The following is a 72,089-nucleotide window of genomic DNA, read 5'->3' on the forward strand; positions in this document are numbered from 1 at the left end:
CTGATCCATCAAGTCATCAATTCTCGGGAGCGGATACTTATTCTTGATCGTCATCTTGTTCAGCTGCCTGTAGTCCACACACAGACGCGAACTCCCGTCCTTCTTCTTTACCAACAACACCGGTGCTCCCCAAGGTGAAGTGCTGGGTCGGATGAACTGTTTCTCCATCAGGTCTTCTATCTGTTTCTTGAGCTCTACCAACTCTGCCGGAGCCATACGATACGGAGCCATCGATACCGGACCCGTCCCTGGTACCAGGTCAATAGAGAACTCCACTTCTCTACTGGGAGGCAACCCTGGTACTTCATCTGGAAACACGTCTTCAAACTCGTGTACCACAGGTATGACTGATGGTCTCTCTCTCTTTCCCACCTCCATACGAGCGAAGATTATGAAGCACTGCGCGCCACACTGAATCTCCCTCACCGCCCCCTGGGGAGACACTAACTTAAGATCCTCTGAATCGGGAAACAACAACTTCTTCTCCCGGCAGTCTATAAGGACGCGACTGGCAGAGAGCCAATCCATCCCTAAGATCACTTCCAAGTCTTGTAGAGGCAAGCAGATTAGATTCACCTTGTACCTGCGTCCCTCTACCTCCACTGGACACCGAGCACACAAAGACGACGTCGTGACCAATCCCGACGCCGGAGTAGACACCGCGAGCTCGCACTGTAGCTCGCTTACTGGCAAACCCAGACGTTCCACACATGCATTTGACACAAAAGAGTGTGTCGCTCCAGAATCATATAACACACAACAAGATACACCAGCTATCAAGCAGCAACCCATAACCAAGTTACCTGAACCAGTCGCCTATGCTCCTGTCATAGCATAGACTCTGCCCGTCGCCTGAGGCCTGTTGCCTCAGTCTCTCCCCTGATGCTGCTGGGGTGCCTGAACTGGAGAGCGTGCCGCTGCCCTAGCAAGCTTGGGGCAATCTCTCCCAAAGTGGCCTTCCTTGCCACAGTTGTTGCATCTACGGTAACCCTCCCTACGTGGACAGGCGTGCCTCGGGTGGGGTCCTCCACATGAGTAACACTGCACTCGACCCTGCTGAGGAGGAAGACCCCTAGACCCCTGAGACTGATGGTGTGGTCTATCATACGGTCTCCTCCTCTCCTCATGTCTGGGCCTGGACCTAGATGGTCCACCGATCCTCTGAGGCGGCTGTGGCTGCTGTGGGCGCTGACCTTCCACCTCGCGCTTCATCTTCTCCATCACTCTGGCCTTCTCTACCAGAGCAGCAAAGTCCTTGATGGACAAAGGAGCCACCATCAAGCGAATGTCACCGCGGAGCCCATTCTCAAACTTCCTGCATCGCCACTCCTCATCGAGCGGCAGGGTGTAGAAACAGCTGAGGTGTTTGAACCTCTCAGCATACTCTGCCACTGTCTTCCCTCCCTGGGTCAACTGGAGGAATTCCACCTCCTTGGCGTACCGGATACTGTCAGGAAAGTACTCCGATAGGAATCTCTCCCTAAAAATCTCCCATGACACGGGCTCATCCCTCTCCTCCAGGATGGATCTGGTGCTGCTCCACCAATGCTCCGCCTCTCCCGTGAGCATGTACACAAAGAACGCCAACCTGTTCTCTGCAGGGCACATCTTCGCATCATAGATGCGCTCCAGGTCCTTCAGCCATTGGTCTGCGGCGTCAGGACTAGTCTTCCCGTCAAACTTCGCCGGGTGGTGTTTCAGAAAGTCCTCCAGGCTCCACTCCCTAACTGCAGGTCGTGGTTCAGGACCAAATACAGGGGCAGCCGCCCTGTTCTCCTCCAACTGGCGGAGGGCCTCCATATGCTGCCGATGAGCATCCTCGGCAGCTATCCTCGCAGCCTCCATCTGCTGCATCACTGCCTGCTGCTGCTCTAGCGACGCCGCCTGCCGCTGCATAGATGCCTCATGCTGCTGCATCATCGTAGCACTCTGCTGCGTCATAGCTGCTACCATCGCCTCTATGGCTCTGGCGATATCCGGTGCGTCTCCCTGGGATGATTGCGAAGTCCTACGAGGAGGTGCCATAGTCCACTGGCACATAGAAAATCACTTGGTTAGGCTTGACAAAGACAAAAATCAACTAAGAACACTCAGAAGACACAGAGAAAGCTAAGCGGACATCCAAGTCCACAGACCTAAGGAATGACCGCTCTGATACCATAAATGTAACGTCCCATTTGATTATTAAACGAAATTAAAGGAAACGTCACGCGATAAAGTATAGCAGCGTAGACTTGGGGTCCGTAACACTACCCCGACAAAACTCGGGCACACCACGATGCCAAAAGGGAAGCTGAATACGAATACAACATAGAGCGTAGCGTAGAAAATACAGAAAGGGATACATGGGCCGTAGCCCTAAATAAAACACAAGGAAAACTCCAGCCCAGATGGCTAAGCAGCGGAATCCCCATTCGCCTGTTGACCATGAGAACCTCGCCCATCTGCTCCCATCAACCAAGTTGATGATCATCGCAAGAAAGAACAGCCACATACAACACAACCATGCAACAAAACGGGTAAGCTAGAGCCAATCAACATATTCAACATGCAATCAAATATATATATATTCATCATCTCATCCACATAGCAACCAAACATGATATGACTCTTCATTCAATACACTACGACTCAACTCGACTCATCCGGATACGTATAACTCGGTCGGATTCAGCGGATGCTTGCACTTGTGGTGGATACCCCTGCTCGACCCTGAGCTGCTCGATCCTGAGCCATGTGTTACCAGTATTACGATGAATCAAAATCTCTCCCACCACAAGGTTAGCCCTAAATGAGTTTCAGGCCTCCTGCTACTCCCACCACAAGAGTCAGTCTGCTCTAAGTGAGACTAACTGGCTCCTCGGAGCATCAGGATACAACCTTACCTTGAATCCTTACCTAGTTATACAGATGGGGCACCACCATGAACACCCACTAGCAGGGGCCATGGAATTACGTCCCGACCACTGAAGCGCGACCCCGGAGGTCTCACCTAGAGACCCCAAGGAATTTATACGCTGACACGGACCAACATTCATAAATCAGCAATAAGAGAAAATTAAATTATATTTTTTTATTCCATATCAACCCTTGAAATTAAGCCCTCATATCCATCGCCTCTCAAATCCATACCTCTGGTCATTACCACCCCAATGAGTCTAGGGTCTCATCTCATAACAACGCCATGTTCCTTTAATTTCAAACCACCCATTCATTTCACATGCTAAGTCTCATACCAACTCATTCATCCACAATTCATGAATCATGCCAAACATATATTTCATACTCCATTATATACATATCCATCATCACACAATCAAACTCAACCAACATGGGTCACTCGGAAAACATTAAACAACCAAAATGCAGCACTGTCTCGCCCAGAATCTCGCTCAGGCTGAGGGGCCTCGCTCAGGCGAGACATGCTCGCTCAGGCGAGCCTTCCCCTCGCCTAGGCGAGAGTACAAAAATGGGGGTATGAGCAACGCGGGATCTCGCTTAAGCGAGATCCCTCTCGCCTGGGCGAGTTGCCTGCTCGCTCAAAAGTTGAGCGAGTCGCCTGGGCGACTTTTCGTGCAGAGGCCTCCCTGTTTCATCTCGCCTAGGCGAGATTGACTCGCTTGGGCGAGATTTACAGGTCTCGCCACTGTTCTTCACTGTAACAGCCAAGTTCTTCACCAAACAACACATGCAAAGCACTCTTATACATCCAAACGACAGATCCAACCGTACCATTAACACACAATGCATAAACAGCTCAAAAGAAAAGACTCGAAGCTAGAACCCTAACTTCCCGTACCTGGAAATGGGTCCGTACTGGTCTTTCGACACAGAACTAAGGAGCACAGCAGCTCAAGAACCCGATTCGCAACTGGAACAGTGGTTAAAACGAGTTATAAAAGGGTCTCCACTGTTACTGTGAAAGCTAAACGAAACAGAGGCGATAAGGGTTAAGGGTACTTACGTGAGCAGAACAATGGCCAAACTAAACGTAAATCTGAAGAACGTTGGAACCCTAGCAGAGCTCTAGTGCGGAAGGAGAAGGTGACGGCTGCGGAGTTCTGCAATAGTGGAGTGAGTGTGAAATTAGGGCAGACTTAGGGACTTTATACGTTGGGCCGGCCTTAGGCCCACTTACAGGGGCAGCCCACTAATCTCTAGGGCAGAAAATATAAAGGGGCCTTACAAAAAACACTTTTGGTCAAGAGAGAATTAATTTTCAGAAATCTGAAATTCAAAACAAATATTTATCTTATTTAAGTATAATTTATATTCAAAATTTAATTAGATTACTCAACTAATATTTATATATTTTAATTAGTTTTATTCTATTATTTATATTATTTTTAATTTAGGGTTAATTATTTTTTATTGTTTAAATTTGCAAGCACAATTGAAGTTTATCTATGTTCTAAACTTTGATCCACTTTAGTCCCAAATTTTAAAAATAAATTGATATAGTCTTTTTAACTGAAGGATGTTAAATTGCATTCTATGCTTACATTTGATCTAGAATATACTATTATAAACAACTCAAACATCAGTCTGAAAGATACGACAACAAAATATAACGAAATTGGGTTAAAAGAACTATATCTATTAATTTTTAAAGTTTAAAGACCAAATTTGTAACAAAGTTTAGGACAATGACGAATTCTAATTTTATATTAAAGTTTAAAGACTACAAACATATTTACCCCTTTAATTTATTATATTTTTCAAAAATTCTAAAGCAAAATCAAATTAAAACATTTGATCTAGAATATACTATTGTAAACAACTCAAACATTAGTCTGAAAGACACGGCAAAAACATTTAATGAAATTGGATTAAAAGAACTATCTTCATTAATTTTTAAAATTTAAAGACCAAATTTGTAACAAAGTTTGGGACAATGACGAATTCTAATTTTATGTTAAAGTTTAAAGACTACAAACATATTTACCCCTTTAATTTATTATATTTTTCAAAAAATCTAAAGCAAAATCAAATTAAAACATTTGATCTAGAATATACTATTGTAAACAACTCAAACATCAATTTGAAAGACACGGCAACAAAATTTAATGAAATTGGGTTAAAAGAACTATATCCATTAATTTTTAAAATTTAAAGACCAAATTTGTAACAAAGTTTGGGACAATGACGAATTCTAATTTTATGTTAAAGTTTTAAGACTACAAACATATTTACCCCTTTAATTTATTATATTTTTCAAAAATTCTAAAGCAAAATCAAGTTAAATTTTTTTAGTCAGGTTGGATTTGAATTCGACCAATGATCAACCTTACTTACACTTGTTTTGGTTTTCTTTGGATAGAGAAATTTATAATTGGTAACATATTCAAATATATTGAATTTGAATTAGACATATTTTAAATTGTTTTACTTTTTAAACATTTTGTTTGGATAAAATAATTCAAATTTAATAAATTTTAATTTTCTTATTTGGTTAAAGTATTTCAATTTAACAAGTCGAGCTCATGTAAGGTTAGGGGGAGTCAATCTAGGTTTGAGATCCAAGTCCAAGTTGAATTAATTTAGTTCAAACTAAGTTTGAGCCAATGGGCCCAGAATTCAATTGAGTCATGTTGACCTGAATCCGAAATGAGCCGAGTTGACAGGGTCTAAGTTGAGCTTGTAGGTTTAAAAGTTCTTTCTAAGCCAAGAAGAGGGGTTGAATTGGTTGAGTATTAAAAATTATGTCCAATTAAAACTTATGAAACCCTTATAGGTAGAGAAGAAGGGTTGAATTGACTGAATATTAAAAGTTTATGTCCAATTAAAACTTATGAAACTCTTCTAAAATGAATTTAATTGACTAATAAATAAGAGATGTATGGCTGCATAATCATACTTTTCAATCGACTACAAACAAAAAATAACATATTAATATATTCATGCATGATCCAATAAATTAAAAGATAAAATCAATATTTATTCAACACTTCAGAAGTTTTATAATTTAATACCACAATTTCTTTAAGATAAAAGAATAATTATCGAAACATATTAAGTTAAAAATTAATGATTTTTAAACTATATATATATATATATATATATATATATATATTAATTTTTTTTTCCTTTAACCTTCAATTTTTATAAAAAATTATCTAATAAATATTTAAATTAACATATATGCATACTATATAACTTTTGCTTCAATAACTATCATATACTATTTACGATTTAATAAAATCAAAATTTTAATTCTATTAATTTCTTTTAAATTTATTTATTTTTAATTTACGGTTGTCTGTATAAAATTAATCTTACGGTTATTAAAAAGTTTAAACACCTATTTAATTATCTTAATTATTAACCATTAATAAAATTTAAATCAAAATTAAAACATATTTAGAATTGTTGCATTAAAATGATTGTTTTATTATATCAACAATATATAATTAATTATTATTTAAAATTTATTGGTGATTTATATGAGTCAAATATATTTTTATTCTAAAATTTCAATAAAATTTGAAATTAGTCTCTATTCGAAAAATTTGACGAAATAATTTGATAAAAAGAACTTAACAAATATTCTAAAAATGAATGAGATAAAGAATATTAAAAGTTTTGAGGAGAAACTAATTTCAAATTTCACTTAAATGAAAAAAAATATTTTTAACTCTATCTTTATAATAGTAAAGGTTTAAATCTATTAATAATACAATTCAAGGTAACACAAAAGGAAACTTTTTAAATGAACCACAAAAAGCAAAACACACAAAATTATCCCAAAATAGCATATTGTAACATTATCTTTGGTTGACAAGTGGCACAGTCTGGCGACGACACGTGTCACTCATCTTCTAAACCCTAATTCCTTCACACTTCACTCTTCTCTCACTCTCTTCCCGAAACACTCTTCTCTCACCTTCTCTCTCTACCCTAACCCTAACAACTCTTCTCTCACTCTCTACCGTCAGCATTCTTCTCTCACTCTCTCCCTCTGCTGTAACCCTAACAACTCTTCTCTCACTCTTTGCCGTCAACACTCTTCTCTCACTGTCTCTCTCTGCCGTCACGCTACTTTTTCCGATCATTTTGTGGTTTTGCCTTCACCTTTTCCTCTTCATTTTTTTTTCTCTCATCTCCGATCATTTTTTCGTTTTGTATTTATGGTTTCTTTAGGTTTTATCCGATGACTTTTAGATTTTGCCTTCAACGTTTACTCTTTATGTTTTTTCTCTCATCTCTGATCATTTTTTCGTTTTGTATCTATGGTTTCTTTAGGTTTTATCCGATGAGTTTTAGCTTTTGCCTTCACCGTTTACTCTTTATGTTTTTTCTATCATCTTCGATCATGTTTTCGTTTTGTTTTTGTTGTTTTATTAGGTTTTTCCCGATTAGTTTTTCGTTTTGCACTCACCCTTTACTCTTTCTGTTTTTTCTATCATCTCTGATCCTTTTTTTTTCGTATCAGTTCTTGGTTGATTTCACATTTTTTATGGTTTCTCCGATCATCTCCGATCATTTTTGGCTTATTTTTTTAGGGTTTATTTTTATCTTTTTGTGTTTTTGTGTTTTATTTTTCGATGCTAATTTTTTTGTTTTTACAGGCTGATTTCATATTTTTTAGGTTTTCTTCCACCAGGTATTGATTTTCCCTTCACTTTCTATTCAGATTTACAGGATTACCTATTTTTCGTTTTGCACTCACCCTTTACTCTTTCTGTTTTTTCTATCATCTCTGATCCTGTTTTTTCGTATCAGTTCTTGGTTGATTTCACATTTTTTATGGTTTCTCCGATCATCTCCGATCATTTTTGGCTTATTTTTTTAGGGTTTATTTTTATCTTTTTGTGTTTTTTGTGTTTTATTTTTCGATGCTAATTTTTTTGTTTTTACAGGCTGATTTCATATTTTTTAGGTTTTCTTCCACCAGGTATTGATTTTCCCTTCACTTTCTATTCAGATTTAAAGGATTACCTATTTTGTAGGTTTTGAAGATTGATATACAGGATGTCTCCAAATGACAGTCATGAGTTTATTCTGAATTTGGAAGTCATTGCAACTCATCTCAATTTATTCTCTTCATGTTTGATTATCAGTGGTTGTTCATTTGTTGGTTGTTGATGTTGTTCATAAATACTTTTTAATATTAATCTTGATTTTTTTTTCTTGATCTTTTTAAAATGAATTACTCAGTTTTATTCATTGCAACGCAAGGTGGACCTGTTTTCTCATTCACTGTAAGAATTCAATGCAGAGGAAGTAATGTTTTTTATGCATATGATTTCTAACCTTATAATTTATTTCTAAGCTTATGATAATTTTTTTTATGTAGGTTTACCCATATTTTATGTTGGAGTCCTCAGTTAATTAACATCAGGTCTTTTCTTTCCTTTATCTTCAATGCAGCTACATGACTACATCATGTTACTTCTTTCCTTTTTCAGCTTTGTCATCTCTTCATAATTTTGTTTGTCTTCTTTCGTTTTTCTTGAAACCTTCAAACAATATCTTTATTTCCTTTTAAATGTCCTTCAGCATTTAATTTGCTTTTGCTGTCTGCCATATTTTCCTTTTATTCACCAGTGCAGTAAGGGCTTTTGGCCCCGGTTGTTTTTGTTATTTTGCCTCGGTTTTAGAACCGAGGCATATTGGGGTGAGGTAAAAAGGAGATGACTTTTGGCCTCGGGTGTTAACCGAAGCCATAGATTCACAAAATTGACAGCGCATTTGGCCTCGGTTATGGTAAGAACTGAGGCCATAGGGAACAATTTTTTTAAATTGCACTGCATTTTTATCATCACTGTCCGCACACAGCAACATATTTCCCAATCACACATTCAAATCAGAAACAGAGAAAATAATTATTTAAGTAATGAATGTGCAGATACATATTCCCTAAACACCAGCGGCATGGACACACCCAAACAACCTAATTCGAATTCTGCAATCTTCAAGCTACTTATTTAAGTAATGAATTGCAAAGAAAAATTAAATGATCAGAACCCTTTAAGCAATTTTTTTCTAAGCAATTTTTTTCTTCCTCAGCCATTGTGCCCTCTGAACCCTTTTGCTCTCTGACAGTCCCCGCATTATCCAAACATTTTTTGCTCACTAGCAGCCGCTGCAACATCCTTCGAGCATTTTTTCCTCTCTTTCGCGTCGCTGATAGTGCTGGTAGTGAAGTGGCCCAGTTCTTTGCAGTGAAGTGGCCCTGTTCGCAGCAGTGGTGTCGGGATTCCCTCGATGGTGAAGGCAAGACAGTCGCGGGATGGCACGGTGAAGCAAACATGGAGGTTGGTGTTGTCGGCAGCGACGAGGAAGAAGAAGCGTCCCGTCTCGCGCAGGTGAGGAAACGAGGAAGATCTGCCAACGTGCCCAGATCCGCCAACGTGCCCAGATCTGCCAACGTTTGAGCCCCTGGAGGTGTAGGTTGCAGGGAGAGAGAAGAGAGAAATGGAGTTGTAGAGTGAAATGGAGAGCGCGGGGAAGAAGAAAAAGAAAAAGGAGAGGAGCTAGAGAGTGAGGATTCACTTTGCGAGAGTGAGTGGAAGAGAGAAGAGATGTGAAGCGGAAGGAGAGAAATGGAGGAGAGAAATGGAGGAGCTGCGGCGCGCGCGAGGAAGAAAGGGGCTGCAGTTTTGAGCCCTAATTAAACACTACGGTCTCGGTTCAATTTAGAACCGAGGCATATAACCCCTTTTGGCCTCGGGTCTCCACCACCCGAGGCCTAAAACCACTTTTGGCACCGGCTATTCGGACAACCGAGGCCTATAAGTCAAAACGAGAATGGCATTTTTGAAATTTTGGGCATCTTTTTTGGCTTCGGGCCTTCTTAACCGAGGCCTAACAGGGCTTTTGGCTTCGGGTTTTTTACAACCGAGGCCTATAACTGGTTTTGGCTTCGGGTTGTAGGGGAACCGAGGCATAAAAGTTGCCAATAATTGCAAAATTGCCACCGCGCCATTATAGGCTTCGGTTCCTGACCAACCGAGGCCTATAAGGCGAGGTAAAAATCCAATTCTGCACTAGTGATTCCACAACATTGAGCCGTGTGAAAAAGAGCTTTTGTTTTTTTCTCTTTTCTTCATATGTTTGACCATTTGCTTTTCCCACATTTTACTCTTTTTGGGAAACCAAAAGCAGAGTATGCGTATGGTTTTGCTTTGAATGAACCATAGTATGCATTTCATAAAAGTTGTTTTTCTTTCTTTTGTCCCCTTTATATGTTTGACAGTTGCTTATCCCAATTTTTACTGAATTTGTGTAACCAACACCACAGCATGCGTACGGTTTTCCTTTTCATTTTTTATGTCTACAAATACATCAGACTATTGTTATGTTTTGATGTTCTATACAAATACATCTATCCACAACATCCTTTCTTCACTATTGCCTAATTTTCTGTTTTCTTTACACCATGTCTGCTTTGCAAAAACAAACCCAGTCATTACAAGAACTGAACCCGGAGAAGGAAAGCTGGAATATTGTTGCAAGAGTGGTAAGGTTATGATTTGTAGAAGATTACACAAAAGGAAAATCTCCATTTTCTATGGAGATTGTTCTTCAAGACAAAGAGGTACTATACCATACTATAAACGTTCGTCATTTTTTTAGTTTTCTTAATTTTTTTAGTTACCATGTTATATTATAATGTTTCATATGAAACTTTTTTTGCAGGGTGTCCTAATCCATGCGTCTGTTAGACGCACACTGATATACAAATTCCAATCTGAAATCAAAGAGGATAAGGTTTACTGCATTCAGTCTTTTAGTGTTTCATGTAATGGTGGTTCTTATAGAACTACAAATCATGCCTATAAGATCAACTTCCAATTTGGAACGAAGGTCAATTTGGTAGAATCTACCTTAGTTCCCAATATTAGTACTGCATACACCCCTTTTTCAACCATCCAAGCACCTGGTTTTGACACAGATTACTTAGTTAGTAAGTATATTAATTTTTTTTTCTTCTTTTTGCGTTAAAATTTTGATTCATTCTTAATTTTTTCATTGTTTTATGAAATATTTTTAGATGTCATTGGAATGTTGACTGGTGTTGGAACAGAGAGAGAGTTAGAGAAAGGTGGTAAGAAGACCAAGATGAATGTCATCCTTATTCAATCTGATGGGTAAGATAATTGTTGTTCTTTGCACTTTATGTTTAACATTATTCTTATCTAACGAAATTTTACATCATGCAATAGTTATCGACTGGAGTGTACTTTATTTGGTCAATATGTTGATATGTTAAATGCATTTCTTGCGTCTGGAGAGGATCAATATGTTGTCATTGCTTTACATTATTGCAAAGTGAAGATCTTCCAAGGTAACTAACTTTTTGACATATTTTTACAAATGGAGTAACTTTTTTAAAAATTGTTTGACATCTTTATATATTTTATAGATAAAGTTTCTATTCAAAACTGTATGAACTGTACGAGGATAATTTTTAACTGTGATGGTGAAGATGCTACCAAGTTGAAGAAAATGTAAGTACATTTTGCATTTATTTTATTTTATTTTTTTTTCGTTTAATTTGCCTTTTTTTTGTGTAGGATGTTGGATAGTACTGAATCTCCTTCTCAACCTCTTACCCAACTTGGTCAGTCTTCAAAAATTAGCTTAGAAGAAGATTTCATTAAGCTGCATCCTAGATGCTCAATTGAAGGTCTCAAAGATTTTGAACAGGTTAAATTATTTTCTTCTCTCTTTCATTTAAATTGTTTACTTTGAATACTCTGCTTTATATTGTTGCATTATTTATGTTCCAGGAAAGTACTTTTGTAGTGAAGGCTACTATCACACATGTTCTAGATCATGATGATTGGTGGTACACAGCATGTATCTGCAACAAAGCTGTTTATCCTGACTCCAAAATGTTTTTTTGTGAGAAATGTAACAAACATGTCATTAAGGTTACACCTAGGTAATATTATTAATCTTGATAATTATTTTCTCTGTAATTTTTTTAATTTTACTGATAGACATATTTGTATAAATCACTAATGTTGTATTTATCTTTGCTTAGGTTTAAACTTAGACTTCGTGTAATTGATGCTACTGATTCTACAACTTTTGTTGTATTTGATCGTGATGCAAGTGCAATGTTGAAGAAATCATGCTCTGATATTCTTGACTTACAAGACAAGGTTAAGTATCCTATATATTGAAATAAATCATGATGAAATTATTTTTCATTCATTTCAATCATTTGCATTTCTACTTCTTTTTATAGAACACTGCTGCTGGTAACTTGCCTAAAGAGTTTGAAGTCCTCATTGATAAGACCTATCTGTTCAAAGTTGAGTGCAAGAATGATTATAATAGCAAATTTGAGCAATCATTTAGAGTTAAAAAAGTCTGCATGGATGAAAAAATCATTGAAAGCTTTACTGATGTTGAACTTAAGTCTTTGGTAAGATCTGATTTATTTCTGTTTATATTTTTTCATATATGTAGTTTTATTTTTACTATTTATTGACTTTACTATATTTGTTAGGATGTATACTCTGCAAATGAAGAAGAAAGTAAACTTAAGCAGATTACAAATGAGATTGCACCTGATACCATTGCAGAGGTATGTTAATATTACAACTATACTTATTTTTGTAAATGTTTTTATATGCTAACTTTTTCAAGTTTCTTTTAAGGATTTGCTGCTCAAATTCACTGAAGAATCAAATGATGTTGAGCCTGTAAGTGATCATTTGAACACTATAGAATCAAGCCCTGTTTCTACAGAGGAAGCTTTTGTCAATCAACCTTTAATTGATGTTGAAAATGATGACTTAACCCATAAAGAATCATCTCATCTGGATAATCTTAGCTTTGATTTGGCTACCAAAGCACGTGTCCCGGCAATTAAAAGGCAGAATCGATCTGCGCCTCAAGAAAACAAGAAGATCCCAGTGAAGATGTTGAAGAAGAAAATCAAGATTGAAAAGTGAATGAAATTTGTACTAGACTTTATTTGTGTTTTTATCTTGGTTATGTTTTATTTTTTGGAAAACATTTGCTGATACTCATGACCAATATGTTTTGTTGTTCTTAAGTTATCATTTCCAAAACATTGACGTGAAGTTTCTCTTTATTTATTTATCAATTATATTACTTATTGCTGAACATGATTGACTTTTTATTTGTGCATTCACAATTTGCTAGCAGAGTGAAACTGTGTTGATATTATTTTCTATTATCAACACCTTAATCATGCTAGCTACATCAAAGGAATTGTATTGTATTTCTATTTGTATTTTGTTTTAAAAGATTTTACTCTTTCAACATTTCTTTACATTTCAATGTTATCAATCAATTATGCGTAAATATATTTTTCAGGTTACATACATATAGTATTTATGTTTTGTTTTCTGTTGATTTGTAAACAGCGTTATATCTTGCTAGCTAAATCTGAATGTGTTGATATTATTTATTTTGTCAACTACACTATCATGCTAGCTACAATTTCTTTTGTTCTTTAGTTTTCATTTTTAAAACATTCATTTCAAAAGATTTTAGTCTTTCAGCATTTGTTTACATTTCAATATTAGCAATCATTAATTCGGAAAAATATATTTTATGTTACATACATGTACTATTATTTTTTGATGTGTGTGTTGATATGTTGCTAGCTTAAATTCAATGTGTTGATATTATTTTTTGTGTCAACTACACTATCATGCTAGCTACATCAAACAGATTAAGTTTGCTCTATACTGCATGTTTTGACTACATTTTATTATTTAAAAATCATTTCTGAAGACAATAAATTTTTGAATTCTAATTCTAATTAACCAAAACAAAATCAAGCGTTCATTGAAAATTTACACCATCAATTAATTTATTTCATTTTTTGGAACGAATTTATTTGTAATTTTTTCTTTTGTAATCCATGAATACAAGAACTAGCATTTTATTGATTATTATCCATTTGTATTGCTGTTTGAAATTCTAATTTTTACTTTTGTTTCGAAATTTAAATTTTATCACTAATTAAAGAATGTGTAATATTTGAAATTTGTATTAAATATTATTTATTATTTATTATTTGATGTATTTAATTTTTTTGTATTATTCTTTCAACTATTAATTATAATTAGCAACATCTATAAATTTCTAATTTTTTTATTTTTTAAAAATTTGACAATATATATTTTTTAATATTTTATTTTACGTCAATTTTGATATTACTCTTTAAACTTACAAATTGTTTTTTTTTAATTTAATCTTTATTCTTTTCATTTTTTAAAGTTTATATTATTATTTTTTTAATATTATATTGGCCTTAATTTTTTATACGACTCTTTAAACTTCATTTAATGTTCTTTATTTAATCTTTATTTTGAATTGTTAATTTATACATACGAAAGCATTAAAGAAATAAATTTTATTGGTTAAGTAATTAGAATTTGAAACAGTGTTTGTTATGTATAAAACTGTTGAGTATCCATCAAGTTTTGTTCATTATCCATCAACCAAACAGAACGGTCACTTTCCTTCACTGTTCATGGATACGTCTCCTTCACCCTCCATGGATACCTCTGTCCCTATGTCTGCCAGAAGAACCTTAGGAAGGTTCACTACAATGCATTTTGTTCATAATCAGGTATGTTTTGTTTACAAGAACTTGAAATATATGTTCGTTCTTCAAAATGAGACATTTCAAATGCACTGTAAATTTATTTGCTTCATTCAAGCATTCATTTTTTGAAACAGTCTTCCAACCCTTATTTTTTTTGGTTTTTTTACATAAAAATCAAAACTTTACTTTATAATCGTTTAAATCTATGCTTTTTCTTTTTCTTCTTCACTTTTCATCTTTGTCTAACTGTTTCTTCTTTCATCAAACATGCATCTCTTTTTGCTTTTTATATTTCAATTTATTTTTCTTCTTTTTTTCTTCTTCGTTACAAAACTTTTTTGTGTTATCAAAAAATTTTAAGTTTCCAATAATAGTTTAAATTTTCAAAATTCTACTTCCGTAAGCAAAGTTTTTTTTTACTTTGTTGTATATCTGACGTATTCTCTGTCTTTCTTTCATTATCAGTTTAATATTTCCTTACATTCAGTTTATTACAGTAATTTTTTCAAATTTTATTGACCCTATTTTTTCTTTGTTGACCATTGCAATTTTAGGAGTTCGGTGATGTTGATCGTATGTTTGTTGCTATGTTTGCTAAAGAATTAGGACCTGTTTGGCAGTTGGAAGATATTAAAGGGAATCGCCATCAGTTAACTTATAATATGCATGTTAATAATCCATTGCTGACTGATGGTTGGTCTACCCTAAGAGTTTTTTATAAATTGCAGCATATCCATCAAATCATATTCAGATATGTTGGAAACTCAACATTTCAAATTACTGTATTCTCTGGCATGACTGCAATCTCAACTGCCGCCAAATTTCTGACAAACATACATCGATTGCGATCAAAATAATTTTTTGGAGTGAAATTGACAAAATCTCAAAGCCAAGCTAGCCATCTGGTGAACAATTTGCTTTTATATTAGTTTTTATATTCTATCCACTTCATAGAAGTTTTTATTTATTTAACTATTAATTTTTTGCAGGACCTACCAACTGACTTTGCAGCTTATGTTCGCAAACGTAGATTCAAGAGGCTGGAATTGCAGGGATCGACCAACACATGCATTGTTCAGTGTAAGCTTTTGGTGCGTAATTCACCTAAGAAGTCCACTAAGATTGGAAAGGGATGGAAGGACTTTTGCATATTCAATCGGTTGAAAGAAGGGGATGTTATTGTCTTTGCAGCTCACAACCAAATGAGAAAGAAGAAGATAAAAGTCTATGTCAAAAAAGAGTTTAACTTTTAATATTTTACTTCTCTTTTATGAACTTTAGGTGGTATTTATGTTTTTGGTTTTCACTTTGAAGCAAGTTTGCTTTGTTTTGGTTTGTAAGACTATCTATCGTCATTTTGTTGCTTCTAATAAGTAGAAGCTATATCTATAAGTATTATCCGTATGCTAATTTTGTTGAACTTTAATATTTTACTTACTTTTATTTAACTTATTTTGATGTTTCAAAATATTTTTTATAGTTATGTATTACTTTTATATATATTTATGAAAAAAACATCATTACAACTTAGATTTATTTTAATATTAATGTTATACAAAGAATATTCATTTGTATCAATCAAAATTATTAATAAAACTAAATTTTTTACCAAATTTATAACACGGAATTGAAGTTGTAAATGTAATACTATCTTTGTATTGTAATACCAACATTATAATTCTGTTATCTTTGTATTGTAATACTATCTCAAAACAATTCAATGAAATAAATTTAATTTGTTACTCTCAAAGTTGTACTGTATTTATGTTTTAAAAAGTTGAACAGCACGTGTATTATTTTTTATCAAAGGACAATTTAAATTACATTAAGCTGACTATTATCAATGTAAATTCTTTCATTGTAAATTCAATGAAGAAACAAATTTGTACTTTTATGGTTGACTATTATCAATCATAGTGCTTATTTGTTGGTCGAAAGAGGTATTATGGCACAGATGCAAAGTCTGAACAGAAGCATATCAGTGTCTGCAAATCATGAATTTGGACATTGCATATCAACAGGTACGCTGTTCCAGATATTCATCAAAAGTTACAGTTTCCATATTAGTGACTTTGTTGTTCTTTTTTATAAAAAGATGGTACTTACATTATCTACCTTAGGAATTTTGAGCGTGTAAAACTGACTATGTCCCTTTATATTGAACACATCCTCCAACAAAATGTTTATTTTATTGTACTTCTCTTCAATGTCTAAACAAACAAAACATCAAGTCTATGTATAAACTTCTGGAAACATAACAATGTATGCATAAAAACAATTGTATGCATAAACAAACATAAACAAATGGCTGCAAATCTATCAACAAATGCAAGAAGAAAAACGAAGACCATTGTGTGAACAAATATTTCAAATATGATGATTAACTCCTCAGGTAAAATAAACTTTTTGAGTTATTCATTTGTTCTTAAAACTTCTTGCCAATAAATTACATTAAGCTCTCATTCTTTTTCTTTCATGAATGATTCAAGAATTATTTCCATTACTTTCATTGTAAAGTAAATGTATAAACAAATTCCTACTTTTATGGTTGACTATTATCAAGCATAGTACTTATGTGTTGGTCCAATAAGGTATTATAGCACAGATGCAAAGTCTGAACAGAAGCATATCAGTGTCTGCAAATCATGAATTTGGACATTGGATATCAAAAGGTACGCTGTCACAGATATTGATCAAAAGTTACAGTTTCCATATTAGTGACTTGGTTGTTCTTTTTTATAAAAAGATTGTACTTACATTATCTACCTTAGGAATATTGAGCGTGGAAAACTGACTATGTCCCTTTATATTCAACACATCCTCCAACAAAATGTTTATTTTTTTTCAACTTCTCTTCACTATGTAAACAAACAAAACAGCAAGGGTATGTATAAACTTCTGGAAACATAACAGTGTATGCATAACAACAATTGTATGCATAAACAAACATAAACAAATGGATGGAAATCTATCAACAAATGGAAGAAGAAAAAGGAAGAGCATTGTGTCAACAAATATTTCAAATATGATGATGAACTCCTCAGGTAAAATAAATTTCTTGAGCTATTCATTTGTTGTTAAAACCTTTTTATCATTATACAGATTTTTGTAATCACTATTTACAGCTCTTAATATTTTTTTTAGGTATTCATAAAAAAAATGCAACAGATCCAATTATTTTATTACTTGGATTGCAATTATTTTAACAGTTTGGATTACATTGTTTAACAATTTTATTTCAAATCAACTTCATCTATTACTGCTAAAGTTTAACAGTTTGAACCATTTTAGCAGTATGGAATGAAAATATTACTCCAACTATGAACAACTCCTTTACTGTCAGTGAAGATAGAAACCTACATGCTCAAGCAATTCAATCTTCAAATAGAAAGCCATTGTTGGAGTTGACATGTCGTGGTAAGTTTTGTTCACTGAAATTCCCAACAATGAAGTTGAAAGGCAGAATGTGTCATTCATCTCTATAGTTAATGTAATATTTGTATTTTAAAGTGGATAATTTTTTTTTTGCAGACATTGACCAACGTAATTATAAGAATGCACGAGCTAGAAGGAAAGTTATTAGAGATCATAAGATTGCAGAAAAAAGTAATAATAGGCCTGATAAATCTGATATTATTTTATCTTTATTTCAATTCCTTTAATAGTTTTTGTATTATTAATATTTTCTAACATTTCATGTAAAGAAATTCATGGTTCTACCTCCATTGGATCTGGAATGGTTTGTAATTCAATTGAAATCACCAATGGTCCAATTTTGCACAAGACCAACATTAACAACAAAGGTAACAATCCAAATTGTATTCCAAGTTTCTGTTAATTCAATCCAATTTTGAAACTAATATATCATCATTTTATATCTAATTTTAGATCAAGAATTTGCTGGTAGCACCTTCATTCCTGCTTCTGTGGCTTCTTCTTCTTATTCTGAAGTTGTTAATCTTTTTGATGTCGAACAGAACCAAAGTGATGGTAATTTGTACTATTAACAAAATTATTTTGAATACTTTAATTACTTTTAGTGTTGCAATTTCATTTTGCTAATGCTTAATTCAATATTTATCAATTATTGAATTAAGCATTAATTCAACAACTCCTTTACAGTCAGTGAAGATAGAAACCTACATGCTCAAGCAATTCAATCTTCAAATAGAAAGCCATTGTTGGAGTTGACATGTCGTGGTAAGTTTTGTTCACTGAAATTCCCAACAATGAAGTTGAAAGGCAGAATGTGTCATTCATCTTTATAGTTAATGTAATATTTGTATTTTAAAGTTGATAATTTTTTTTTTGCAGACATTGACCAACGTAATTATAAGAATGCACGAGCTAGAAGGAAAGTTATTAGGGATCAGAAGATTGCAGAAAAAAGTAATAATAGGCCTGATAAATCTGATATTATTTTATCTTTATTTCAATTCCTTTAATAGTTTTTGTATTATTAATATTTTCTAACATTTCATGTAAAGAAATTCATGGTTCTACCTCCATTGGATCTGGAATGGTTTGTAATTCAATTGAAATCACCAATGGTCCAATTTTGCACAAGACCAACATTAACAACAAAGGTAACAATCCAAATTGTATTCCAAGTTTCTGTTAATTCAATCCAATTTTGAAACTAATATATCATCATTTTATATCTAATTTTAGATCAAGAATTTGCTGGTAGCACCTTCATTCCTGCTTATGTGGCTTCTTCTTCTTATTCTGAAGTTGTTAATCTTTTTGATGTCGAACAGAACCAAAGTGATGGTAATTTGTACTATTAACAAAATTATTTTGAATACTTTAATTACTTTTAGTGTTACAATTTCATTTTGCTAATGCTTAATTCAATATTTAGACATATGTAAGCTACAATCCTATACCAGTCCAATATCAAGTCAATCATCTCAATATTTAGAAGCTGTAAAATTGGGGCAGCCTTCTCTTCATGATGTTATTACACCTATTTCAAAGATATTGGATTTTGACAACAATTCTGATGAAAATGAGAATCATGGTAATCAATAATGCTTGACTATAAAAAATAGATTAATAGTTTTTTGTTTAACTTTATTATTAATTGTTTATTTATTTTATATCAGATTATCTTATTGGGCATTTCTCCTCTGATTTGTATTCAAGAGCTGAAGTTCAAGGTTGAATACAAATTTTTACCCAATTGATATTATTATATTGTACATATAAATATAAAAATCTTTTAATTAATAACATATTTTTTTATGTACTTAGCACATGTTCATGTAGGGGACTGTTCCATTGAGTGTCCCTATTGTGAAGCTCAATTGTGGTACGAAGAAAGATCTAATAAATGCAAAAGATTACAACAAGTTGATTTTTCTCTTTGTTGTCAAAAGGGAAAAGTCCAACTTCCATTGTTAAAGAAACCTCCTCAATTGCTTCAAAAGTTGTTGAAAGGTGAAGATACTACAAGCCAACATTTCTTACAGTACATAAGAAGCTACAACAACATGTTCTCATTTACATCAATTGGTGCGAAGATTCATTCCTCAATCAATGATGGATGTGGTCCTCCTCAGTTTATTCTTAGTGGTCAAAATTATCATCGCATAGGAAGTTTATTGCCGGATAAAGGATCAAGTCCAAAATTTGCACAACTATATATTTATGACACAAAAAATGAAACAACAAATAGAGTTAGTCATTTTGGGTATGCCTACATACTTTATTATTTCTTTTATGAATCATTGTGTATATTATTTATCCTTTAGTAATTTTACAGGTCTGATATACAACAATCCATATTTGATAAATCATTGATAGAAGATTTGAAAAGCATGATTGACAAACACAATGTTCTTGCTCAATCATTTAGAAGAGTAAGAGATTTGATACATGATGATGATCAATCAGATTTTGGATTAAGGTTATTTAGACATCGTTGTAAGGATCCTAGAGTATACAATACCCCAATAGCAGATGAAGTCGCAGCATTGATAGTTGGTGATTTGAACACTTTAGATGTAGGAAAAGACATCATTGTCAAGAAAGTTTGTGGTCAGTTGACAAGACTACATGAAACTCATACATGTTTCATTCCTCTGCAATATCCTTTGATTTTTCCATATGGAGAGGATGGTTATCAAGAGGATATTCCAATTAGAGATTGTCAAAGATATGGTCAAAGTAGAAAGAGAGTTCGAATTTCTTTACGAGAATTCATTGCATTCAGAATACAAGATAGAAAGGTTGAATTTGGTAACATTGTACACTCACGTAGATTGTTTCAACAATTTTTAGTGGATACCTACACGATGATTGAAGCTCAAAGGTTGTCTTTTATAAGAAATAATCAAAAACTCATTCGTTCTGATATTCTAAATGGGTTACAAGAAGCTGTTAACAAAGGTGAAACTGATCCTTCTTCCATTGGAAAGCGTATAGTTTTGCCAGCTTCATTTACAGGTGGCATGAGATACATGTTCAATAATTGCCAAGATGCTATGGCCATTTGTAAGAGGTATGGGTATCCAGATTTGTTTATAACAATCACATGTAATGTCAATTGACCTGAAATTCTTGATTTTGTAAAATCAAGAGGTCTAACTGCTTCAGATAGGCCAGACATTGTTTGTAGAGTTTTTAAAATGAAATTAGATCAAATGATGACAGATTTCAAGAAGAATAATTTCTTTGGCAAAGTCAATGCAGGTACAGAAACTACATTTCCATCATTCTGATTTTTTACCTAAAATTGTTTTGTCTAATTATTATCTTCAAATTATAGGTATGTATACAGTTGAATTTCAGAAGAGAGGTCTGCCACATGCTCATATATTATTATGGTTGAGTGACTCAAACAAGTTAGAAAATGCAAAGCACATAGATAAAGTAATCTCTGCTGAACTTCCTCATCCAGATCTCTATCCAAAACTTTCAAAGGCTGTTAAAACATATATGATACATGGTCCGTGCGGAGCTGCTAGATTCAACTCACCATGCATGAAAGAAGGTCGGTGTTCGAAATTTTTTCCTAAAAAATTTAGACATAAAACTACAATTGATGAGGATGGATATCCTGTATATAGGCGTAGAGATGATGGTTTATTTGTGTTGAAAAATGGACATAAATTAGGTAATGGAAATGTTGTGCCTTATAGTCCTCTTCTCTTAATGAGATATCAAGCTCATGTTAATACAGAATATTGCAACAAATCAAACTCAATCAAGTATTTGTTCAAATACGTCAACAAAGGTCCTGATAGAGCCACAATGAAAATTACAGACAAAGAGAATGATTCTACAGAAGTCCGTATTGTTGATGAGATTAAAAGATATTATGATTGTAGATATTTATCTCCATGTGAAGCAGTTTGGAGAATTTTTGGATTTGATATCCATCATAGATGGCCTGCTGTTCAGCGTTTAACTTTTCACCTACAAGATCAGCAAACAGTTTTGTTTAAAGATGATGATAGAATTGATGATGTATTGGAGAGGAATGACAACATCAATACCATGTTTCTAGCTTGGTTTGAAGCTAACAAAAAATATGAGGAAGGAAGGAACTTGACCTATGCTGAATTTCCAACAAAGTTTGTTTGGATGTCTCAACAAAGGAAATGGAAACCAAGAAAGCAGGGTTATAGTATTGGAAGACTGACATATGTTCCTCCAGGATCGGGTGAATGCTATTACATGAGAATCTTACTAACAAAACAAAAAGGTTGTATTAATCATGATAGTATAAAGACAATTAATGGTAAAACATTCTCTACATACCAAGAGGCTTGCCAGGAATTGGGATTATTGGCAGATGACAAAGAATTCATTGATGCTATTAAAGAGGCTAGCCATCTTGCATCTGGAAATCAACTTAGAAGATTATTTGTGTCTTTGTTAATCATGAATACAATGTCAAAGCCAAAAGTTGTTTGGGATGCAACTTGGAATTTATTGGCAGATGGTATCCTATACCAAAGAAGGAAACACTTGAACATACCAGGTAGTAAATATAAATAATCTCCATTCTTTATTCCATATTTTTTTATTGATGACATGTTATTTTTTTTTTTTAGGTTTTAAAATGGAAGAACATGATTTACACAATCTGTGTCTTCTAGAAGTAGAAGAACTTCTAAACTCCAATGGGCGATCTTTAACAGATTATAGTTCCCTTCCTCAACCTGATTTGTGTCATTCATTGAAATTTAATAACAGGTTCATTATTGATGAATTGAATTATGATAAAGAAGAAATGGAGAAGCTACATCACTCTCTATTGCAGTCAATCACTAATGAGCAACTACATGTTTATAAAAGAATTATGGCAGCAGTGAATTCAGATGTAGGAAATTTTTTTTTCTTATATGGTTATGGTGGGACTGGAAAAACATATTTGTGGAAACTTTTGTCAGCTGCTGTTAGAGCAAAGGGAATGATTGCGCTTAATGTAGCTTCAAGCGGTATTGCATCTTTATTGCTTCCTGGAGGTAAAACTGCTCATTCTACTTTTTGCATACCACTAGCAATCAATGATGAATCAACGTGCAACATCAGTCAAGGAAGTCTTCGTGCTAAACTATTGATGGAAACAAAACTTATCATATGGGATGAAGCTCCTATGATGAATAAGTTATGTTTCCAAGCTTTTGATAGAACATTGAGAGACATTATGAGAGCTACAAATAAAGATAATGCTGACAAACCATTTGGTGGAAAGGTTGTTGTCTTGGGCGGTGATTTTAGACAAATCTTGCCAGTAGTAAGAAAGGGATCAAGGTATGATATTGTGAATTCAACAATTAATTACTCTGATTTGTGGCAATATTGCACAGTTCTTAGGCTATCACAAAACATGAGGTTAAAATGTGCTGTTTCTAATGAAAGTGCAATACATATAAAAGAATTTGCTGATTGGATTCTTAAAATTGGAGATGGAAATATGAATTTCAATGAAAGTGGTGAAGCCAACATTTCAATACCAACAGATCTTCTAATTCCAGAAAGTGAAACACCTTTACTTTCTTTAGTGAAATTTGTTTATGGTGGTCTAATTGAAAATATCATGAATCCTGCCTTCTTTGATGATGGTGCTATACTTTGCCCTACAATTGATAGTGTTGAACAAGTAAATGACTTCATTTTATCTTTGATTCCTGGTGAAGAACAAATTTATTTAAGTTCAGACACTCCTTGCCAATCTGATGATGATCAAGAAATTCAAGGTGAGTGGTTTACTCAAGAGTTTCTAAATGATATCAAATGTTCAGGAATTCCAAATCATAAGATTAAATTGAAAGTTGGCGTACCAATTATGCTTTTAAGAAACATTGATCAAGCAAATGGTCTTTGCAATGGTACAAGGTTGCAAGTTAATGATTTGGGAAAGAATGTTATCTCTGCTACTGTCATAACAGGGAAAAATGTTGGTGACAAAATTTTCATTCCAAGAATGAACTTGACACCTTCTGATTCCAGCATCCCGTTTAAATTTCAAAGGAGGCAATTTCCAATATCCTTATGCTTTGCAATGACAATAAACAAAAGTCAAGGACAAACTCTTTCTAAAGTTGGACTTTATCTTCCTCGCCCAGTTTTTACTCATGGACAATTGTACGTAGCAATTTCTAGAGTCACAACAAAGCAAGGACTAAAAATTTTAATTCTGGATGAAGATGGAAAAGTAAGCAATACAACTACCAATGTGGTTTACAAAGAAATATTTGAAAATCTTTGATAAGAGGTATACAGCTTACTTTAACCAATTATTATACTTTGTCAATTATTGTATCTTTAACTCTAATTACTTTGTTTTGTTGCAGATTATAATTATGGATGAAGATGAAAAAGTAAGCAATACAACTACAAATGTGGTCTACAAAGAAATATTTGTAAATCTTTGATAAGAGGTATACAACTTACTTAAGAAAATTATTATAATTACTCAATTATTGTATTTTTAACTATAATTTCTTTGCTTTATTGCAGATGATAATATGCCTACCTACAGCCATATTGAAAATACATAGTCATTGATACATCTTTGAATTGCATTATTTCATTGTCCAGTCATAGATTGATATTTTGAATACCATGTTTGCTGCAGTAAAGATATTATAACAGTTAGAAAGATTTTGAATTGTTGTTATTTTTATTTATGTTTCTGGCTTTAATGTATTGTCAAGAAAAAATATGTTTCTGGCTTTCACGTGCAAACAGTAACTTCTATACTTTATTTTATCTGTTACTTTACTGACAGTGAACAATAACAATTTTAAATTTGTTGTCACTGTTTGCACGTGACAATGTTCTCTATTCTGACTTAAAGTTTGTCATTCCTTCACAACTTTCACTTTACCATTTCATACACATCCTTCACTCAACACTACATTTCAACCTCCATTTCTCTGCAATTACAAATTTGGAAATAGACCAAACCCAACATCAGAGAACAATACTTTGGAAGTTCAACACCATCTACATATTCTCTAAGGTATGTCTTCAATTTTAACACAATTACAAATTTAGATCTATTACTCTGCATTGAGATTTTCTGTTCTATGTGGTTCGCAGTATTCTGTATTCTGTATTCAATGTTCAGAATTTTTTCAATTTTTTTTTCTTTCTATTTATTTTTTAAAATAATTTAGTATCCTCATTATTTTGTAGCCATTTTTGTTTGTTGATCGACACTTTGCTGTTGGTTATGCACACGAATTAGGCCCACAGTGGCACTTGGTAGATGTAAATGGTATGACCACAACAGTTACCTATAACATGGATTCAGATAACCCAAGGATCACTGAAGGTTGGTTTAATATGAGAAATTTGTATCAAATTCAAAGTGATTCTCACATCTAGTTTCAGTATTTGGGAAATTGTTTATTTCACCTAACAGTGTTTAAAGGTGGATGTACACGAACAAGTTGGACAACATTTATGAACCGTATTACTCATCAAAATACAAGATCTATATTTTCAGTGAAATTGTCAAAGTATCAAAGCAAAGCAAGTCACTTGGTATATTCCTTCTTATTTATTATTATGCTTATTACTATAATTAAATTCAAATAATTATGCTAACAATAAACGTTTTAATGATGTAGGATTTGCCATCAAAGTTTGCCAACTTTATTCGGGAGGTCAAGGTAGAAGACGTCTTTCTTATAGGGCCTAAAACTATAGTGAATTGCAAAATACTAATATCCAACAAACAACGAAGTTCAACAAAAATTGGTCAAGGTTGGAGGCTATTTTGTTCTGAAAATGAATTAAAAGAAGAAGATATTGTTGTCTTTCAAGTAGACAATGATTTCATCGAGTCAAATGTTGAAGTATTCGTGAATGGTTGTTGTTATGATTAGATTAACGATAATTTTTTAATGTTGATGAATTATGCTCATTCAACTTTGTTATATGACAATATAGTTTTGTACTTCATCAATTATGAATATTGAACTTTGTTATATTACAATATAATTGTTTATAATAAATAGTTTTTAAAATTTTGTTTACAATATATAATTCATGATAATTATTATAAATAATTCCGTGCATTGCCCAGGTCAAAAAACTAGTATTCTAAAATTGAAAAGATTTCACGTTAAAGTATAAGTACGATTATTTTGTTTTGTTTTTAAACTTTACAAATATAAATTTAAAAGTTGACGCGGCAAAGTCGTCGGCAATGCTTTTTCGCCATTATGGTGGTGTTTGAATTTTCAATGAATGAGTGGAATGGTTGTGATTTGCTCCTAAGCATTTCTCTGAAGCTCCACTTTCGTTCTCTGGGAACAAAGAAGTTTCATCTCTTCCATGTCTCTCTCAGGTGGCGATGATGACATGGAAATGGACTTTCTCCGTGATCGGTACCAGGACAGCAGAAACTTTGAAGTTTTTCTGAGTTTCAGAGGGGAAGACACGCGCTTTTCTTTCACTTCGCATCTCTATACCGCTCTTCAGAATGCAGGAATCGTGGTTTTCAAGGATGACGAGGCACTTCCACGGGGAAATCAAATTTCACCCTCTCTGCGGCTAGCGATCGAAGAGTCTCGAATTTCTGTTGTTGTTTTCTCGAAAAATTATGCAGAGTCGTGGTGGTGTTTGAAAGAGTTAGAGAAAATAATGGAGTGTCACAGAACCATAGGGCAAGTGGTGATACCAGTGTTCTATGACGTTGATCCCTCTGAAGTGCGTCATCAAAGAGGCGACTTTGGGAAAGCATTTCAACGTCTTTTGAGCAAGTTTTCGAAAGAGGAAGAGGAAAAGGTGCTGGATTGGAAGCAGCGTTGGATGAAGGCACTTGGTGAGATTGGTGGCATCTCATCATCAGTTGAAATCCTAAATTCCAGGCAATGAAGCGCTCCCTGCTGTCTCTTATTTTTACAGAATATTGTCTCTAAGAATAACATTTTTGAAATTGATAACATGTATGTAGCTTTGAAAGGGTAGAGGAACACGTAGAGCATTGGACAGAGGCACTTTCAGAGGTTGCTCCGAGTTCAGGGGTTGTAGACTTATATCCAAGGTAATAGAAACGCTTTTTATTAATTTTTACTGAACATTGTCTCTCAAAATAATAATTATGATATCAGAAAAATGGCTGATAGGATAAACTTCCTCGTGAAGCAGTGGGTGGAGGGACTTTGTAAGGGTGCTGAAGTCCCAATTAGGTGTGTATATAAACTGTGGGTAATTGAAACATTTCCTGCTTTTAGAGTTTTCGAGTACATGGTCTCCAAAAATATCATTTATGAAATTCCAACATGTATGAATTAGAGAAATGGAGATTGATGAAAAGATGGACTTCCTCTTGAAGCAATGGAGGGTAGTTTGCAAGCGCCTTAGCATGTCATCAGATGTTGCATTCTTTGATCCATGGTAATTGAAACACTTTATGCTTTCAGAGTTTTGCTTAACATTCTATCCTTTTTAAGCCAATATGCATCACTATACCGGTTATAATGCTAACGCTAACTAGTTTACATTATAACCTGTTTCAATCGATCATATGCAACATTCTTCATATTATTAAGAAGAAAGTGGGTTAACCAAACCAAACCTAATAATAAGAAAAACCTCTTTTTTTGTTGTAGACTAATCTTGTATCAAAGTGGTCAAATCAATAAATTGTAACAAGGGAAGGAAAGTTTTCTTCTGGGTTGTGTAGTATGAGAGTGGCCGAAAATGGGGATAAACTAATTTTGAACGTAACTATTTGATGTTAATATCTTTGTTTTAGCATAAATATATTCTATCAAATATATAGGTCTCCAATTAATGAATTCAAAATAATTAAGTTTATATTTATTAGGCAATCACCTATTTACTGAATTATAAGAAAATAAATTGTGTGAACTCCAGTGGAATTAAATATATTTATCTAACATTTGAAATTATTATTAGGATGTTACAACAATGAGGTAATTAAGTATGCCTACTGGATGAGATATCTTCCCCTGTCTTTTACTAGCTCCCCTTGACCTGAAAGAAACTTCAAATTAGGATTCATAGGACTATAGCTGGGTTGACAATTAGTCATACCAACCTCGATCAAAATGTCCAAAGCATACTTTTTGCTGGGAAATGATAATGCCAAATGTGGATAGTGCAACTTCGATGCTAGGGAAGAACTTAGTGTACCTTAGTTGATGTTATTCTTACAAGGTAGGAAGGATCTTCGTAAACTCAAGTGGTGTTAGAGTACTCAAAAACATGGAAGAACAACGGAAATAACAAAAGCAAGGTAACTTCACGGGTTTTTAATTCGAAAATTCAAGAAAACAAGAAGAAACAAAAAAGATTGTACAAATGAAATAGAAATTGGATTAAAGAGAGGCATAAAGAACAAACCACCTTTGAAAGAAACTCCCAAAAGATAAGATTTGAAGATGATTCACCAATGCATTTCAAAATAAGATTTGAAGATGTCTCACAGAAGAAAATTTCATTCAATATTCAAAAGCGTGTATACAAAAGTGTTTGACTTTATTTATAGCCAACAATTTCGTCCAAGAAGAAAGGAAGATGATTACAAGTTAGTCAAAAACAATGTGAACACAAGAAAAGAAATTTAAAGTGTGAATACAAAACTAATGATGACACCTTACTGTGAACACAAGCCTAACTAAACTAATGATACACGTGTCTCACTAATTTTATGTTCAATACTTAGTTAAATCTTAATTTTTATTATCAGATGAATTGTTACTTGATTTTAGGAGATAATTTCACCTTACAAGTTGACTTTGTGAGAAGTCGACTTTGTGGGGTTGACTTAGGTTTAAAATCAACTTCTTAACATCTAGTTGCAATGACATGAAGTATCTTGGGCACCCAATAATCTTGCGGTAAATAAAAAGTTCTAAGCCAACCTTATATGAATGTTCCATTGGGTCCTTGGATTGAACTCCGGCTTCCAAAGAGACAATCTCATGAATCCAAGATTTATATTCCAAGATCCTACAACAAGAATCATTCTTAAGTTCTCTTTAGACTTGAATTTGAACACAAAAAAACCACATTAACTAGAAATAAAACAAAATTATATTATATAAATGGGACAATCCTTACAAGTCGGTTTTATGAGTATGAGTTAAGCTTAAATTCCTTTATTAATATGGTGACACAACCACTAAGAGTCTATTTTAGTCGAGATTAGGGCATGTCGTGCCACTGGATATCTAGTCCTCATGCATGATGTCCTTAGTGTGAGGGGATGTATTAAATAATATCCTAAGTTGACTAAAGAAAAAAAACTAAATTATAATATATAAGTGAGAGCAAACCTCTACTTACTAAGCCATATAGAGGTTTTGGGTGGAATGGAAAGTTGATCCTTGGGATGTATTAGACATTTCCAAAGACAAACGTAAGGTTCCTCCCATTCCTAGCCAAAACCAGTCCTCAACGAGTCAGGGTAGAAGACTGATGTTGAAATCTTGAATCTTGGAGGCAAGACATTTGAACATTGTATCTAAAAGTATGGTTTATGAAATTGATTACATTACATATATGCAGTGGAGACATGGAGATTTCTAGTGTGATAGAATTCCACGTGCTGTATTGTAGAGAGACACTTTCTAAGGCTGCTGGCATCTCAAGGGGCGCGGTCTTGAATTCCTGGTAATTTAACCATTTAATGCTTGATTCTATTTTCACTAAACATTATATCTAAAAAATAATATTTATGAAATTCATCACATGCTTGAAGTGGAGAAACGGATATTAGTAATGCGATAAAACTCCACATAAAATGTTGGAGTGAACTTTCTGAGGAAGCTGGTGCGGTCTTAGATTCTGATTATTTCAGGTAATTGAAACACTTTTTACTTTGAGATTGTTACGATGCACTTTCTCTTAAAGTAACATAATTATGAAATTTGAAACATAACATGTTTCAAGTTTTGATGAGGGAACGCTTGATTGTGAGATATCGAACCTCCAGAATCATTGGAGGGAGAATGAGGCTCATGGTATATCAAAGGAGAGTGACATATATTTCAAGTAATTGAAATAGTTCTAGCTTTCAGATTTTTACTGCACATTATTTTGCCAAAAATTTACATTTATGAAATTCATGAAATGTATCAAGTAGATATACTTTTATGAAGAATTGGACGAAGGCACTTTATGACATCTCAAAAGATGCGGTCTATATACCGAGGTAAGGTTAACTTTAGTAACTCTCTTAGACGTTCTTCTTTTTTCAACACTTTACAATTAGTTGAAATTTGTTTATTATTATAATTGTTTATACCTTTATATAACATCTCACCAAGAGATACATTACTGCTCATCGTCATAAGATAACTAAGCATACAAATAATTTTTTACGTTACACTTTTAAGTTTTTTCAAAATTAACTTCCATCCTCCTTGTAAGGAATTATAATATTACAATATATGCATCTTTTAGAAAACAAAAAGATATTTTTCTTTTCCTCCTCTACATCTTATATGTGATGAGATTCTGCTATTGTAATATCATCTACTTCTATGTAACACTCATCATCACAATTTAAAAACAACGCACAAACACAAAAAAATAAGGAAGTTAGTGTTTTAAAGTGTCATATCTATGCATATATTAAAACAATATACATATATTTTCATAATTTATACAACTTGACAAAATTAATATGAAAGAAAGAAGATTTTTTATCTAAATTGATTAATTTGAAACAGTACATCAGTCTCTATATATGGAGAACACTAACCTTAAAGTAATAATTAAAAGAGATCTCTAGAATCTTCTAACAAATATAGAGGGTAAGTTACTTCTATCCCAAGGAAGTACATCAACTTTCCTAGATCCTTCATTTCAAATTGAGTAGCAAGCTTTTTTGTTAAGATTTGTTTTTCATATTAATCCTCTGCAATAATCATATCATTAACATAGACCAAAAGTAGTTATTTTACCTTATGCGGAATGCTTGATGAAAAGGTATGATCACCTTGACTTTGTTGATACCCCATGAAGATCATAACATGACGAGTTGACCAAACCAAGCACGGGGATTGCTTGAGTCCATACAAGGTGTTCTTCAACCTACATACTTTATTCCTTTCTTCGGTAGGCCTAAACATGGAAAAATTTCCATATAGACTTTTTCCTGTAATTGTCCATGCAAGAAAGCATTTTACACTTCAAATTGTTGCTATTCCCAACCAAAATAAGTTGTCAATAAGAGAATGATTCTAACTATATACGTCTTTGCCACTAGAGTATGAGTAAATCCGAGTAAATCCTTTAGCAACTAGTTTTGCTTCGTAACGTTCTATTCTTACATATATGTATAACACTCATTCATTCAATTAAAGAAATATTTGTAACTAACCAGCACATGTTTCGCTTTAGCAAAAATTGCCTCAAGATGAACTTCACAATTTTTTTTCAAATTTTCGCTTGAGCTGAAATTTTTTTTCTTGAGTGAAAATTGCCCTAAGAGCAACATTACAAAAGTTCAGAAATTTCTGCTTTAGATAAAAATTTTCTCTTGAGCAAAAATTGCCCTAAGAACAACTTTACAAAAATTCTGCAATTTTTCCTAGATCGAAAAATTCAGCTTTTCCAGAAGAAAAAAAGAAGACTCTTAATTTTTGTTGCCTTACCAAACAAGTTTAAAAAAATACATTTCCTTCTAGTCATTTCTATCTAATATGACCAAACAAAACTTATTTACACTAAAATCATTGTATATTTAAATGAACATATTTCTCAAAGACTCTTAAACTAAAAATCAAACCTACTAATTTCATCAATAACTTGCACAACTTTTTCAACCACAAATAATTCATAACAAAACTGTCAAAATTACAAATTTTTACATTTTCAAAATATATAAGTTTGACAACTCTGCTATAAAATACATCCTTTCAAAAAAAAAATATTATTGTGACCAAGTCACATCTGCACCCTCTATATCTTCTATCCTAAGGTTCTATCATATAAGACTAGCGTCCTTTACCTTTTCAGTTTTTATTATATCATGCTTAAGCTTTCAACTTAACTGCTCTAAACATAACATCACACTCCTAGAGTAAGAAAGATTCATCTTTGTCCCAAAATTGTTACATGCAAGAATTTATCTTAAACATGCAACTTTTACACTTAAACCAACTCAAGAAAAGAAAAAAAGGCAAAGATAAAGTTACTCAAAAACAACTTTTGATCAGACAGAAATGTGCTATCCACTTGGATCTCTAAAGTGTGGACTTATATTTAGTTGATATGGAACTTCCAACAATATATATTATATTTCTTTTGACCGCAATGTTTCTACCATAGTCGGTCTAAAATTTAAAGTTCTAATAAATTTTAACAAATAGTAAAAAGAAAATTAGAAAGAGTGTTAAAGAGATTCTCACTACCAATCCTCTTCTAAAGATAATTGAAACACTTTGTGCTTTCTTGTTTTTACTTAACATTGTGTCTGATACTAACATTTATTAAGTTCATGACTTGTATGATAGTGTTCAAAAGCTGAAGGCTTACAATCGGATAGAGAGCCTTGTTAAACATTGGAGGGTCGCACTCTCTGAGGCTGTTGGCATCTTGAGGTTGGTAGTCCAGCCCTACAGGTAATGAAACACCCACCTTCTCCCAAATTTACTGAACTTCGTCTCTAAACATAACAAATAAAATCCATAATATTTATGAAGGGGAATAACGAATAATGAGGTCAACTACATCGAGAAGTGTGCTAGGGACGCACTTCGTGAGGCTGCTGGCATCTCCGGGGTTGTAATTCTCAATTCTAGGTAATGAAACACTTCTACTAACTTTCATTATTTTTATTAATGAAATACCATTACTTTATAGTTCAAATTTTATGTATCACATGCACAAATTTTAGATTTGCTATTAACCTTTTAATTTTCACTGTAATTGTTTTCCTCGTTAATTTTTTCATTGAGAGCTCGTGTAGAAAGAATCTCATAGAATATTAGAATTGTATTTAAGTTGTTCAGACTTGTATTTTTGTTCTTTTCTTTTTCTGTTAAGTGTTGTTCAATTTACACTTGTTTTCTTTTCTGGTTTTTAGATATTTTATAGTTTTCTGGAAGTTGTTGCAGTTACTCAATTTTAGTGTTGATCAAAGTCTGTTATATAGACTCATATGGCTTTTCTTTTTCTGAAATGTTTTTCACTCAATTAATGAAACACTTTCCTTAAGTTTAGATTTCTGATTTCTCATTTCATCAAATTCTATTATGGTATCCAGAGCAGGTTCTTGATTCTTGTCTATGATGGTTTCTTCTTCCTACCTTCCCCAAACCTTTTCTTTTCACATCAAGTTGCTGAAAAACTTGATGATACCAATTATCTTCTTTGGAAGCAACAGGTTGAACCTGTTATTAAATCTCATAAACTTCATCGGTTTGTAGTGTAGTTAATCATGCCATTCCTCCACGCTTTCTCTCTAAAACTAATTGTGACAGCGGTGTTGTTAATCCGACTTACGAGGAATGGGAAGTTCAGGACCAACTCCTCATCACGTGGCTTTAATCTACTTTTTCCAAAAACATATTATACTAGATATATAATGTACACTAACACTAAAAAAATGTTACTAAATCATGAAAAATGTTATTAATAGAATTTAGTAACATTTTATCACATGTTACGTATTCCCCATGTTACTATTGATTTTTTGTAACATTTATACTTATTAATAGAGACATTTACATAAATGTTACTAAAGATTTTAAGTAACATTTTTTTAATAAAAGTGTAACATTTTTAAAATGTTACTAAAAGATTATAGTAACATTTTTTTATAGAAAAGTGACATTATAAAAATGTTACTAGAAAGTTTTAGTAACTTTTTCTTAATAAAAAGGCTACATGTTAAAAATGTTACTAAAAATAACAAAAAATTTCACATATGATTGAGCAGGACAGAAAATTTCACACATGATTATAATAACAGATAGCAAGGTAAATGAATATATACACACATGAAGCTATTTGATATATCCACAAATTCACAAGCTAGATACACGTTCACACAAACAAATATATTGATCACTTGAAAGTATTAGCATTTCAAGGAAAAAATCCAAAATTTTAAAATATGTTGAAGGACTATCATATTAGCCGATACATATTACATTTATTTAAGCAACCAAAGCTAAATGATCAGAATCCAGAAACCAAAAGATTAACCAAAAACATCTAAAAAAGAGGGGAGGATAACCCTGGAAAGAACAAACAAGTCCTTAATCTCCTATGGCAACGCAACAAGTGAACCCTTGTTTAGGCAAAGGCCTTCTACCTTTGGCACACGAAAGAACATAGCTAGGACTTGTTGAATAATAAAAAAGAAACAAAGCTCACGAACAATGCCAATTTCAATTTCAACCACATAAACCAACACAAAGGCACACTTATAAAGAGTGTGTGGACTCATTAAGTGGTTTTGAACTACTTTATATAACTTATTTAAATTTTAAAATTAACAAAGGTAAAGTTTGTTCATGCAAGTTTAAAATAACTAAAGAAAGCTAAAAATTAACTCAAAACCAGAATTCTACAAGAAACTAAAAACTTCACTAATCAAGACCTAAAAAGGACTCTAAAAGTAGGCTAATACTAAGGACTGTATTAAAACAGAAAGTAAATAAGTAAAAAAATTATCTAAACAAGTTTTAATGGACTAAAAATAACTAAAAACTAACTCAAAAATAACTAAACACAATACACAATAATAAGCAGACATAAGAAAATCTCTAAAAGGATGTCAAGTTCAAAGCTCCAAAAGATTTAGACTAGAAAGTGAACCAACGTGTTAAACAACTGCATTGTGAATAGACTAGCATGTGACGTGAGAAACCAATAGGAATCTTTTCACCAGAGTCACAAGAGCATCATACCTCAGTTTTTTATGTCATAGTTGATTGAGCTGGTTTTTCTTTAGAACCAATTGGAATCTTTTCACTAGGATAATGGATTCTACATGTTTTCCCCTCTCTGATAGTTCAGAAACAGTGTACATATAGGTTTCTTCCTACAAAAGTAAAACAAACACAAAAAGTTGATTTAATCCAAACATATTTTGACTAGTACTCAGAAAGTGAAAGAAACAACAAAACAAAGCATAGGGGATTAGTACTCAACACTATATTAGAATATACATGGCTGATTTCAAATATAAAATTTATTTGAATAAGCATAAGTAGTATCTGAAAGCTAATAGCTTGGACATAAGTGTGTGAAATGGAAAAAGAACTATAAGTGGCTTTGCAATTTGTTTATCATAAAATTGAAAACATAAATACAGAGTTTAAGAAGAATGGTAAAAAATTTCAAGTCTTCCATGCAAATCCAAACAAAATATTTGCATATCCATCAAAATAATAAATCATAAATGCTACTGCCATCAAATTGTAATAGAATGTAAAAGTCAAAGTAAAGCAGAAATGAAATTTGATTTGCCTGAGGATGGCAATTACTGTTATATCTATAATCTTAATAAAAATATAAAATCTTAGACAAAAGACTTCAATTTATCCAGACATTCTAGCCTTCTCTCTACCAGTTTCCACTTATCATGAACTTTAACTATCATCTTATATCAATCTTAAATATTGGAAAAAAATATATATGTAAAGCTGGAACATGCCTGATTCAAATTCCCCTTCATTTGAATCTTCCTCCACATAATCTTCCCTTATCTCCACGAGACCCTCCTATGCCGAATTAAACCACATTCATCTTGTGTCAATTGTTGTTCCAGGCACATCATCCCTAAACCAACTAACATCTTCACATTCATCTTCATCAATCACAGGTTGATACAAAAGTGGACTCTTTAATTCATCTCCCAAGTATTTTTCCAAATCATTATTCTCTAAATCTCCATATACATCAAACAAATCTCTAGGGGTAGTTTTAGTGACAACTTGCCAATTATCCCTTGGACCTTCTGTATAATATACTTGCTTTACTTGGGTTGCAAATACGAAAGGGTCACTTTTGTAAATCAACTTTCCAAAATTTACAAGTGTTAACCCAAAATGATCTTGCTTACTTTCAAACCAATCACATTTAAATAACACAAATTCAGAGTGTCCATAATAGTCTAACTGTATTATATCTTTCAAAACTCCATAGTAGGTAACATTTTCTACTTCAGGATTTTCATCTTCTTTATTTCTAAACCTCACAGTAGATGAAGTAACCATTACTCCAAAGTTTTGTGTTTGTCTCTCACAACCCTCAATAATGAACTTGTAACCATTTATCACAAAAGTTGAAAATCTTCTAGCAACAGTATTAGGCCCTTTAGCCAACCATTTAACCTCCTCACTCACAACCAAATCTTTGACATGGTATTCAAACCACTTGTGAAATGTAAGAGATTGATCTTTTGCCATATTCCAAGTTCTTGTTGAATTTTCATAAACATTACTAGAGAGGAATTCCTCATGTTCTCTACAAAAAAAAAATGAATAAGTTCACAAAATTTAAAATCTCACACAAAAGACAAAAATATGAATATTTTCTTACTTGACAAATGACTTGGTGAGCTCACAATTAAACAAGACATTACGATGAGCTTGCTCCCACTCAAGAGGTTGCAAAGTAGTCATCACTCCATTACCTATTGGACCATCTAAATTCCTTGGCAGCTTGTTGAACTTTGTTTGCACATCATCTTTCAAATATCTTGAGCAAAATGTCAAACACTCATCCGCTAAATATCCCTCTGCAATTGAACCTTCTGGATAATTTCTATTACGCACATAAGATTTTAACCTATGAAGAAATCTACAAGAATATAAAACTATGATTAGGAATACAAGTGAAGGAAATAAATTTATCAAAAAAGATTTCCTTAGAAAAAGAATTACCTTTCAATTGGATACATCCATCGGTAATGTACAGGCCCGGCAATTCTAGCCTTATATGCTAGATGTATGGATAGATGAACCATTATGACAAAAAAAGATGGAGGAAAAATCCTCTCTAATTCACATAGAATTAATGCAATTTCTACATCCAATGAGATGCTCCTTTGGTTTCCTTTCTATATTCAGTATTGTTCTTATTACATTTTCACATATATTCTTTTCAATATGCATCACATCAAGATTGTGACGAAGCAAATTAGTCTTCCAATATGGCAAGTTAAAGAATATACTCAATTTTGACCAAGGATCACCCTTCTTTCTTTTCTTTTTTTGAGCATTGCCAAATGAATTTTTTCTATCACCTAATATATCCAATATGTTAGACCCTGTTAACGGAGTAGGTGCTCCTCTCAATTCTTGGGTACCATCAAAACAATTTTTATCCTTTCGCCACCTATGTTTTGAGTCTAACCACCTTCGATGACACATATAACACATCTTTTTACTATTGTTTAAGTACCTTGAGCATGTATGGTAGTTACATACAGGACATGCCAATTTTCCACTTGTAGTCCAACCTGATAACATAGAATAAGCAGGCAAGTCATTAATAGTCCAAAGTAATGCAACATGTGCCTGGAAAAATTCTTTATTAGAAGCATCATAAGTTTCAAACCCTTTCTCCCACAACTCCTTCAACTCGTCAATAAGAGGTTCCAAATAAACATCAATACTACTTTTAGAGGAAGAAGGACCAGGAATTAGCAGTGACAACATCAAGTAAGGTTGTTTCATACAATCCCATGGAGCTAAATTATATGTCATCAGAACTACAGGCCAAATACTATGTCCTTTGGCCATCATCTTAAATGGAGTAAATCCATCACTTGCTAACCCAAGCCTCACATTTCGAGGATCTGATGCAAAGTTAGGATGGAGAGAATCAAAGGTTTTCCAAGCAAGTGAATCAGCTGGATGTCTTAGCTTTCCATCTTTGGTGCGGCCTTCATCATGCCATTTCATTGATTTAGCAGTTTTTGATGACATGAATAGCCTTTTGATCCTTTGTTTTAAAGGAATGTACCTCAAAACTTTGGCTGGAATTGGAAGTGAAGCTACCTTAGAAGAAACTTTTCTTCTAAATCTTTGATGTTTCATTTCTTTATATCTAGAAGCATGACATTTAGGACATCTAACTTCATTCTCATACTCCTTTCGAAATAAGACACAATCATTAGGACAAGCATCAATTTTTTCATAACTAAAACCTAAGTCCTTAATGATCAACTTGCATTCTTGATATGATGATGGCAAACAAGAGTTTTCAGGAAGTAACTCTTCTAAAAATTTTAGCAACATATCAAATGACACATTGCTCCACCCATGGAGATTCTTAATATGTAGCAATCGAACAATGATTGATAACTTGGAGAAATTTTTACATCCATGATATACTTCTTGGTGAGCATCACGTATGAACTTGGAAAACCTAGTTGTTTCAGTGTCAAACTCACCATTATCTTCATCTATAGTGTCATCAAAATCATTTTCTCCTAAATTTGGGGGAATCATGAACGTTTCCTCTAACAAACTATCCAAATCATTATGCATACTAAATTCCTCTCTTTACCAGCTAGATATTAAAAATGCATTCTTACATGGTGAATTACAGAAAGAAGATCAACCCCCTGGTTTTCTTGCTTTTGGAAATTGTCGTCTTGTTTGTAAGCTTCAAAAGTCTCTCTATGGTTTGAAGCAACCTCCTTGGGCTTGGTTTGGTCGTTTTAGTTCTGTCTTGATACAGTTTGGCATGACCAGGTGTGAGGCTGGTCATTCTGTCTTCTCCTTTCATTCCTCTTCTGGCAAATGCATTTATCTTGTCGTTTACGTTGATGACATTGTCATAACTGGTGATGATGAGACTGAAATTCGATAACTCAAAGAGCACCTTTCACAACAATTTCACACTAAAGATTTGGGCCCTTTAAAATATTTCTTAGGCATTGAAGTTGCTCAATCTGCTTATGGAATTGTCATTAATTAACGTAAGTATGCCTTGGATATTTATATTGAAACTACTATGCTTGACTGACGTCCTTGTGATACTCCTATGGATCCTAATATCAAGCTTCTTCCGGGTCAGAGGGAGCCATTGAAAGACCAGAAAAGATATCGTCGCCTAGTAGGCAGACTCTACTATCTCACCATTACCAAACCCGACCTCACTTTTGCGGTTAGTGTGAAGCCAATTTCTAAATGCTCCTTGTGATAGCCATTGGGATTTTGTAACACGTATTCTTCGATACATAAAAAATGTTCCAGAACGAGGATTATTGTACGAAGACAAAGGCAGTACTAAGATCACTTGTTACTCTATGCGGATTGGGCAGGATCACCATCAGATAGAAGATCCACTTTTGGGTATTATGTTCTTAACAGAGGAAACCTTATCTCATGGAGAAGCAATAAGCAAAATATAGTTGCCATATCTAATGCAGAAGTAGAATATCGTGCCATGGCAACAACTACTTATGAGCTTACATGGCTCAGGCAACTACTACGACAATTAAAAATAGGGAACATCCATGAAACAAAGCTTATTTGTGACAATCAAGTTGCACTTCACATTGTATCAAACCCGATCTTCCATGAAAGAACCAAACACATTGAAATTGATTGTCACTTCATTAGAGAAAAGGTGCTCTCTGGAGAAATCACTACTGATTTTGTCAACTCTAGCAATCAGTTGGCTGACGTATTCACCATGTCCCTTAGAGGCCCTCAGATTGAGTACATTTGTAACAAGCTTGGTGTATATGACATATATGCTCCAGCTTGAGGGGAGTTTTAGAATATAATCAGTGGTTACAGATTTCTAGAAAATCAACCGTTACATAATCTCGTAAATTAGGGTGATTGATTCCATATTATTATGTGCCTTTATTGTAATTGATTCTATTCAATAGTATAAATACATATTGTGTGGTCTGCATTAGACATACAATACATTCAGAACATATACAATTCTATAATGGACACACAACCTATGTCTGTTTTTATTGAGGAGATCTTAATTTTCAACCTCCTGAGTCTCTTGTTTCGTATGATCCTGCTACACAACAGTCTGTTTCATCATCCACTTCTTCGTTTGCGTCTCTCAGGCCTTCCATATCGAGCACTCAATCTTCTTGCCCCACTATTGATGTCCCGTCTGCCATGTTTACCACTTCCGCTGTTGATCCTACTTCTTCTACATGGATTCCAGATTCAGGGGCTTCATTTCATGTGACTGGTGACTCTCAGAATATTCAACAGTTTATTCCTTTTGAAGGGCCTGATCAAATTTATTTTGGCAATGGTGAAGGTTTGCCAATTCTTGCCTCTGGTTCATCTTGTCTTCCCAATTCTCTTTACTTACATAATTTACTTGATGTTCTATCCATTACCAAAAACCTTTTTAGTGTTAGCACTTTTTCCCGTGATAATCATGTTTATTTTGAGTTTCATTCTAACTTTTGTCTTGTCAAATCTCAGACCACAAATAAGGTTCTTCTTCGTGGTGTTGTTGGCTCCGAGGGACTTTATTCCTTTCCCAATCTCAAGCTTCCTGCTCATGCTCATGTGGTTCATTGTCATGCAACTACACATTTACCTTCTACTGTTTCTATTTCTAATTTTGTAATTTGTTGCATGCTAAGTTTGGCCGCCCTAATGTTATTGTTCTTAGGATTGTTTTAAATACATGTAATGTCAAATCCTTACCAAATGAGGTTGATTTTTGTTCTTCTTGTTGTGCTCGCAAATCTCACAATTGCCTTCTTCTTTGTCAGACATTGTTTACCATTCTCCTTTGGAATTAATATATAGTGATCTTTGGGGTCATTTGTCCTTACACTCATCACCAACATGGTGTTGTTGAACGCAAACACAGACATATAACTGAATTGGGTTTAACTTTACTGCATCATGCTCAATTACCCTTAAAATTTTGGGATTTTTCCTTTCAAGTAGTAGTTTATTTAATTAATCGTTTACCTACTGCCTCCCTTAAATTTCAGGTTCCATTCACTGTTTTGTATCACCATGTTCCTGATTATTCATTTTTAAAAGTCTTTGCGTGTGCTTGTTTTCCTTTCCTCCGTCCTTACAATTGTCACAAATTAAACTTTAGATCTCAAGAATGTATTTTTCTGGGTTATTCTCCTTCGCATAAGGGCTACTTTAGTCTTTCTAGGACTGGGCGTGTGCATGTCTCTAAGGATGTTCCTTTTAATGAAGTCAGGTTTCCTTATAATGATCTCTTTCCTCAAACTCCTGTTTCTCCATCCACCCTTACTCAATATTTCTCCCTGACACCATTTCTTTCTCTTCCCTCCACTACTTCTTCGCCTCTTGTTGAGTCTCATCTTGTTTCTCCTGCTGACCCACCTCTTTCTCGACCCATAAATTCCCATCCCATGCAAACCAGATCCAAAACTGCAAACTCTTCACTATTGCTAACACATGTTGAGCCTTCTATTGTTTCACAAGCCCTTAGACATCCAGATTGGATTGTTGCCATGACTGGAGAGTATAATGCTCTTCTCCAAAACAACATTTGGGATCTGGTTGCTCTTCCTCCTGATTGCCAAGTAGGCTGCAAGTGGATGTTTTGTATCAAAGAGAATTCTGATGGTTCTGTTAACAAGTATAAAGCTCGCTTGGTTGCCAAGGGCTTCGATCAAGTTCCTGGTTTTGATTTTCATGAGACCTTTTCTCCTGTTATCAAGCCTGTCACCATACGGATCATTCTCACAATTACATTGACAAACGAATGGAATTTGTTTCATTTGGATGTAAATAATGCCTTTTTAAATGGTTCGCTTGATGAGACTGTTTATATGACTCAACCTCTTGGTTTCGAAGCTGCAGAAAAATCCCTAGTTTGTAAACTCAACAAAGCAATCTATGGTCTCAAGAAAGCTCCAAGATAGTGGTTTGATACACTTTGCCACACCTTGCTGACACTAGGTTTCTCTTCTAGCAAAGCAGATCCTTCTCTTTTTGTTTATCGTCATGCATCTCACACAATTTATCTCTTGGTTTATGTTGATGATATTCTTATTACAGGATCCTCTAACTCTCTTGTTCGTCACATTACTCTTGAGTACTTTCTTGGCATTGAAATTCATTATCTCTCCGGCAAGTCTTTGATGCTGACACAAAGCAAATATCTTCGTGATTTGCTGCATCACACTCACATGGTTGATGCTCATCCAGTCCCTACTCCTATGGTTTCCTCTGCCAAATTATCCAAGTCTGTCTCTTCTGCTTTTGTTGATCCTACATTATTTCGCTCAGTGGTTGGTGCTTTGCAATATGTCACCCTAACTCGTCCTGATGTTAGCTATGATGTCAATAAAGTATGCTAGTTTATGTCCCATCCTCTTGACTCTCATTGCGTTGTTGTCAAACGGATCTTAAGCTATCTCAAAGGCACTATTTCTTATGGACTTCTTCTACGGCCTGCTCCTGCTTCTTAGCCCATTTCTCTCACAACTATGTGCGATGTTGATTGGGCTTCTGATGTTGGTGACCAAAAGTCCACCTCTGCTTCTTCAATTTTCGTAGGACCCAATCTCAATTCCTGGTTGTCACGCAAAGAGCGTGTTATTGCTCACTCCAGCACTGAGGCGGAATATTGCAGCCTAGCTCAAGCTTCTTCAGAACTTGTGTGGATTCAAGCTCTTTCGTAGGAACTCTTTCGTAGGAACTCTCTCTTCCCTTCTCCACTCCAATTATGTTTTGTGACAATCTCAGTGTTGTTGCCATTGCTTATAATCCAGTGTTTCACTCTAAAACTAAACACATGGAGATTGATGTCTTTTTTGTTTGTGATCAAGTTCTCTCTAAGCAACTTGAAGTTGATCATATTCCCAGCATTGATCAGTGGGTTGATGCTCTTACGAAACCCCTTTTTGCCACTTGCTTTCAGTTTTTACGCAGCAAACTCAATGTTCAGGATTCTGCTCATCCCTCACCTTGAGTTTGAGGGGATATTAGATTAAGTTGTTCAAACTTGTATTTTCGTTCTTTTCTTTTTCTGTTAAGTGTTGTTCAATTTACAATTGTTTTCTTTTATTTTTCTTAGATATTTTATAGTTTTCTGAAAGTTGTGGCAGTTTATTTATTTTGGTAACTGTCCATAACCACTCAGTTTTAGTGTTGATCATAGTATGTTAGATAGACTCATGTGGTTTTTTTTTCTGAAATTTTTTTCACTCAATTAATGAAACACTTTCCTTAAGTTCAGATTTCTTATTTCTTATTTCATCAAATTCTATAATAGAAAGATAAACATTCAAAAGATGAAACTAGAGGAAATATAAATAACAATGTAAGAATAATTATGGTAATTGAGTGCTGCTACAAAATATAAGCTTAAAAATTCATATTAAATAATATTTATAATTAATTAAAAATTAATATTAATGGTTTGATGAAATAATAGTTCTTGTTTATTTAACTGTATTTAGTCCCCCATCTTTAAAAATGTGTGGATTAAGTCCTTTTAACCAAATTTTATTAAGTTTATTTGACATTTTACACGTGTTTTACAATAGCATTTGAGTTGTTTGCATTGTTTGACACATTTCTGCTTTAATGTTAGTTGATGAAACGCATTTGAAACGTAAAATAAACTTAACAAAATGTAGTTAAAAGGATTAAACCACGTATTTCTAAAGTTAGGAGACTAAATTCGGTCAAAGTTTTGAAAATGGATTAATTCCAATTTTCAAAAAAAGTTAAGGGAACAAAAAAATATTTTACCCATGTAAAGACTCCTTCAAATCTCTTCTACACATGTTCAATAAAAGAATCAATGCCTTAAATTAGAATTAGAATTGTAGAATTACAATTAAGTTTTAGAATTAAGTTTTAGCAAGAATTAAATATTCTAGTGTTGCCTACATGCTTAAGAGTTGAAAAAGGAGTTGACTTTCTCCTCAAAACACAAATGCAATTAATCTACAACTAATACTATCAAAACTGTAAAAGTGCATATCAATACTAGAAATGAAGTAAGAATCAATGAAACTAGCATTAGTAAATCAAAGACAAAATCTACAAACTAAAATCAGTAAATCAAACATGTAACAACACCTAATTAGTAAGAAAAAGTAAGATGAAATCAAACTTACTAAAATGAAAAATGGATAATAAACTATGTTAGTTAAACATGCAAATAAGAACCTTAGTCAAATTCTCATTAGCAAGTTTAGTAAAAACTAATTAGTTAACTAATTTTAGAAAACAAGATAGTATAACTCACTTGGTCAGCCAAAAAGAAGTTAGCAAAGTTTGTAGTTTAGTAAAAATTTAATAAATCAATATAGTAGTATGAGAAACTTAATATTTTCTTCATTACAACAACATAACAAACAAAGACTAAATCATCATAAAAATGGTGATTAGGAATAAAAACACAGCCTAAAAATTATAACTTTTGTTATGTTTTTTCGCAAGAAGGAAAAAAGGGAAAGTGATAATTTTGAACTGAAATCATTTCAAATTAGTGATAAAACAAAATATAAGGGAAAAAGAAGAAAGAAAGTAGGAGCAAAAATGATTTACACAACCATAAATTGTTAGCTGCTCTTAGAGCATGACAATGATTTCACTAAGCAACAATTGGTAAAAATTAAAACATTTTATTCTATCTCTTTGCAGCGTCTTTATTTATCCATTCCACCTACAACCGCAATCATTGTAACATCCCATTTAAGTAATAAAATAATTAAATAAAAACATTACACAAAATAATATAAGAAGTTGAGCCAAGGAGTATAACGTCACTCCTTACAAATATACAAGGTACTAAAAAATGAGATATTGAGGCACACCACGATGCCAATACAAAATAGAGTTCAAGAGTCAACAATATTTAAAATAATTGCCCAAGAGGCAGACAAATACATGGGCTACAACCCTAGAGAAAACTCAGACAAGCAGAATCTGATCCAAGATGAACTAGGCAGTGGAATCTCCATTACCCTGTTGACCACGAGGAGTTCTCGCATCTAATCACATCAATAAATTGATGATCATCACAAAAAGAGAAAACCATACACAGAACATACAAACAAGCAGAAAGGGTAAGCTAGCGTAGAAAAATGTTTTATCATAAAATTCATACATTTTCATAGTTAAAGATACATACATCAACCAATCTTGTGATGACTCGCAAACAATACACTAAGACTCAAGACACGACTTATCCAGATACATATAATTAGTCAGATTCACCGGATGCTTGCACTTGTGGTGGCCTCTACTGCTTTACCAAGCTAATTGTCAAAAGGTCTCATCCTACCACTCACAAGGTTAGCCTTAAAGTGTCTCAGGCCTCCTACTACTCTCACCACTTGAGTCAGTACGCTCTACGTGAGACTAACTGACTCTTTAGAGTGTCAGGATGCAATCCTTACCTTGATTCCTTACTAAATTATATAATGAGGCACCACCACAAACTTCGTGGAATTACGTCCTAAGAGTGAGGCACCACCATGAGCTCCCATTATCAGGGGTCATGGAATTACGTCTTGACCAATGAGGTACCACCATGTAACCATCGTGGAATTATGTCCTGACCAATGAGGCAACACCATGAGATCTCACCTAGAGATTCATGGAATTACGTCCTGACTAATGAAGACACTACTAATTAAATCAAATAAGATTTTCCTCATGGAATCTACTATATTCTCACACAATCATTTAAAGACACATATTAAAATCATACAACATATTTCTCACTTGGAAAATAACTAATTCTTATAACTTTTTTTCCAATTCAACTTAACAACACATTATGCACACGATTTGAGATTTTAGAAATAAAACTGCAGCTTGGGTAAAGCTCCAAAAATTTTGTATTTACATTCAATTTAAATATGATTGAATCATGAACCACATGAAACAAGAACCAACTTAATTGAATAACCATAAGGAAAGTTATGCACCAAACAAGCAACAAAGGTCAATGCTGCCAACAACAAAACTATAGTGATCTTGCGATAAAAACTGCTCTCACTACAAAACTCTGATTCAAGATCGGACCAGTCAAAGTCAGGAACTATGTGTTAAGGATCAACTGTTAAAATATCAGCTCGATCCAACGGTTAACGAAGTAGGAACCTTCATTTTACGAAAATTGTGTAGTGTTGTCAACAACCAAATTACAGTGACCTTGCGATAGAAACTGCTCTCACTAAAGAGCTCCGATTCAAGATCTGATTGGTCAAAGTCAAGAATTATGTGTTAAGTATCAGTTGTTAAAATTTCAGCTCGATCCAACGGTTAACGAAGTAGGAACCTTCATTTTACGAAAAGTGTGCAGTTTAGAAAAAAAAGTAGTGCCACATCAATCAAACATACTCATTCCAGAATGAAAATAAGTACATTGTATTTCAAAGAAAAAGGAGTTCTAGCTTCCCTTACCTGGAGTGAGCTAACAAAAGACTTTGACACCAAACAACGGAGTACAGTAGCTCTAGGGCCAGATTCAAGAGGCGGGTAGAAAAATGGTTGAGCTAACGTGAAGAGAGCCAAAGTCCAAACCCTACCAGAAGGTGGATGCAGCTCTAAGAAGGGGGAAGAAGTTGCTTTTCTGAAAAAATGAGTGGAATGAGATGGTTAAGGCAGTTTAGGGTCTTGGACACCCTATGGGCCAACCCTTAGGCCCAACAGATGGGACTAGGCCCTTTAAATTTTAGGGCAGAAAAATAGGGTTTTACGATCATAGCCTTAACGAGAAGAAAAGTACAAAAGTTGAAAAAAAAATCATTTGGTAATTCACTACCAGAAAAAAGAAATTTAGCCACCGATGAATGATTGAGGTCGTACCCGATAAAATAAAACAAATTAAATGTAGTATGTGAAAGTGGAACTAAGTCGTCTCCCAACGACCAATATTTTCGTCCACTGCTTAATTTTTAGAATTAAACACAACACTAAGGGTGTGTTCCTTTGTGTAGATGGATATGGGGGAGAATGTGAAGATGGATTTGTGTAGATTTAGGTGGATGAATATTTGTGTTTTTTTGAGTGGATTTAGAGGATAAAGTAAGTGGATTTGGAGATAATTTTTATGAAAGTTAGTGAAAGATTTGATTGATGTGATAGATAAAATTATATGTTAAAATAGATATATTTATTAAGTTACCATAATACCCTTGTGTAAAAAAAGAGAATGATTTTGTAATTTAATGTTATAAAAATAATTATAATTAATTAATACGAATTAAAAAAATATTAAAATTATATAAAATTTTAATAATATTTTAATTACTATATATATCTATATATAATTAATAATAAATATTATTATTATGCATGTATTATATTAATAATTAAATATATATATATATATATATATATATTAATAAATATGATATTAATATATATATATATATATATATTATTAATTATAATATGTATTGTTAATTATTTATAAATATGTTTAATTATTATTATATATAATAAAATAATAATAGAAAACAAATTATTTATAGTATATTATGATTAATAATTTTATATATATATATATATATATATATATATATATATATATATATATATATATATATATATATAAAGGGTATGAAAGTAAAATCGTTAAAATCTATTCAAATCTTTCTATTGTTGAGAAGATGGATTTTGGTAAAAATTTCATGAATCCATCTTCTCTTTTCTGCACAAATCACTGAATGGGAACGCAACTTATTTTTAAATCCGTCGTCCCTAATATACGGTAACAGTACAAACCGCGCAAACGAACAGAGGCTAAAGGAGGGGTTTTGATGGATTCACACAAAATTTAATTCACAAAATTGCAGAGAAATTTAACAATTATATAAAAACGCAATGATTCCTTGATTCATTTGAAAGTCCACCAATCACAGATTACCAAATTAATTGTTCTATTCGAATTTGCTCTCATGAACCCTAAGTAATTAACTAAGTGAAAATTATCATGGATTCATTATGTCATTAAGCACAACAAATTTCAGGCAATTAACACCCATAGATTGAAGCAAGCTGTGATAAAACCTATAAACATTAAGAATGAATAGGAGCCATTATTGTGCACAAAACACGAATTTGAGATTAAGCATGCATAAAAAACGTATCTTATCATGAGAATGCAACCTGGAATAGAGTTAAATCCGAACACAATCCAAAAACGACCAACAATCTCATGGTTTCATTTCAATTTCGTGAAGGAATCATTGGAAACAAAAATTAGTTGTCCATGATAGATTTCGAATTAGGGTTCAACAGAAATTGTGCTTCAACCATTCAAATGAATACAAATTGGTGCAGAAAACCTAAAATGGTGCAGGAAACGAAAATGTGCAAGGAGAGAAAGGGGCAAGAATGAAAACAGCCAAGAAAAACAATAAATACTTCAATATAAATGTTACCTAAGCTGGAGAAAACGAAAATTTCAAGAATAGGTGTTGTCCATAACTCCTAACACGTGAAAAATGAGTGCAAAACATGAAAAATCAACATGTGCCTCCATGGGTCACCTTCCAAGCTTTAAAAACCTAAAAATGGAGAGTGGAGAAGATGATGGTGGCTAGAAATGAAAAACTCAACCCTCATATACGTGGTCACATCACCACATATTTACATAATTACAAAAATGTCATTCTACCATTCATAATTTCAAAAATGTCACTACGGGTCTGGCCCAATGACGTGGACGAGCTGACTAATGTGGCACAGATGTGGCAATGATGTGGAAATCATGTGACAACTCTCTCTTGACCTTAAGATAAATGTCCAAGCTCAAAAATTGCTTCAACAAAATACCTAAAAATAATTAAAAACGAAAATTAGGCCAAATAATGTGAAATTAACCCAAATTCGGAACAGTGGCCCAATGAAGCTCAATTAAGGAAAATGAACTAACAAAAGACAATTAAGCACTAAACAACTAGCAAACGAGTACACAAAGGCGGGTGGAATGGATGAAAATAATGACTCATCAATGAAATTTGTCGCTAAATAGGTAAAATCAGTCGCAAACACCCTTAGCCACTAAATTAGCCACCGAAAATAAATAGTGACGAAAATCCTAGTAGCAAAATAGTTAGCCATCAATTTCAAAATTGTTATCACTAATCAGTCACTAAAAATTTGGCCACTTTGAAATATTGGAGACCAATTTAACAACCAAAATTTCAGTCGTTAATGTCGTCACTAAGAGGAACAAATTTTAATTTAATGAAATAGTTTTTAGTTGCTAATTTAGTCGCAAATAGATACATTTTTTTTAATTTAATTAAAATATTATCAATGGCTAAATTGATGACTAAATGGGTGGTTAAATCTGTGGCTATACCAATGACAAAATTGACGGCTGAACTTGTAACATCCCTTCAGGCTATTATGGATTTTAATAAAATAAAAAAAATAAATTAACATGTCGCATTTAATAATACTTCATTTCCCAAAACGCGGGAAATTTAAACTTTATTAAATAAACAAAGAGTACTCAAATCCATAAATTCTCAAAACCAGAATGTTATAAAGCAAACACCCGTATAGGTTTACAACTTATCTCAAAACCATAAAAAAATAAAATAAAAGATTCCCGAGCTATCCCCTCTCCGCAGCTAAGCTCCACTAGAACCACCTGCATCATCATCTGCTCACGTGTACCGCGTACACGATCATCGTCAATCACAAGCAGATAGGGTGAGCTTAACAGATAAAGCATATAAAATGGCCTACACGTATATAACACATTTATATATAGGCAACACATCCATCCCAAATGAATTCCATCCCTTTTAATTCATACCACCTGGCCACAACCAGGTTATTCGTGTTCTACATCTTTTAGTTATTACTTCGAGGTGACTTACTGCCATACCTATCAGCCACAACCGATAGAGCACGTGCGTGAAACCATTGCTACGGATCATACACCGTAACGCCAGGTAGAGTTCCCAAATGCGAACATAGTTCGCAACGTTCCAAGACTACCAAACTCGTCAGCCAACTACTGAGGAGGGAAATCTATTTGAACCCATCCGTACTGGCCACAACCAACACACTAACACCGGCAACACTCACCAACTCGAGCCACAACTCAAGGGTTCCTCGTGTTCATCCGCTATCCCAAGCCACAACTCAAGAGATGCTATTCTGAGCCACAACTCAAAGAATACCACGTGTTTAACCCCTATCCCGAGCCACAACTCAAGGGATACGTTCCGAGCCACAACTCAAGGACCAAAAGCCTCATAGATCACGCCTACAGAATCAACAACACCAATACTGTTGCAGTAAAAGTCGTCTGGCGGGGGACACGTACCGCTAGGCATTGCCCACCTCTAAACCGCCTGGAAGGTATGATGAGCCGAACCTTGACTCACATTCAATAATTAAATTTTGGGAATTTAAAATTATTTTTGCGCTTAAAAATTGTATTTAGTTGCATATTACATTATTGGATATTCTTAAGTTTAATAATGCAACAAATTTAGGTCCTTAAGAGTGTAAATAATGAATATTTTAATTCATAAATTAAATCCCAAAATAGGAATTTTGGAGAGAAATAGTTCAGGTACTAATTGCACCCCCAATCCTCATGTTTACACCCTTCTTTTCCAATTGGAATATCTATTTCTAAAAAAAGACATTTCTAGAGCTAATTGCACGCCCTGTTTTCAGCTTTACACCCCCTTCTGTTTTCAGCTAATTTCGTAGAGGCAGGGGCTGAATTGGGAACATGATGCGAGGATTACATAGCTTTGGATGATACCTTTGTGTGTAAGACATGTTAAGACCCATTTACGAGTGATGGCTCATAATGGATTGGAAACACATGGTGATCACGGGTGGTGGCCAGTGATGATTGGAAATCCTGTGGGAGCATACGAGGGTGGCTCGTATTGGCTAGCTCCACTTGATTGTCACTCACGGGTGGTAGGCCGGTGTTGTTCCGAATCTTGTGTGAGAATATAGATGGTTGTTCATATTGGGTAGTTCCACTTGGTTGTTACATATGGTGGTTCGTAACGTGATATTTCCACGCGTGTTGGTCTACGAGTGGAAGGCTCGTAGAGGTTGGACTATGAGTGGTGGCTCGTGGTAGCATGTGTCATCTTAAGGTCATTGTCAAAGTGTGTAGAAGATGTATAAACATGGTGGAAGGCCATGATTTCTTGTGCATAATGAAAGGTTCTCAAAAGAGGTTTTGGGATAAATTCTTATGCTTTAGGTGAAGAGTTTTATAATTCTTTTTGCATATTTGACTAGATTGAGCTCTCCCTATCTGATTGTGTTTGGCGATGATTGTGTAACTTGTTACACGGGAGCAAATGATGTTTCAGGTGGTGGTGTTGTGATGTAAAGATAAGCCTTGTATTTATGATTGGACCTTGTATTTTGTACTAGATAAGCCTTGAAGTTATTGATTTTGATTTTAGCACGTTTAATAAAGATTTAAACTTTTCCACATTTTGAGAAAGATGTTTCATTAATTGAAATCTTATTATTATTTGTAATTTCATTTTATTTAAATTAGTAATAGTCATCTAGGATGTTACAATCATTACGTACATATTAGTCCACAAGGTGAAGGTGATAAATCATGCACTATGTACTTGTGATCTAAATAACACAATACTGATAGTAGGTGCAAATTATCATTAACATAACATTAATATGTTTATACAAGGGCAATATTAGATGTCATATACTCATACTCCTTAAAATTGATGCAATTACTAGTGAAAATATATATTCCTATATATCTAAGTCACACCTATAAGTTGTTTATTTCAGCTAGTACCCCAACAATTTGAATTTCTAATATTGATAGGTTTCATTGAAGGTTCTGAATTTGAGTAAAGAAGAATTAATATGTTAAGAGATTGAAACATACCATATTGGTCCCTTCATTTATCAAAAAATGGAAGGAGAAGAGTAGCACAATTGTGAGAGGAAGCGATTTGAGAAGAAAAAGACTTTGAAGTGGCAGAGCGAGCTTTCTGTAACTCCCAAACATTTCCACAAAGAAAGAGTACAAGTAACATAACAAACCAGTAAAACCATCAAACACTATAGACATGAAAAACTGAGAATCAAATTCAAGCCTCGTGGTTACAGAACACTTTTTTTTACTCAAGTGATCACATCCAAACTCTGTTGTGTTGGGGTTTGATATAGGACAAGTAATCACAATTTCGTATATTTCTAATCAGGGGCACCCTCTAATTCTTAAAGCCAGAAATGAGCATTTGTAGCACTTGCAAATAACATAAATTATAAATTTCTTTCTATGTCTATATCACTTTATTTCAAGATATAGGCAGATTTAGTAAAATTAAGCCTACATTATAGACACAAAGGAAAATTGGTGGAATCAAACAATAAAATTCAAATCCAAACAAAATAACCCTAGACTATAGACACAAATAAGGAAAGTAACGAAGCAAAAGTGAAATACAAAATCAAATCTAACCAATTTAACCAAGCAAAAGCTAATACCTAAGCTATTGTAAAGACCGACGATGATTACAACCAAGTAGAGTGCTATTCTTACCTTAGCCCAACCATGACGAGAAGTGTGCCAACGACGACGAGCAAGACAGTAAAGAACTACCTCGAAGAGGTGAGGAAGGTGATCACAAAGAGGGAATGAAAAGTTGCCTGGAAAAAGAGTTCAACGACGATGAGATGGCGGTGAATAAGCAACTACGAAGAAGTAGTTCTGATTTCCAGCAAGCAACCTCGGTGAGGCGACCATGTTGGCGGTGAACGCGCTAATGGTGACAAAACACTTACCTAAGTCTGTGCATTTTCAGCTCTTACGTTTTCAAAGGAAGGAAATGAAAGGAAATGAAATGTTAGTGTTTTTTAAGTTTTCGTGTTTGATAGGAGGGAAATGAAATCTTAAATATTTTTTCTAGTTTTTGAATTTGAGTGTTTTTTAGTTTTCGTAAAGAGGGGAGTTTTTATTTCTTTTTTTTTTTTCGTCGAGTGTCTGAGTGTTTAAGTTTGAGTGTTTTAATTTAGCCACCAAAACTCGTTCAATTGCTAATTTGTCACCGAAAGCTTTTTAGTCACCATATAGCCACTGAAATAAATTTGATTGCTACAAAACCATTTCATTCCATAGCTAATTCAGTAACTAAATCAAACGATTGATTTTACTTCTCGTAGTTACCAATTTAGCGACTGAATATTTGCTGTTAATATTTTCAGTCACTATACAAACTAATTTTACTAACAAACAATTCAGTCATTTTTTCGATGGTTAATTGAGATTGATTGAAATCAGTGACTATTTTAGTTACAATTTGTGAATGTATTATTTCGGTGACTAAATAACTTTTTTTTTCTAGTAGTGATTGAATATCACATTGAATGAAGGGACATGAACCATCTCCAACAATAAACATTACAGAAAAGGGCGCAATTTACTTATTGAATCATGCATCAGAGAAAAGTTAAATAACATAACAATACTTAGAATTCTAGCATACATAGGTTTAAGTGTTAAGGTTGAATAGTTGCCTTCTGCAGTTTTTAGTTTGCATGTTTATATCTAAAATCATATAAAATGTTTTCTTTTTACTATATTATTACGCCATTTGATAAGTGTACATATAATTTTACTATTTCCGTTGAAAAATTTATTATGATTTATAACCTTGCAACTTTTTGCAGGTTAACTTCATTTAAATAAGACAATCCTAAAACGTTAAAAAGGTAAAGTGCTCCATATGTACCAAACAAAAACCACCCACCAATTGGATAAGATTATATGTTAAAGCATTCAATATTTCTTGTCAACCAGTTTATGCAACCATTGAATTTATAAAAAAAAATCATAAATACCTATCAAATGCGACACAGTAAAAGAAGTAAAAAATATATCATCTTCTTTAGAATTTCTCATCAATTCAACCAACCAGATCTTGCATTCTGATTCTAAGCCTCGAAAAAAATGTTTTCTTCTTATTCTTTGACATGGGAATACTAACAACGAAAGTTTCATTCAGACCCATCTTTCTTCCCTGAATTCCAACAAACATCTCCCTATCATTGACATCCTTTCATCCAACTAATTATGTATCCAAAATAAAGCCCTCCAATTCAACCCTCGAAGATCAATACGAAAAATCAATTTCTTTAAAACCAATTCAACTCTCAAATCAATCGTGTACTCAGTGGTTCAGTGGAACCCTAACTCTCAATCAATTAAATAAACCCTACAAAGCAAACCAACAGTGCAAAGAGGCAAAAGCATTGAGAGGGAGGCTCGAAGTAAAGGTCGAACACAACAATCAGTCGATGCGGCAGCAACCACAAGGTACCTCAACGACTAGAGTGCCAACTAATGTGGCAGGAACCATAAGGTACCTCAACCTCAACCCTGCATTCACTAGGTGTGGAGAATCTCCAACTTTTTTAATTGGGTATGAGAATGTACATATTCTCGTCATATCTCCGTCCTCGTTTAAATATTAAAAATTAATTAAGTAACCCTATATATATATATATATATATATATATATATATATATATATACTTTGTATTTTTTATTTTTTCTAATTATTTGGTTTGTCATGAAATTCATTCGCATCTCCAATCAATTTTTCATCTTATCATAACATTTATGTAATTATGTTAAAATGATGTATGTCAATTAAAAAAATTTTATGTCTCACATTTGAATATTTATATTATTTTTTAATATTTTTATTTATTGTATATTTTTCATACACATGAGAAGGTTTAACACTCTCAATTTAAGTATTTAATAGCATAAATTTTTCATTTACTAGGTAATATAAAAAAATATTTAGTTATTATTATTATTTTTTGTTTCATTTGAAGAACTCTTTTGTTTCGCTAAAACAATTTTTGTTATTTCTCAACCATTGAGTATATATGTTGATATTTGAATAGTTTTCTTAAATCTCTAAGGTATACCCTTAATTATACATTTGGTTTCCTTTGTACGATTTCTTTTAATAGTCTCTCAAATTGTTTCTAAGACACACATTCGTTAATTGTTTAATATTTTTATTTGTTGTTTATGTAGAATACTATTTCGATATATTTTATCTAATTATTTTTTATTTTCTAACTCATTATCAATCATACTGTAATTTTTTCACTACAATATAAAAATTTAATGTAATTGTCATGAATTTTTTTATCACCATCCAATATATATTGGAGTTCAAAAGATACAAGATCTATGTCAAAATTTTATTATTATGTTTATTATTTGTTCTTTGCATCATTTTGATCAAGTGATGTATTATTATTTATAGGTTTAATCCTTCCTTTGGTTCCTATTTTCGTAGCGAAATCTCAATTTGGTCCCTCTATTTTTTTTTTCATCTCAATTTGGTCCCTATTTTGGAAATTTAATCTCAATGTAGTCCTTTCCATTAATGGTACAGTAACAGCGTTAAATGAGGTACCACGTGTCAATTCCTCGATTTTTTGATTTTTTTTTATTTTTGATTTTTTGAATTTAAAAAAAAAATATTTTGCCACGTGTTAAACTATCATCGTGTCACGCGACAGTGACAGAGTGATGTGGCAGTGACAATGACACGTGTCACTTATGTCATTTCCACTTTCTTAATTTGGTCTCTTTATTTTAATTTTTATCTCAATTCAGTCCCAATTTTTATATAAATGCACACAAATATTTCTATCAAAAATTGATATTTCAAGTAAATATTTTTAACAAAATTAAGTTCATTTAATTAATATTTTACGTTGAACTTTATTTAAAATTATTTTAAAGTTGTTAATAGAAAATAATGTTAATAGAAAAAAATTCATAAATTAACTAGTTCATGTAACAATAAACAACATATAAATTTAAAATTAGAAAATAATTTTAAGTAGAGTTGAATATGAAACACAAAATTAAATAAAGTTAGCTATGTTAAAAATATATAATAAAAATATCAATTTGAATAAAAATATCAAATTTAAGAAAAATATTTGTATAAGATTTATATAAAAATTAATTTTTGTTTCAATTTGGAGAGGGACGAAATTGCACTATTTTTACAAAAATAGGGACTAAATTGAGACAAAAATTAGAATATAGGGACCAAATTGAGACTGAGTAAATGACACCTGGCACAATACTGACACCTGTCATTGTCACTGCCATATCACTCTGTCACTGCCCTGTGGCACGATGACAGCTTGACACGTGAAATTTTTTTTTATTTTTTTTTTTATAAAAATCAAAAAATCAAGAAACTAACACGTGGCACCCCATTTAACGTTGTTACTGTACCACTAACGAAAATGACTACATTGAGATTAAATTTCTAAAATATGGACCAAATTGAGATGAAAAAGAATAGAGGGACCAAATTGAGATTTCACTACAAAAATAGGGACCAAATGCATGATGAAACCTAATTTTTACTTGTGTATAAAAAAGAGATTCATTAGAATTTAAAAAATTGAAGTAAACAAACATTTAAAATATATTTTAATTTGAATATTTGTTTTACTTTTATATATTTTTAAAAATATTTTTAAATTTTATCAACTAGCTTTCATTAAACATATCATCGCTCTAGAAATCACATTTCTAGTGTTCTCTAACTAAGAGTTCTTCCTCTTTGGTCGTCTGATTAAGAACTGAGACAGTAGGATTGATCCTCTTGGCGAACTCTTCAATTTGGATCAATCAGTTTCTCTGTTTGTCTAAGTTAGTTTTCTTCCTCTTTTCTCAGTCCAATCTCTTGTGCCCTTGCATGCAGTCTTTCTTTTGGTTGCATGTGTCGTTTATATCATTTGTATGAGTCTCTATTGATCAATGATCATACTGGTAGGTCCTAATCGTTCTAGAGATGTTTCTATGTGTAGATAAAGCATCTTATATAGGTAGAGGTGTTTGGTGTTTATAGAGTTATCTAAGTTGGATAGTAGGTAAGGGAAGCTAATTGCAGTCTTTTTAAGTTATAGACATGTTTGAATTATTAATTACTGTTAGTTTTGAAATGGTTGAAATGCCAAGAAGGGGGTGGTTGAATTGGCTAGTTAAAAATTTAGGTTATCTTTAAAAGCTAAAAACCACTTTTAATTGAATCAATTCGATCACAAAGTTAGGATGCAAAAATTACTGGATAATATACTTTCAATCGGTCAAAAATAGAGTTAATCGATTGATTTTACTAAACAGATTATGTACTGGTATAATCAACCAATTGAAACAGAAAAACAATCGACTGAAATACTAGGAAAAATGCAGAAATGTAGATTTAAGATTTTAAGCAAAAACAATGCAAAAGAACAATCATGACAGTTCTAATTGATTATGCAAACACATTCTATGTTGCAGATGCCATCAAAACACTCAAGAATATGAAAAAGATGATTTAAACTCAAGTTATTTAAACTTTAAATGATTATGCAAGAGAGAAGGGTTAGAGAAAAGATTGGAGCACAAGATTTTTATACTGGTTCACTCAAACCTGAGCTACATCTAGTTTTTCAAGGCAACCTGAGTCTGACCTTGCACTATTTCAAAAGATTTACAAAGCCTACACTCTTACACTTTCAAAATAAGCAAAACACACACCAAAGACTCTTGAATTACACAAGAATCACAAGAGCACAACAAGAACCCTCTTGCAGACCTAGAAAACCACTAGGCACACACAAGGCTTGAGAAAGATTAAACCTCAATGGTAGCACAATCCTACCTACCACAAACCACCTTCTCTAAGCTTTAAACATAAGCCAAAAGCTTCAAGAATTGATCCAAGATCAATCTTCAACATTTGCAGTCTGAATGATCACGAAAGAAAGAGATTTCCAAGGTTTCCATAACAGTTTCGTGCTAAAAAATGATCAAGTTTCCTCTCTTTCGAAAATCACAGCACTTATAGTCAAATTGTTACAAAATTCAACAAGTTGATTTCCAAATCAATCAGTTGATTTCATTTGACTTAAGTGAAATCAGTCAATTAAAAAATAAATCAACTGATTGAATAAGTCATAGTTTAAGACTACTGCAGCCAACCTTTTAACCTATTGAAAAATCATTCAACAGATTAAAAGACTCATTTTAACATGTTGAAAAACATTTCAATAGATTAAAAAACACAACAAAGACCAATTACATCAAATTAATGCTACAAGGTCTACCATGTGAATTACAAACATCAAATACTCTCTCCTAATGATTAATCCATGTGAAGGGCACACGTTCAAGACTTGATCAACATTAATCCCATCAAATCTCCTTATCTTCATCAATGTAGGCATTATTCCAAGGTAATGGCTCCAAGTAGTTCAAAAAGCTTCATCAAATCTTTATGAGACACACCACCTAGGCTTCACATGTCAACAATTACATGATTGTACTGTGATTTTTAGGCATGATTGAGTTGTGTGATGAGTTTTACCTATTGAAATGAGGTTAAATACTCAAATTTACATGATTTGGGTTGTAATATGAGATTCTAAAATGTTGTATGATTAGTATTCAAATGTGATAAATTATATTGATGAATGTTGTGAAATTGAAATATGTATGTTTTGGCATCTGTAATGGCTATTGGAATGCTTAAACTAGACTGGGATAACATAATCATGCAAAATTAAATTTTGCAGAATTATGCAAGCTCGATGAGTGAGAATACACTTGCTGAGTGAATCCACATTCAAAGAGCTTACTGACTTTGTATCTACTAAGTGAGGTTGTACTCATTGAGTGAATCCAAAGTTCACGAGCAAAATGACTTTGTAGTCACTGAGCGAGAATACACTCGCTTTGGAGGAATGCACCTTTGTGAGTTCTAGTGATTTATTTGCTGAGTGAGCCATTATGGTTGCTGAGCAAGTGGGGCTTTAGGCACTACTCGCTGGACAAATGGATGATTTTGTTGAACGAATATATCGGAATCTAGTAGTCATTTTCTATGCTCAATTTTAATGTGTTGTGATAAATATGGGTTATTGCTTAGGAAATTATTCATATATGAGATGTAATTGAGATTGTTTATATGTGGTTGAGTTGAGATTGATTGATGTTAATTCAAGGAGGATTAGTAGTGAATTTCAGTAGTGTATGCATTGAAGTAGGGATTCAATTGGAAGTTACCCTGACACTCTAATAATCATTCAATTCTCAAGTAGAGAAGAATGAGTATGTGGTGAGAGGAGCAGGAGGTCCTAGTCTAGTGGTTTTACCTTGATCAAAGACGTTAACGGACTAACATTGTGTGTGGTAGAGTAGAACTCTTTGTCTATAACTTTGCAGAGCATTGAATGCCACTACAAGTGCATAGCTTACCTTGGTTCCATTACCAATGCATGTATCCAGATAACTAAGTTATAACTTTTGGTCTTTGTATGAAATAGGATGATTGATTATGTATGACTTGAGTGATTGTATTCTTTACTGATTAAATCTTTTTGCACATTAACTTACCTTTTTTCTGTGTTTCTGTCTTGTGTTGTTTGTCTATCTTTTGCAATGATCACCTATTCAGTTGGAGCATATATGATTGCAGGCTTAGAGGCACCTTTGGAGGATGAGGAGCCATCGGTTTGGTTAGTGGAAGGTCTTCTGTAGTAAGTTGTTATTTTGTGTATAGAGCTTTGCTAGTTTTAGTTAGCTATATAAATGATATATTTTTATTGTCATATTTTGTTGTAAGACTATATTAATATTTGTACACTATGATGAAATATCTTATTTTAGTACTTTTAAACAGTTGAAATTAGAATGTTATATTTATAACCAAATATGATAGATTCATCAAAACTTTTACAAGATCCACTTTTGCTATTATAAGTCTTTGTTAGTCTTTATTAAAAATAAGTCATTAAAAACCAAAGATGAAGTTACAACGGAGATGTTAATTTAATCACCCTAACTACTTTTATACAAAAATACATTTAAAATAATTTAAAATATTAAAAAATAATAATTTTTGTAAATACTGAAGTTTTAAAAAAGTATATTTATGAAACAAGGAAAAACTATTGAAAAAGGAAAAAAGTTTTTTTGACACCCTTCCTCATTTTGACTTCCATTTGACACTACATTTAATAATAAAATATTATATTAATGTTATAAAAATAAATATAAATAAAATATAATAATAAAATAATAGTTTTTAAAGTGTTAAATGAAAGTAAAAAATTTATGGTATCAAACTACCACTACCCATTGAAAAAACATGAACCAAGAAAGAGGTAAAGAAATTTGATGACATAATTGGAACTTTGATGAACGCAGACGGAAGGACAAAAATACTATAGGACCAGATATGACCTGGTTCCAAGGGACTTCTAGATATGACCGGGTTTCGAGGGGCTGCTGCAACTTTTCTATTTGTAAACAAATATCATAAAAAGTTTTTTTCCGTATATTTTATTTAGTAAAATATTTTTAGTGTATTAGAAAGCATGTTAAATATAATTTAAATAAAAGTTTTATTGTAATAGAGAAATAAGTTAAGCATTGAAAAACCATCATGTATTATATTGTTTTTCTTATTTTAATAAAAAATATTTGAAAAAAAAATACCATCTATTACTTTTTATCGATTAAATACATAACATTATTTATATCATTCTTCTATCACACCTATAATTATATGCAAATGCAGTCTTATTTTAATAAATATAAGTATATAATAAAAAAATATAATTAAATTATATAACAAATATATATATATATATATATATATATATATATATATTAGTTGTTCATTAACTTTAAACATATAGTAATATATTTAAATAAGTAATTTATTCAGTTTTGTACAATTTTTTATTTTAAATTCAAAATCCAAATAAAAATATATGGTGAAACTATTTTTGTTATCTAATGTACGTTTTCAATTGAATACAATAAAATCAGTCATTCGTTTACACTAATTGTAATATCACTTATTTTATATTAATTCGTAATCTCACGTTTCTTAGGAAATAAGATGATCAGACAAAAATAAAAGTTACATCATCCGGTTATTGAAAATAAATAAATGATAAAACAATTAAAATATACAAATTTTAGTTGATAAACAAAAAGAAAAAATACAAAAAATTAAAAATATTTAAATTTATTAAAAACATTAAAGGTTTTATCCCTTTGTTTCATTTTCGTTGAAAAGTTGCAAGTAATCCTTATTTTTATTTTTGTTTCAATCAAATCTTGATTTTTAAAATTTGACTCCGTAACACCCCATTTAATTTAATATGCGAAATTAAAGAAAGTGTCACATAAAGATAAATACTAACGTAGTCCTGGAGTTTAAAACTCAACTCCTTACAACCTCAGGCACACCACGAAGCCCAAAAGAAAATTGGATAAAAAGTCTACAAAATGTATATAAATCCAAGGACAAACAAGTACATGGGTCATAGCCCTAACGAAAAGTCCATAAAGAAATTTAAGCCCAGTCCACGCGGACTATGCAGCGGAACCATCACCTCCCTGTTGCCCACGGCTGTTCCTCGCATATGCTCACACCAACAAGTTGATGATCATCGTAAAGGAGAGTACCACACAACAGGACACACAACAAATTGGTAGGGTAAGCTAGAGCACAATAGATCTTATCCATGCAATCAAATATATTTTCACAATCCCATATACACATATCAACCAAGCATGTTATGACTTCACAGACATTACACTAAGACACGACTCGACTCATCCGGATACATATAACCTAGTCAGATTCAGTGGATGCTTGCACTTGTGGTGGATACCTCTGCTCACCCCCGAGCTATGTGTTATAAGTGTTACAATGAATCAATTTCCCTCACCACAAGGTTAGTCCTTAATGAATTTTAGGCCTCCTGCTACTCTCACCACAGGAGTCCGTCCGCTCTAGGTGAGACTAACTGACTCCTTAGAGTATCAGGATGCAACCTTACCTTGAATCCTTACCAAGTTATACAGATGGGGCACCACCATAGACACCCACTAACAGGGGCTATGGAATTACGTCCCGACCACTAAAGCACGACCCTGAAAACCCCACCTAGGGATTTCAAGGAATTACGCACTGACCACAGACCAAATCATCATCAAAACAAGTAATTATTCAACATGAATATGTAAATATCCCATGCCAACCTTGGCAATTCCATCCTCCATTGTATCTCATGTCAATCTCTTTCATTCACCAATCCCAAACCATGAAAGTAGGAGTGTGTTTCATACCGACACCATGCCATATTCATTAACCAACCGTCACTCATGTCTCATGCCAAACCAACACGTCATTTTAATTCCATGAATCATCCCATACCAAAAGCATGCTCATATCATGTTAAAACTCATGGATCACAATTCATCATTCATCTTATTCATGCAAAGCCACTCAATTCATACTTAGAAAGGTATAAACAATTCATACATGTATTCAACATCCAAGAACAAAGAAATCCATCAACATACATACTCCTCGCTCAGCCCTTCGCTCAGGCAGAAGAGCCTCGCTCAAGCGAGAGGTCTCTCTCGCTCAAGCGAGCACCCTCCGCCTAGGCGAGGGATCGAGTTAAGAAAAGTGGCACTGTCGCGCCCGCTCAGTTAGGCGAGACCACCCCACCTGAGTGAGATGGGTTCTCGCTCAAAACTGGCGCTCGTCGCCTGGGCGACCGTTCGCTCAAGCAGCCTGGGCGAGTTACTACCAATCTTGCCTAGGCGAGATGTACTCGCTTGGGCGAGATAACCATAACCCGACACTGTTCACGCAGGCAGATACATCCAAACAGATCAAAACATGATTTTAACAACTCCCAAACAGTTTGTAATGGTAACCCAACATTTAGTTCACGAAACCAGACCAAGCATATAAGAAAACGAAATAAAACAGTAAGCCCTAACTTCCCCGTACTTGGATGGAACTAAGAGAAGGGTGTGTCTCCAACAGTGGAATGCGAAAGCCCCAGATGCAGATTACCGAGCTGGAAGAACAGCTGCGAAAGAATGGGCGTATGTCTACGACGAAGCCCCAACTGGAAGTACAAACATATGAGCGGAAAGAAAACAAGACATGAGGTGTAGAGCACTTACACGAGGCTAGGAAACGTAATTGAGCTCACTGGTTCTAGGTTGGGAGTAAATCCTAGCAGAGGAAAATGGCAGCCGCTCTAAGGGTGTGAAAGTTCTGTGTTACGAAAAATGAGCACAAAGATTAGGGTTGGCAGATTAGGTCTGGTCCTTCCTCTTTGGGCCAGCCTTTAGGCCCATAAGATTGGGGTAGCCCTTAAAATAAAAGGGACAGAATAAATGGGCCTTACAGACTCAATCAAGTCATTTTTGTTAATATCTCACAAACAACATTAAATATATTAAATATATATTATATGTCAATTCGTAATTTCTTTTATTTTTTTATTTTTTTTACATTATTTTTTTCACAAAGTTTTGTTATTCATGTATCAGGTCCCATAACAGGTGATACTGTTAGTGCTATGTGAAAGAACAATGTTATATGTGTAAGTGTCAGTGTTAAGAGTCATTATCTTGTATTCAATTTAGTTTCTATATATGTTTGTTAGATTCAATGTTGTCCCATTTTTTTAATTGAAGTAATGTTATCCCTCTTTAAATTTAAATTGAGAACAAATGTATTAATTGTATAAATGTCATATTGATATTTTTATTAAAATTGACTTTTAACATATTAAAATAAAACAATTATATATTAAACTACTTTATTGTTATAACAATAATAATGATAATTAAAATTTAATTTATTGATATTAGTTACTTAAATTATTGTATATTATCATTTTTCTAATAATATAATAAAAATTATTTTTTAAACTATTTTTATTTTAAATTTTAATATTTTTAAGTCAGGCAAATTTTTATTCTATAATTTATTTTATTTTAAGTAAAGACAATAATTTGTTATTTATAGTATAAATGTTATTAAATTTATTATATAAATTTAAGTTTCAGCATGTATTTCAGCATGTATTTAAAATTATTATATTATTAATAAATATTTTTTATAGGATTAAAAATAATTAATATAAAAAATCTAATAGTATAGTTAGAGTTGGTTTAAAAATGATTTTAGTAATATTTAATAAAAAGTTAATTTTAATATAAGTATCAATATAAAATTTATATAAATAATAATTTTGGTCATTGAAAAGAAACAACATTATTTATTTTTAAAACAGTTTGAAACTAAATTGAATCAAACATACATACAAATATTGAATTGAATAAAAACTATCATACTATAGCTGTAGCACCCCATTTAATTAAGTATGCGAAATTAAAGGAAGCGTTACAAGAAAGATAACATAAAGGCGCAGTCTGGGAGTTTTAAACTCAACTCCATACAATCCATGGCACACCACGATGCCAACGAGAAAACTAGATGAAAAGTTAACCAAGGTACATAAATCTATGGACGAATAATTACGTGGGTCGCAGCCCTAGATAAACTCATACGAAAATATGAATTAGTCCACGCGGACTATGCAGCGGAATCTCCATCCCCCTGTTGCCTACGGGTGTTCCTCACATCTGCTCACACCAACAAGTTGATGATCATCGCAAAAGAGAGTACCACACAATAGATCACACAACAAAGAAAGTAGGGTAAGCTAGAGCACAAAAGAGTTCATCCATTAAACCAGATATAATTCCACAATACCATACATTCAAATCAACCAAGCATGTTATGACTGTTCAGGCAATACACTACGACACGACTCGACTCATCCGGATACATATAACCATGGTCGGATTCAGCGGACGCTTGCACTTGTGGTGGATACCTCTGCTCACCCCCGAGCTATGTGTTACAAGTGTTTCAATGAATCAATTTCCCTCACCACAAGGTTAGCCCTTAATGAATTTCAGGCCTCCTGCTACTCTTACCACAGGAGTCAATCCGCTCTAAGTGAGACTAACTGACCCCTTAGAGTGTCAGGATGCAATCCTTACCTTGAATCCTTACCTAGTTACACAGATGGGGCACCACCATGGGCACCCACTAACAGGGGCCATGGAATTACGTCCCGACCACTGAAGTGCAACCCTGAAAGTCTCACCTAGAGACCCCAGGGAATTATACACTGACACAGACAAAATATGATCACACAGTCAAATAGTATTCACCATGCAAGGATATAACCAGTATGTCAATCTTTAAAGCCAATCCTTTCACGTTCCAAGTTCAACTCATTCCAACTCATCATAATCCATCCATGCACATAGGACCCAACTCATCTCGTTATCATGCCACTTTAATAATACCCATCTCATTTAGTTCACATGCCAATTTTCATACCAAATCCATCATCTACAATTCATGATTCATGCCAAGCATACACAATATTCCATTATATACATGTTTCTTATCATAACATTCATACCCAAACCAATACCAATCATCCAAGAATAAACAAGCACTCAAACAGCGTACTGCCTCGCCCAACCCCTCGCTCAGGCTGAAGGGTCTCGCTCAGGCGAGACGTGCTCGCTCAGGCGAGGGCTCGAAAGAGCATTCAGGAACCAATGCGGGATCTCGCTTAGGCGAGACCCCTCTCGCCTAGGCGAGATGTTCGCTTGCTCAAAAATTGAGCGGGTCGCCTGGGCGACCTTTCGCGCAAACGAGTTTGGGCGAATCCCTGTTTGTCTCGCCTAGGCGAGACTGGCTCGCTTAGGCGAGATTAACAGGTCTCACCACTGTTTCACTTGCAGCAGCTATATTTTTCAAACTAACCAATCATACAAGGTATGCTCACGCATAAAAACGGATGATTAATCCATACAATCAACAACCAACTCAAGAACAGGCCAAAACAACTTAAAACTTGAAACCCTAACTTCTCGTACCTGGAAAAGGGCTAACAAAACTTCGACACGGGATCTCGGAGCATAATAGCTCGAGTGATGGACTTGCAGAACTGGCGGAACAACGAAATAGTAGGAAAAACATGATTATTTCGAACTCTAAACGGTGAAATACGAAGAACAGCTTTAGGAAGTAAATACAGTAGGTTTAGAATCACTTACGTGGAGTAGAAATCACTATTTGAGCTTTTGGGCAGACTGGTTCGAGGCGAGAAACAAACCTTAGCAAAGCTCTAGTGGTACGGTGGAGAGGAAGACGGTTGCTAATCTGAGAATGAAAGAAAGTGTGAGCATTAGGGCAGCCTGTAAGACCCGTAGAATTTAATTAATTAATTAAATAATTAATTAATAAATACGGGAGGGGAAATAATTATGACATTAAATTATGGTTGGTATGACGTGGAAAAGTACTAGCTCAAGTGGTTGAGAGTACTTAAATTGTGTGAGAGGACTTGGGTTCGAGTCCTATGTATGCTAACTTTTGTGTTATTGTTTTATTATTTAAATTTATGTAATTATGTTCTGGTATGATATGATGTCTGAATTGGATTTGTTAAGCATGAAACATGACTTGGTTGAATTGGTGGTGTAATTACTTTGTGATTGAATGGTTATGGGTTCAAACCTTGGAGAACCAAACTAAAAACATTATTTTTGGCATTTTGGCTTTGAATTGAATATGAAAGGTTGGGAAAAAACCCTAGATAGTTGAGAGGCAGCCTTGGGTAGCTGAAAAACAGATCATAAAGGTCAGTTAAATGGTAGTTAACAGTACCATTAGGTAAATTTCGTTTTGGGTAATTAAACTCTACTAAAAGCCAAGTTTAAAAGGGTAAAAAGTGGCCATAGGGAAGGTTTTGGCAACCTGAATTAGAGCACGAAAATCAGAGGGATTGGTAAGGTTTGAGTAAGGTTCTGGTGAGGTTTGAGTGACCACATCAAGAAGGGGGAGACGTAGTGATCATTGGAGTATCTCAAACAATTCAATTTAAGCGAAGGAATTCCAGGTTAGGGGAGCTGAACCACGTCTATTTATATTTTTACGCATATCTGTATGTATTATATCATGTACGTGTATGATCTCCCTTTGCTTACACTGAAATTCGAGTTTCCGGAATTTTTCCAGAAACCGCTTGGCGGGTGATGAACCACCGCCAGGCGACGCATCAGTTTGTGCTTGTTTTTGGGTCCGTGAAGAGGAACCGCCTGGCGGCACATCCCTGACCGCCAGGCGACACATGGCTACAACCCAGATTTTCTGGGTTTTTGTTGAACTGCCTAGCGGTGATGAGCAACCGCCAGGCGATACAAACCACTTTTGGCACGATTTTGGTGTTTTGCGTAATTTGAGATGATTCTGATCGAAGGGAGAGTTAGACTGGATCATTCAGTGAGGATTTGATATTTAATATTATTGCGGTTCGAGTGATTGCAAGCTAAATTTAATGGAACAGTGGGAAGATGATGTTAGGGTTGAAAATTGGGTTCTTAATGTTCTAAGCAAATTGATGGTTCAATTGTACTGGAAAGAGCGAATGAATGGGTTTAAGATGAGAATCCTTATAACTGAAAATGAATTCAAGTAAGGATTTGGTGAAATCTGCAATGGAGGAAGACCAAGGAGTGTTGGGGGCTTCGCAAGCGCAAGGGGAGGATTTCTGGGTTCCTGGAACAGCAGGAACCGCCTGGCGGCACCCAATTGGCCGCCAGGCGCCATACCAGTGAGACATGGTGTCTGATTCACGAAAAACGCTGTTTTTCGTACTTTTCGTGGAACAAGAACCGCCCGGCGGTAGTTTCATGCCGCCAGGCACCACCGATTTTTCTGGTCTGCGCAGTTTTCATGAAACTGCATTTCCCGCTTCGTTAACCGTCCGATTTAGGTGAAATTTTGTAAGGTGTTTCACAACATGTTGTTCTTCACTTTGAACGGTGGAGATTCATTTTGGATGCCTGAAGAGGGAGATATACGTCACTCATGATTGGTTGTTGAATTTCCTAATAGTATGATTACTAATGGATGATTAAGTGTGATCAAGTGCTGGTATGGCCTTGATTGGTGAAGGTATATATATAAATATATTGATGCATGATTGATGACTATGTTTTTGGTAGTGCTTGCTGAGACATGTTGAATATATGAACCTATATATGTTAGCTCGAAGGTAAGATGTTATAAGTGTGGGAATAAGGCCACTATTGATGATATCACTATGACCGAGTGTTGCATGATCATGACGGGTTTTTGGAAAAGTATGGAAACATGATAATCATACTTTAAATGTAATGGAATTGTAAGCATGCAAAGGGTTGGGAAAATGAGAAGGGGAAAATAAAGTGTGTTGGAATTGAGTTAAGAGGTAAGTATATATGAATTATAAAAGAGAGGAATGTGTGCTTATACTTGAAAGATGCATATGTGTTGTGATGTTGTAATTTGGAATATATGAATGTGTATGTTGATTTTTGGATGTTTGAGAATTAAATGGTTGAATTCTAGGAAATGATTTAGAGTACCTAAAAACCAGTAGTGTCACATTACTGGTGTAGCGCCTAGCGGTGTAGACTGTCTCGCCAGGCGGTGGTTGCAGACTTTGTGAGTTGAGGCGCTTGGCGCCTGGCGGTACGTGTCCCCCGCCAGGCGGTCTGGAAGCTGGCAGCGCCTAGCGGTACGTGTCCCCCGCTAGGCGATTGATACTGTTGCAGCTTGAGTTTTGATTATGAATTTGTAATCTACAGTGCGTCTAGTGATGCTTTAAGGGTGAGATTGCTGGTGTTCCTGGAGTTGTGGCTCGGAACGTATCCCTTGAGTTGTGGCTCGGGATAGGGGTTAAGCACGTGGTATTCCTTGAGTTGTGGCTCGGAATAACATCTCTAGAGTTGTGGCTCGAGATGGCGGATGAACACGAGGAACCCTTGAGTTGTGGCTCGGGTTGGCGAGTGTTGCCGGTGTGAGTGTGCTGGTTGTGGCCAGTACGGATGGGTCCGGATAGATTGCCCTCCTCAGTTGTTGGCTGACGAGTTTGGTAGTCTTGGGACGATACGGACTATGTTCGTATATGGGAACTCTACCTGGCGTTGCGGTGTATGATCCGTAGCATGTTTTTCCCGCACGTGCTCTATCGGTTGTGGCCGATAGGTATGGCAGCAAATCACCTTGAAGTAATCCTTAGACGTTGTAGAATACGAGTAATCTGATTGGGGGTCAGATGGTAGAAATTAAAGAACTGGGCAATGTGATCTGTTGATGTTATGTATGATACCTTGAGTTTATATGTTTATATTCTGCAACTTTATACATGTAATTTAATTGTTAAGCTCACCCTATCTGCGTGTGTGTGGCGATGATCGTGTACGCGGTACACGGGAGCAGATGTTGGTGATGCAGGTGGCTCAGGTGTAGCTTAGTCGCGGAGAGGGGATTGATTTGGGGAAACTTTTACTTGTATTACTTTGTTTTGGAAATATTTGTAAACCCGGATGGGTGACTTAATAACATTGTGGTTTTAATTATGTAATGGACGTTCTAAATGTTTATTCGCTCAACTAATAAAGCTTTAAATTTTCCCGCGTTTTGGGAAAATGAGGTATTATTAAATGCGTTGTTTTATTTAATTGTCTTATTTATTTATTAATCAGTAATATCCTGACGGGATGTTACATTTGGTATCAGAGCAATGGTTTTCAAATGATTTTTGGGCCTTGGGGAGTGAGCTTGTCGTGTTTCGGTTGCGAAATCGTGTAGGAATGAATTTGCAGTCTATCGATCATACTATTGATTGCGGACTACGTAAAGTTGTGAAACTGGAAGCATTAAGAACAGAAAATTTCTTGGTAAAGTGATGAGGGTGCACACTCATGACTATATCAGAGATAGTTTCCTTTCTTAATTCTAAAGGTTTTGGTAAAAGAGAGGGAAGTTATAGGTTAAGTTTCTCTCCTATACCTTTTCCTTTTATGTTTGCACTCATGTGGTATGTGTTTGTTATTTATGGTGGCAAAGGAATGCAGATTCAAGGTCAAACTTGACCTGCTTGCCTTGCAAGGGTTAGTGTAGGGCCTTTAAGGTAGCCTCTTGACCGAAGATACGAATATGCAGAAGGTTGTGTATCAGTGTACGAGTGAAGTTAAGTTGTGGATTTGTAGGCGAAAATCACTAAAGGAGTTTAGAAACATCACGTTAAACTGAGGGCAAGAATAGGTTCTTGGAACGAATACCAAAAGTTTTGGGAGAGGAATCAAATTCAAAGGTTAGAATAAGGAGAGGTGTTTAGTGCATGCTTGTGCAGCAAAGTTGAGAAGTCAAATTGGTACTACATCCTAACATGGGTCAAAGGTAGAAGTGGAAAGTAGTGAAACGTATGAGGCTAAGGCTAAACTAAAAGGGTCGAGACAAAGAAGTGAGAATCTCCAGCGGAAGGTAAAGTTGAGGTAGAGCTCGAAAGGTTAGGTCGACCAGGAAATGTTCTAAGAAAGGGGGAGAACCAATCACGTGGTAAGAATACCGTATGTTCAAGGTTTTATGCCGGTCAACCTCCATGAGAGGCAGTTAAATATTCTCGGCAATAACCACAATTTAAGTCAGGAGTAGAATGGATGTCCTAAGTAAGGTGGCTCACGAGAGAGAAAGGTCTGACTTGGGGCATGAGATGAACAGTTTCAAGTATCGAAAGAAGAAGTACTTCGTTAAGTTGTTCTTATGGGAATGAGGCAGTTGGAAGAGTCATGGCACAAGGGAGGATGAAAGGAAAAGAGAAAACTCTTGTGTAGCTGAAGGAGTGTCTCTACTAATTGGTGTTGGATCGGTTAAAGTAAATAATTAAAAAGATACAAGGCATAAAAGTGGTGTTTGGGGTATGCGTTTTGGTTTTAATCGAGATTAGATACTCCTTGGTATCGCCATTATGAGAATTAGGTTCTAGTTTTCGGCAAGAGGGAATTGGTAGTGAGATGTTGGTTTACTCTACAGTTGCGGCTAAGTGCGGAATACTTGGGTTTGGTGGTGTCTCGAGATGATCGAAGAATTTATACTCAAGGTGAATTGGAATTGACTCTTTTGTGAGAATGGGACACCAACACGAGAATGGATAGGTTATTTTCCAATCTCATGCTGGAACAGTGTGGTACTCAACAAGGTAGTGTTCGATGAACCAAAGAGACAAATCGACGACGGTGTATCAATGGTAAATGGAGCAGAAAGGTGAGGACAGAATGTCGTGTGAACTAGAGTTACTTAGCAAAGACCAAAGAAGAATAGCTGTAGAGCATCTAGATGGGGGAAGAGTCATAGACTCGTTTTCAAGTAGATGCTAGAATTTCACTTTGGAGTGGTGAAGTCTTTATCGCATTAGTACCTGAGGAAGAGATGGTGTCAATACTCTCTAATCGGATGGTGTCGCGGGGAATGAGAAGAAAGAGGAGCAGAGGAATAGATACTAAAAACTTGATGACGAGGACTTAGTGTAAACACTATAATGATTGCAAGTTTTAGTAGATCCCTAAGAAGAACCCAGTAAGTTAAACCACTTAAGTGAAGTATTAATCAAGATAAGAATCGGACTATCTGAGGCGGTGGGTGGTAAAAGAGGCAAAATTTAGATGTGTGAATACTTGGATTGGGAGTTGGCGATTATTAGGCTGAGTTGCTGTAGCAGACCACAGAGAAATCTTGTTATTTCCAAGACTAGATGAACGCGTCACAGAGCAGACAAAAGTTGTATGCAAATATGGGGAGAAGGTCGTGGAAGTTTAAGGATGGAGAGAATGCGATTCTCAAGATTTCTCCAATTACTGGCAACGAAAGAACGATCAAACTCAAAAAAAAAAAAAAAATCTTTTGGACCTTAGCAGATAACACGAAAGATAGGTCTAGCAGCCTATGAGATCGCTTTACCACCGCACTTGGCAAACTTGTATATAGGATTTACAGTTAAGGAAGTACATTGAGAGTTTTACACTTGTGTAAGAGGAGGACGACGTTCAGGTACGTGAGGATCTAATAGTGGGAGTTGGACCAGTGAGAATCTTGGATTCTCAAACAAAACCGCTCAGAGGGAAGGAAATCAGAACCGTGAAAGTCCTGTGGGATGAGGCAACTCAAGAAATGACATGGGAGATGGACGATGTCAGGAGGCGGTCCTATCCTCATCTCTTCACTGGTTAGTTCTCTTTTTCGAGGACGAAAAATTTAAAAAGGGGGGAGTATTGTAAGACCCGTAGAATTTAATTAATTAATTAAATAATTAATTAATAAATACGGGAGGGGAAATAATTATGACATTAAATTATGGTTGGTATG

General features: G+C 34.0%; 2 protein-coding genes, 2 long non-coding RNA genes and 1 pseudogene across 4 annotated transcripts; 4 read left to right on the forward strand and 1 right to left on the reverse strand.

Annotated features, from left to right (window-relative positions):
• Positions 1-10,381: 10,381 nt before the first annotated feature.
• LOC114165274 lies at positions 10,382-12,911 on the forward strand. The gene is made up of 9 exons (XM_028049930.1): positions 10,382-10,462; positions 10,642-10,909; positions 10,997-11,093; positions 11,520-11,652; positions 11,736-11,890; positions 11,993-12,113; positions 12,200-12,379; positions 12,464-12,541; positions 12,615-12,911. The coding sequence occupies exons 1-9, from the start codon at positions 10,382-10,384 to the stop codon at positions 12,909-12,911; spliced, it is 1,410 nt and encodes a 469-aa protein (XP_027905731.1).
• Positions 12,912-14,467: 1,556 nt separating this feature from the next.
• LOC114165275 lies at positions 14,468-24,266 on the forward strand (annotated as a pseudogene).
• A 913-nt stretch (positions 24,267-25,179) lies between these two features.
• On the forward strand, positions 25,180-25,724 carry LOC114167552. The gene is made up of 3 exons (XR_003600262.1): positions 25,180-25,337; positions 25,428-25,549; positions 25,636-25,724. It is a non-coding gene; the product is annotated as an uncharacterized LOC114167552 (long non-coding RNA).
• Positions 25,725-26,267: 543 nt separating this feature from the next.
• LOC114165276 (toll/interleukin-1 receptor-like protein) lies at positions 26,268-27,060 on the forward strand. The gene is made up of 2 exons (XM_028049931.1): positions 26,268-26,880; positions 26,967-27,060. The coding sequence occupies exons 1-2, from the start codon at positions 26,345-26,347 to the stop codon at positions 27,058-27,060; spliced, it is 630 nt and encodes a 209-aa protein (XP_027905732.1). The 5' UTR covers positions 26,268-26,344.
• Positions 27,061-49,434: 22,374 nt separating this feature from the next.
• Positions 49,435-52,800, reverse strand: LOC114167632. The gene is made up of 3 exons (XR_003600282.1): positions 52,490-52,800; positions 51,830-51,935; positions 49,435-49,582 (listed from the first exon to the last, which is right to left on the reverse strand). It is a non-coding gene; the product is annotated as an uncharacterized LOC114167632 (long non-coding RNA).
• Between the last annotated feature and the right edge of the window lie 19,289 nt (positions 52,801-72,089).

Source organism: Vigna unguiculata, chromosome 10 (genome assembly GCF_004118075.2).
Source record: "Vigna unguiculata cultivar IT97K-499-35 chromosome 10, ASM411807v1, whole genome shotgun sequence".
Taxonomy (NCBI): domain Eukaryota; kingdom Viridiplantae; phylum Streptophyta; class Magnoliopsida; order Fabales; family Fabaceae; genus Vigna; species Vigna unguiculata.

What these genes read in the sequence shown, in the direction of transcription:
- LOC114165276 (XM_028049931.1), top strand. Translation starts at nt 26,345, where the DNA reads ATGTCTCTCTCAGGTGGCGATGATGACATGGAAATGGACTTTCTCCGT. An exon ending in GTTGAAATCCTAAATTCCAG is followed by an intron (nt 26,881 to 26,966) that starts GCAATGAAGCGC and finishes ACATGTATGTAG; the next exon opens with CTTTGAAAGGGTAGAGGAAC.
- LOC114165274 (XM_028049930.1), top strand. Translation starts at nt 10,382, where the DNA reads ATGTCTGCTTTGCAAAAACAAACCCAGTCATTACAAGAACTGAACCCG. An exon ending in ATCCTTATTCAATCTGATGG is followed by an intron (nt 11,094 to 11,519) that starts GTAAGATAATTG and finishes TTTTTTGTGTAG; the next exon opens with GATGTTGGATAGTACTGAAT. An exon ending in CACCTGATACCATTGCAGAG is followed by an intron (nt 12,542 to 12,614) that starts GTATGTTAATAT and finishes GTTTCTTTTAAG; the next exon opens with GATTTGCTGCTCAAATTCAC.